This window comes from Symphalangus syndactylus, chromosome 20 (genome assembly GCF_028878055.3).
Source record: "Symphalangus syndactylus isolate Jambi chromosome 20, NHGRI_mSymSyn1-v2.1_pri, whole genome shotgun sequence".
Classification (NCBI taxonomy): domain Eukaryota; kingdom Metazoa; phylum Chordata; class Mammalia; order Primates; family Hylobatidae; genus Symphalangus; species Symphalangus syndactylus.
In genome coordinates, this window is record NC_072442.2 from 33,887,240 (window position 1) to 33,959,328 (window position 72,089).

The following is a 72,089-nucleotide window of genomic DNA, read 5'->3' on the forward strand; positions in this document are numbered from 1 at the left end:
TGGAATGGAATGGAATGGAGTGGAACGGAACAGAGAGGAATGGACGGAATGGAAAGGACAGGAACGGAATGGAATGAAATGGAATGGAGAAAAATGGAATGGAATTTAACGAAATGGAACAAAATGTAATGTAATGTAAAGTAATAGGAATGGAATGGAATGGAATGGAATGGAATGGAAAGGAACAGTGAAATAAAATGTGAGCTGACATTGTGCCACTGCAATCCTGCCAGGGTGAAAGACTGACAAATTCTTGAAAGAACGAAATACAATAGAAGAGTGTGGAATTGAAAGGAATGGAAAGGAATGGAATGGAATTGAATGGAATGGAATGGAGTGCAACGGAACAGAATGGAACAGAACAGAATGAAATGGAATGGAAAGGAATGGAATGGAATGGAATGGAATGGAATGGAATGGAAAGGAATGGATTGGAATGGAATGGAATGGAATGGAATGGAATGGAATGGAATGGAATGGAACGGTGAAATGAACTGTCAGCTAATATTGTTCCCCTGCAATCCACCCAGAGTGACAGATTGAGAACTTGTTCAATGAAAGGAATACAATAGAATAGTGTGGAATAGAATGGAATGGAATGGAATGGTGAAAGTAAATATGAACTTATATTGTGCCACTGCAATCCAGCTAGGGTGGCAGATGGAGAATTTTGAAAGAAAGGAATAGAATAGAAAAGTGTGGAATGGAATCGCTTGGAATGGAATGGAATGGAATGGAGGGCAAGGCAATAGAAAATTAAGGAATGGAATGGAATGGAATGGAATGGAATGGAATGGAATGGAACGGAATGGAATGGAGTGCAATGGAACTGAATGTAATGGAATGCAATGAAATGGAATGGAATTGAATGCAATGGAATGGAATGCAGAAATAAAATGTGAGCTGACACTGTGCCACTGCAATCCTGCTAGGGTCAGAGATTGAGAACTTATTGAAATAAAGGAATAGAATAGAATAGTATGGAACGGTGAGATAAAATGTGAGTTGACATGGTGCCACTGCAATCCAGCCAGGGTGACAGATTGAGAAATTCTTGAAATAAAGGAGTAGAATAGAATAGTGTGGAATGCAATTGAATGGAATGGAATGGAATGGAGTTTAACGGAACAGAATGGAAACAAATGGAGTGGAATGAAACGGAACGGAATTGAATGGAGTGAAGCGGAAAGGAGTGGAACAGAATGGAATGTAAAGGAATGGAATGGAATGGAACGGAGTGCAACAGAACAGAGTGGAATGGAATGAAATGCAATGGAATGGAAGGGAACTAAATGGAACGGAATGGAATGAAATGCAATTGAATGGAATGGAATGGAATGGAATGGAATGGAATGGAGTGGAACGGAACAGAGAGGAATGGACGGAATGGAAAGGACAGGAACGGAATGGAATGAAATGGAATGGAGAAAAATGGAATGGAATTTAACGAAATGGAACAAAATGTAATGTAATGTAAAGTAATAGAAATGGAATGGAATGGAATGGAATGGAATGGAACGGAATAGTGAAATAAAATGTGAGCTGACATTGTGCCACTGCAATCCTGCCAGGGTGAAAGACTGACAAATTGTTGAAAGAACGAAATACAATAGAAGAGTATGGAATTGAAAGGAATGGAAAGGAAAGGAATGGAATTGAATGGAATGGAATGGAGTGCAATGGAACAGAATGGAACAGAACAGAATGAAATGGAATGGAATGGAATGGAATGGAATGGAATGGAATGGAATGGAATGGAAAGGAATGGACTGGAATGGAATGGAACGGAATGGAATGGAATGGAATGGAATGGAATGGAAAGGTGAAATGAACTGTGAGCTACTATTGTTCCCCTGCAATCCACCCAGAGTGACAGATTGAGAACTTGTTCAATGAAAGGAATACAATAGAATAGTGTGGAACGGAATGGAATGGAATGCAATGGAATGGAATGGAAAGGAATGGAATTGTGAAAGTAAATATGAACTTATATTGTGCCACTGCAATCCAGCTAGGGTGACAGATGGAGAACATTTGAAAGAAAGGAATAGAATAGAAGAGTGTGGAATGGAATCGTTTGGAATGAAATGGAATGGAATGGAGGGCAAGGGAATGGAAAAGTAAGGAATGTAATGGAATGGAATGGAATGGAATGGAATGGCATGGAATGGAATGGAATGGAACAGAGAGGAATGGACGGAATGGAAAGGACAGGAACGGAATGGAATGGAAGGGAATGGAGGGCAAGGGAATGGAAAAATAAGGAATGTAATGGAATGAAATGCAATGGAATGGAATGGAATGGAATGGAGTGGAATGGAATGGAATGTAATGGAATGGAACAGAGAGGAATGGATGGAATGGAAAGGACAGGAACGGAATGGAATGGAATGGAATGGAGAAAAATGGAATGGAATTTAACCAAATGGAACAAAATGTAATGTAATGTAAAGTAATAGGAATGGAATGGAATGGAATGGAATGGAATGGAATGGAATGGAATGGAATGGAACAGTGAAATAAAATGTGAGCTGACATTGTGCCACTGCAATCCTGCCAGGGTGAAAGACTGACAAATTGTTGAAAGAACGAAATACAATAGAAGAGTGTGGAATTGAAGGGAATGGAAAGGAAAGGAATGGAATTGAATGGAATGGAATGGAGTGCAATGGAACAGAATGGAATAGAACAGAATGAAATGGAATGGAATGGAATGGAATGGAATGGAATGGAATGGAATGGAAAGGAATGGATTGGAATGGAATGGAATGGAATGGAATGGAATGGAATGGAATGGAACGGTGAAATGAACTGTGAGCTAATATTGTTCCCCTGCAATCCACCCAGAGTGACAGATTGAGAACTTGTTCAATGAAAGGAATACAATAGAATAGTGTGGAATGGAATGGAATGGAATGGAATGGAATGGAATGGAATGGAATGGAATGGAAAGGAATGGAATGGTGAAAGTAAATATGAACTTATATTGTGCCACTGCAATCCAGCTAGGGTGACAGATGGAGAAATTTTGAAGGAAAGGATTAGAATAGAAAAGTGTGGAATGGAATCGTTTGGAATGGAATGGAATGGAATGGAGGGCAAGGGAATGGAAAAGTAAGGAATGTAAAGGAATGTAATGGAATGGAATGTAATGGAATGGAATGGAATGGAATGAAATGGAATGGAATGGAATGGAGTGCAATGGAACGGAATGTAATGGAATGCAATGAAATGGAATGGAATTGAATGAAATGGAATGGAATGCAGAAATAAAACGTGAGCTGACACTGTGCCACTGCAATCCTGCCAGGGTCAGAGATTGAGAACTTATTGAAATAAAGGAATAGAATAGAATAGTATGGAACGGTGAAATAAAATGTGAGCTGACATTGTGCCACTGCAATCCAGCCAGGGTGACAGATTGAGAAATTCTTGAAATAAAGAGTAGAATAGAATAGTGTGGAATGAAATTGAATGGAATGGAATGGAATGGAATGGAGCGGAACGGAACAGAATGGAACCAAATGGAATGGAATGAAACGGAACGGAATTGAATGGAGTGAAGCGGAAAGGAGTGGAATAGAATGGAATGTAATGGAATGGAATTGAATGGAACGGAGTGCAACAGAACAGAGTGGAATGGAATGAAATGCAATGGAATGGAAGGGAACTAAATGGAACGGAATGGAATGAAATTCAATGGAATGGAATGGAATGGGATGGAATGGAACGGAACAGAGAGGAATGGACGGAATGGAAAGGACAGGAACGGAATGGAATGGAATGGAATGGAGAAAAATGGAATGGAATTTAACGAAATGGAACAAAATGTAATGTAATGTAAAGTAATAGGAATGGAATGGAATGGAATGGAATGGAATGGAATGGATTGGAATGGAATGGAATGGAACAGTGAAATAAAATGTGAGCTGACATTGTGCCACTGCAATCCTGCCAGGGTGAAAGACTGACAAATTGTTGAAAGAACGAAATACAATAGAAGAGTGTGGAATTGAAAGGAATGGAAAGGAAAGGAATGGAATTGAATGTAATGGAATGGAGTGCAATGGAACAGAATGGAACAGAACAGAATGAAATAATGGAATGGAATGGAATGGAATGCAATCGAATGGAATGGAATGGAAAGGAATTGATTGGAATGGAATGGAATGGAATGGAATGGAACGGTGAAATGAACTGTGAACTAATATTGTTCCCCTGCAACCCACCCAGAGTGACAGATTGAGAACTTGTTCAATGAAAGGAATACAATAGAATAGTGTGGAATGGAATGGAATGGAATGGAATGGAATGGAATGGAATGGAATGCAATGGAATGGAATGGAAAGGAATGGAATGGTGAAAGTAAATATGAACTTATATTGTGCCACTGCAATCCAGCTAGGGTGACAGATGGAGAACTTTTGAAAGAAAGGAATAGAATAGAAGAGTGTGGAATGGAATCGTTTGGAATGGAATGGAATGGAATGGAGGGCAAGGGAATGGAAAAGTAAGGAATGTAATGTAATGTATTGTAATGTAATGTAATGGAATGGAATGGAATGGAATGGAGTGCAATGGAACGGAATGTAATGGAATGCAATGAAATGGAATGGAATTGAATGCAATGGAATGGAATGCAGAAATAAAATGTGAGCTGACACTGTGCCACTGCAATCCTGCCAGGGTCAGAGATTGAGAACTTATTGAAATAAAGGAATAGAATTGAATAGTATGGAATGGAATTAAATAGAATGGTATGGAATGGAGTGCAATGAAAAGGAAAGGAATGGAATGGAATATAACAGAGCAGAATTGAATGGAGTGCAATGGAACCGATTGGAATGGAATGTGATGGAATGAAATGGAATGGAATGGAATGAAACGGAATGGAATTGTATGTAATGGAATGGCATGCAATGGAACGTAGTGGGGTGCCATGAAAAGGAAAGGAACGGAATGGAATGGAATGGAATGGAATGGAGCACAATGGAACGGAATTGAAAGGAATGGAATGAAACGGAATGGTATCGAATGGAATGGAATGGAAAGGAATGGAATGGAACGATGAAATAAAATGTGAGCTGACATTCTGCCACTGCATTCAAGCCAGGGTGACAGATTAAGAACTTATTGAAAGTCAGGAACAGAACAGAACATTTTGAATGGAATGGAAAGGAATGGATGGAATGGAAAGGAATGCAATGGAATGGAGTGCACTGGAACGTAACGTAATGGAATGGAATGGAATGGAGTGCAGTGGAACATAACGGAACAGAATGGAATGGAATGGAAAGGAACAGAATGGAATGGAATGGAATGGAATAGAATGGAATGGAATGGATTGGAATGCAGTGTAATGGAACAGAATAGAATAGAATGGAATGAAATGGAATGGAATGGAATGCAATGGAATGGAATGGAATGGAATGGAATGGAATGGAATGGAATGGAATGGAATGGGATGGAATGAAATGGAATGTAACGGTGAAATAAAATGTGAGCTGACATGGTGCTATTGCAATCCTGCCAGGGGGACAGATTGAGAACTTGTTGAAAGAAAGGAATAGAAAAGAAAAGTGTGAAATGCAATGGAATGGAATGGAATGGAATGGAATGGAGTGCAATGGAATGAAATGGAATGCAAAGGAATGGAATTGAATTCAATGGAATGGAATGGAATTTAATGCAATGGAATAGAATGGAATGGAGTGCAATGGAATGGAATGGATTGGAATAGAATGGAATGGAATGGAATAGAATGGAATGGAATGGAATGGAATGGAATGGAATGGAATGGAATGGAATGGAATGGAATGAAGTGCAATGGAATGGAATGGAAAGAAATGTGATGATATTGAATGGAATGGAATGTAACAGAATGGAATACAATGGAATGGAATGGAACGGTGAAATAAAAAGGGAGCTGATATTGTGCCACAACTATCCAGCCATGGAGACAGATAGAAAACTTGTTGAAACAAAGGAATAGGAGAGAATAGTTTGGAATGGAATGGAATGGAATGGAATGAAATGCAATGCAATATAAAGGAATGGAATGGAACAGAAAGGAACAGAATGCAAAGGAATAGAATGGAATGGAATGGAATGGAATGGAATGGAACGTAATGTAGTGCAATGGAAAGGAGTGCAACAGAATGGAACGGAATGGAATAGAAGAGATTGGTACGGAATGGAATGCAATGGAACGGAATGGAATGCAATGGAACGGAATGGAACGGAACGGAACGGAACGGAATGGAATGGAATGGAATGCAACGGTGAAATAAAGTGTGAACTAATATTGGGTAAGTGCAATGCAGCCAGGGAGACAGATTGACAACCTGTTGAAAGAAAGGAATAGAATACAATATTGTGGAATGGAATGGGATGGAATGCAATGGAATGGAAAGGAGTGTAATGCAACTGAATGGAAAGGAAAGGAATGAAATTGAGTGGAATGGAATAGAATGGAATGGAATGGAATGGAATGGAATGGAATGGAATGGAATGGAATGGAATGCAACGGAATGGAATGGAGAGGAATGAAACGAAATGGAACGGAATGGAACAGAATGCAATGGAATGGAATGGAATGGAATGAACTGGAACAAAAAGGAATGGAATGGAATGCAATTGAACGGCATGGAATGTAATGGAATGTAACAGAACGGAATTGACCGTAATGGAATGGAATGGAATGGTGAAATTAATTATGAACTGACATTGTGCCACTGCAGTCCAGCCAGGGTGACAGATGCAGAACTTCCTGAAAGAAAGGAACAGAACAGAAGAGTGTGGAATGGAAGGGATTGGAATGGAAAGGAATGGAGTGCATTGGAACAGAATGGAAATTAATGGAGTGGAATGGAATGGAATGGAGTGCAATGGAACGGAATGTAATAGAATGCAATGAAATGGAATGGAATTGAATGGAATGGAATGGAACGGTGAAATAAAATGTGAGCTGACATTGTGCCACTGCAATCCAGCCAGGGTGACAGATTGAGAACTTCTTGAAATAAAGGAATAGAATAGAGTAGTGTGGAAGGAATTGAATGGAATGGAATGGAATGGAGCGGAACTGAACAGAATGGAACCGAATGGAATGGAATGAAATGGAATGGAATGGAATGGAGTGAAACGGAATGAAGTGGAATAGAATGGAATGTAAAGGAATGGAATGGAATGGAACGGAGTGCAACGGAACAGAGTGGAATGAAATGTAATGGAATGAAATGCAATGGAATGGAAGGGAACTAAATGGAACGGAATGGAATGAAATGTAAAGGAATGGAATGGAATGGAATGGAATGGAGTGGAATGGAATGGAATGGAGTGGAATGGAATGGAATGGAATGGAACGGAATGCAACAGAGAGGAACGGACGGAATGGAATGGACAGGAATGGAATGGAATGGAGAAAAATGGAATGGAATTTAACGAAATGGAACAAAATGTAATGTAATGTAAAGTACTAGAATTGAATGGAATAGGATGGAATGGAATGAAATGGAATGGAATGGAATGGAATGGAATGGAATGGAATGGAATGGAATGGAATGGAACAGTGAAATAAAATGTCAGCTGACATTGTGCAACTGCAATCCTGCCAGGGTAAAAGATTGATAAATTGTTGAAAGAACGAAATACAATAGAAGAGTGTGGAATTTAAAGGAATAGAAAGGAATGGAATGGAATTGAATGGAATGGAATGGAATGGAGTGCAATGGAACAGAATGGAACGGAACAGAATGAACTGGAATGGAATGGAATGGAATGGAAAGGAAAGGAATGGAATGGAATGGAATGGAATGGAATGGAATGGAATGGAATGCAATGGAATGGAATGGAATGGAATTGAATGGTGAAATAAACTGTGAGCAAATATTGATCCCCTGCAATCCACCCAGAGTGACAGATTGAGAACTTGTTCAATGAAAGGAATCCAACAGAATAGTGTGGAATGGAATGGAATGGAATGGAATGGAATGGAATGGAATGGAATAGAATGGAAAGGTGAAAGTAATTATGAATTTATATCGTGCCACTGCAATCCAGCTAGGGTGACAGATGGAGAAATTTTGAAAGAAAAGAATAGAATTGAAGAGTGTGGAATCGAATTGTTTGTAATGGAATGGAATGGAATGGAGTGCAAGGGAATGTAAAGGTAAGGAATGCAATGTAGTGGAATGGAATGGAATGGAATGGAATGGAGGGCAATTGAATGGAATGTAATCGAATGCAATGAAATGGAATGGAACTGAATGGAATGGAATGGAACGGTGAAATAAAATGTGAGCTGACATTGTGCCACTGCAATCCAGCCAGGGTGACTGATTGAGAAATTCTTGAAATAAAGGAATAGAATAGAATAGTGTGGAATGCAATTGAATGGAATGGAGTGGAATGGAGTGGAACAGAACAGAATGGAACCAAATGGAATGGAATGAAACGGAACGGAATGGAATGGAGTGAAGCGGAAAGGAGTGGAATAGAATGGAATGTAAAGAATGGAATGGAATGGAACGGAGTGCAACAGAACAGAGTGGAATGGAATGAAATGCAGTGGAATGGAAGGGAACTAAATGGAATGGAATGGAATGAAATGCAATGCAATGGAATGGAATGGAATGGAATGGAATGGAATGGAATGGAACGGATCAGAGAGGAACGGACGGAATGGAAAGGACAGGAACGGAATGGAATGGAATGAAATGGAGAAAAATGGAATGGAATTTAACGAAATGGAACAAAATGTAATGTAATGTAAAGTAATAGGAATGGAATTTAATGGAATGGAATGGAATGGAATGGAATGGAATGGAATGGAATGGAATGGAATGGAATGGAATTGAACAGTGAAATAAAATGTGAGCTGACATTGTGCCACTGCAATTCTGCCAGGGTGAAAGACTGACAAATTCTTGAAAGAACGAAATACAATAGAAGAGTGTGGAATTGAAAGGAATGGAAAGGAATGGAATGGAATTGAATGGAATGGAATGGAGTTCAATGGAACAGAATGGAACAGAACAGAATGAAATGGAATGGAATGGAATGGAATGGAATGGAATGGAATGGAATGGAATGGAATGGAAAGGAATGGATTGGAATGGAATGGAATGGAATGGAATGGAATGGAATGGAATGGAATGGAATGGAACGGTGAAATGAACTGTGAGCTAATATTGTTCCCCTGCAATCCACCCAGAGTGACAGATTGAGAACTTGTTCAATGAAAGGAACACAATAGAATAGTGTGGAATGGAATGGAATGGAATGGAATGGAATGGTGAAAGTAAATATGAACTTATATTGTGCCACTTCAATCTAGCTAGGGTGACAGATGGAGAACTTTTGAAAGAAAGGAATAGAATAGAAAAGTGTGGAATGGAATCGTTTGGAATGGAATGGAATGGAATGGAGGGCAAGGGAATGGAAAATTAAGGAACGGAATGGAATGGAATGGAATGGAATGGAATGGAATGGAATGGAGTGCAATGGAACTGAATGTAATGGAATGCAATGAAATGGAATGGAATTGAATGCAATGGAATGGAATGCAGAAATAAAATGTGAGCTGACACTGTGCCAGTGCAATCCTGACAGGGTCAGAGATTGAGAACTTATTGAAATAAAGGAATAGAATAGAATAGTATGAAACGGTGAAATAAAATGTGAGCTGACATTGTGCCACTGCAATCCAGCCAGGGTGACAGATTGAGAAATTCTTGAAATAAAGGAGTAGAATAGAATAGTGTGGAATGCAATTGAATGGAATGGAATGGAATGGAGCGGAACGGAACAGAATGGAAGCAAATGGAATGGAATGAAACGGAACGGAATGGAATGGAGTGAAGCGGAAAGGAGTGGAATAGAATGGAATGTAAAGGAATGGAATGGAATGGAACGGAGTGCAACAGAACAGAGTGGAATGGAATGAAATGCAATGGAATGGAAGGGAACTAAATGGATCGGAATGGAATGAAATGCAATTGAATGGAATGGAATGGAATGGAATGGAATGGAATGGAATGGAATGGAATGGAACGGAACAGAGAGGAATGGACGGAATGGAAAGGACAGGAACGGAATGGAATGGAATGGAATGGAGAAAAATGGAATGGAATTTAACGAAATGGAACAAAATGTAATGTAATGTAAAGTAATAGGAATGGAATGGAATGGAATGGAATGGAATGGAATGGAATGGAACAGTGAAATAAAATGTGAGCTGACATTGTGCCACTGGAATCCTGCCAGGTGAAAGACTGACAAATTGTTGAAAGAACGAAATTCAATAGAAGAGTGTGGAATTGAAAGGAATGGAAAGGAAAGGAATGGAATTGAATGGAATGGAATGTAGTGCAATGGAGCAGAATGGAACAGAACAGAATGGAATGGAACGGAATGGAATGGAATGGAATGGAATGGAATGGAATGGAATGGAATGGAAAGGAATGGATTGGAATGGAATGGAATGGAATGGAATGGAATGGAATGGAATGGAATGGAATCTAATGGAATGGAACGGTGAAATGAACTGTGAGCTAATATTGTTCCCCTGCAATCCACCCAGAGTGACAGATTGAGAACATGTTCAAAGAAAGGAATACAATAGAATAGTGTGGAATGGAATGGAATGGAATGCAATGGAATGGAATGGAAAGGAATGGAATGGTGAAAGTAAATATGAACTTATATTTTGCCACTGCAATCCAGCTAGGGTGACAGATGGAGAAATTTTGAAGGAAAGGATTAGAAAAGAAAAGTGTGGAATGGAATCGTTTGGAATGGAATGGAATGGAATGGAGGGCAAGGGAATGGAAAAGTAAGGAATGTAATGGAATGTAATGGAATGGAATGTAATTGAATGGAATGGAATGGAATGAAATGGAATGGAATGGAATGGAGTGCAATGGAACGGAATGTAATGGAATGCAATGAAATGGAATGGAATTGAATGCAATGGAATGGAATGCAGAAATAAAACGTGAGCTGACACTGTGCCACTGCAATCCTGCCAGGGTCAGAGATTGAGAACTTATTGAAATAAAGGAATAGAATAGAATAGTATGGAACGGTGAAATAAAATGTGAGCTGACATTGTGCCACTGCAATCCAGCCAGGGTGACAGATTGAGAAATTCTTGAAATAAAGGAGTAGAATAGAATAGTGTGGAATGAAATTGAATGGAATGGAATGGAATGGAATGGAGCGGAACGGAACAGAATGGAACCAAATGGAATGGAATGAAACGGAACGGAATTGAATGGAGTGAAGCGGAAAGGAGTGGAATAGAATGGAATGTAATGGAATGGAATGGAATGGAACGGAGTGCAACAGAACAGAGTGGAATGGAATGAAATGCAATGGAATGGAAGGGAACTAAATGGAACGGAATGGAATGAAATGCAATGGAATGGAATGGAATGGGATGGAATGGAACGGAACAGAGAGGAATGGACGGAATGGAAAGGACAGGAACGGAATGGAATGGAATGGAATGGAGAAAAATGGAATGGAATATAACGAATTGGAACAAAATGTAATGTAATGTAAAGTAATAGGAATGGAATGGAATGGAATGGAATGGAATGGAATGGAATGGAATGGAATGGAATGGAATGGAATGGATTGGAATGGAATGGAATGGAACAGTGAAATAAAATGTGAGCTGACATTGTGCCACTGCAATCCTGCCAGGGTGAAAGACTGACAAATTGTTGAAAGAACGAAATACAATAGAAGAGTGTGGAATTGAAAGGAATGGAAAGGAAAGGAATGGAATTGAATGTAATGGAATGGAGTGCAATGGAACAGAAGGGAACAGAACAGAATGAAATAATGGAATGGAATGGAATGGAATGCAATCGAATGGAATGGAATGGAAAGGAATTGATTGGAATGGAATGGAATGGAATGGAATGGAACGGTGAAATGAACTGTGAACTAATATTGTTCCCCTGCAACCCACCCAGAGTGACAGATTGAGAACTTGTTCAATGAAAGGAATACAATAGAATAGTGTGGAATGGAATGGAATGGAATGGAATGGAATGGAATGGAATGCAATGGAATGGAATGGAAAGGAATGGAATGGTGAAAGTAAATATGAACTTATATTGTGCCACTGCAATCCAGCTAGGGTGACAGATGGAGAACTTTTGAAAGAAAGGAATAGAATAGAAGAGTGTGGAATGGAATCGTTTGGAATGGAATGGAATGGAATGGAGGGCAAGGGAATGGAAAAGTAAGGAATGTAATGTAATGTATTGTAATGTAATGTAATGGAATGGAATGGAATGGAATGGAGTGCAATGGAACGGAATGTAATGGAATGCAATGAAATGGAATGGAATTGAATGCAATGGAATGGAATGCAGAAATAAAATGTGAGCTGATACTGTGCCACTGCAATCCTGCCAGGGTCAGAGATTGAGAACTTATTGAAATAAAGGAATAGAATTGTATAGTATGGAATGGAATTAAATAGAATGGTATGGAATGGAGTGCAATGAAAAGGAAAGGAATGGAATGGAATATAACAGAGCAGAATTGAATGGAGTGCAATGGAACCGATTGGAATGGAATGTGATGGAATGAAATGGAATGGAATGGAATGGAATGAAACGGAATGGAATTGTATGTAATGGAATGGCATGCAATGGAACGTAGTGGGGTGCCATGAAAAGGAAAGGAACGGAATGGAATGGAATGGAATGGAATGGAGCACAATGGAACGGAATTGAAAGGAATGGAATGAAACGGAATGGTATCGAATGGAATGGAATGGAAAGGAATGGAATGGAACGATGAAATAAAATGTGAGCTGACATTCTGCCACTGCATTCAAGCCAGGGTGACAGATTAAGAACTTATTGAAAGTCAGGAACAGAACAGAACATTTTGAATGGAATGGAAAGGAATGGATGGAATGGAAAGGAATGGAATGGAATGGAGTGCACTGGAACGTAACGTAATGGAATGGAATGGAATGGAGTGCAGTGGAACATAACGGAACAGAATGGAATGGAATGGAAAGGAACAGAATGGAATGGAATGGAATGGAATAGAATGGAATGGAATGGATTGGAATGCAGTGTAATGGAACAGAATAGAATAGAATGGAATGAAATGGAATGGAATGCAATGGAATGGAATGGAATGGAATGGAATGGAATGGAATGGAATGGAATGGGATGGAATGAAATGGAATGTAACGGTGAAATAAAATGTGAGCTGACATTGTGCTATTGCAATCCTGCCAGGGGGACAGATTGAGAACTTGTTGAAAGAAAGGAATAGAAAAGAAAAGTGTGAAATGCAATGGAATGGAATGGAATGGAATGGAATGGAATGGAGTGAAATGGAACGAAATGGAATGCAAAGGAATGGAATGGAATGCAATGGAATGGAAAGGAATTTAATGCAATGGAATAGAATGGAATGGAGTGCAATGGAATGGAATGGATTGGAATAGAATGGAATGGAATGGAATAGAATGGAATGGAATGGAATGAAGTGCAATGGAATGGAATGGAAAGAAATGTGATGATATTGAATGGAATGGAATGTAACAGAATGGAATACAATGGAATGGAATGGAACGGTGAAATAAAAAGGGAGCTGATATTGTGCCACAACTATCCAGCCATGGAGACAGATAGAAAACTTGTTGAAACAAAGGAATAGGAGAGAATAGTTTGGAATGGAATGGAATGGAATGGAATGAAATGCAATGCAATATAAAGGAATGGAATGGAACAGAAAGGAACAGAATGCAAAGGAATGGAATGGAATGGAATGGAATGGAATGGAATGGAATGGAATGGAACGTAATGTAGTGCAATGGAAAGGAGTGCAACAGAATGGAACGGAATGGAATAGAAGAGATTGGTACGGAATGGAATGCAATGGAACGGAATGGAATGCAATGAAACGGAATGGAACGGAACGGAACGGAACGGAATGGAATGGAATGGAATGCAACGGTGAAATAAAGTGTGAACTAATATTGGGTAAGTGCAATGCAGCCAGGGAGACAGATTGACAACCTGTTGAAAGAAAGGAATAGAATACAATATTGTGGAATGGAATGGAATGGAATGCAATGGAATGGAAAGGAGTGTAATGCAACTGAATGGAAAGGAAAGGAATGAAATTGAGTGGAATGGAATAGAATGGAATGGAATGGAATGGAATGGAATGGAATGGAATGGAATGCAACGGAATGGAATGGAGAGGAATGAAACGAAATGGAACGGAATGGAACAGAATGCAATGGAATGGAATGGAATGGAATGAACTGGAACAAAAAGGAATGGAATGGAATGCAATTGAATGGCATGGAATGTAATGGAATGTAACAGAACGGAATTGACCGTAATGGAATGGAATGGAATGGTGAAATTAATTATGAACTGACATTGTGCCACTGCAGTCCAGCCAGGGTGACAGATGCAGAACTTCCTGAAAGAAAGGAACAGAACAGAAGAGTGTGGAATGGAAGGGATTGGAATGGAAAGGAATGGAGTGCATTGGAACAGAATGGAAATTAATGGAGTGGAATGGAATGGAATGGAGTGCAATGGAACGGAATGTAATAGAATGCAATGAAATGGAATGGAATTGAATGGAATGGAATGGAACGGTGAAATAAAATGTGAGCTGACATTGTGCCACTGCAATCCAGCCAGGGTGACAGATTGAGAACTTCTTGAAATAAAGGAATAGAATAGAGTAGTGTGGAATGGAATTGAATGGAATGGAATGGAATGGAGTGGAACTGAACAGAATGGAACCGAATGGAATGGAATGAAATGGAACGGAATGGAATGGAGTGAAACGGAATGAAGTGGAATAGAATGGAATGTAAAGGAATGGAATGGAAAGGAACGGAGTGCAACGGAACAGAGTGGAATGAAATGTAATGGAATGAAATGCAATGGAATGGAAGGGAACTAAATGGAACGGAATGGAATGAAATGCAAAGGAATGGAATGGAATGGAATGGAATGGAATGGAATGGAATGGAATGGAATGGAATGGAATGGAGTGGAATGGAATGGAATGGAATGGAACGGAATGCAACAGAGAGGAACGGACGGAATGGAATGGACAGGAACGGAATGGAATGGAGAAAAATGGAATGGAATTTAAGGAAATGGAACAAAATGTAATGTAATGTAAAGTACTAGAATTGAATGGAATAGGATGGAATGGAATGAAATGGAATGGAATGGAATGGAATGGAATGGAATGGAATGGAACAGTGAAATAAAATGTGAGCTGACATTGTGCAACTGCAATCCTGCCAGGGTAAAAGATTGATAAATTGTTGAAAGAACGAAATACAATAGAAGAGTGTGGAATTTAAAGGAATAGAAAGGAATGGAATGGAATGGAATGGAATGGAATGGAATGGAATGGAGTGCAATGGAACAGAATGGAACGGAACAGAATGAACTGGAATGGAATGGAATGGAATGGAAAGGAAAGGAATGGAATTGAATGGTATGGAATGGAGTGCAATGGAACAGAATGGAATAGAACAGAATGAAATGGAATGGAATGGAATGGAATGGAATGGAATGGAATGGAATGGAATGGAATGGATTGGAATGGAATGGAATGGAATGGAATGGAATGGAATGGAACGGTGAAATGAACTGTGAGCTAATATTGTTCTCCTGCAATCCACCCAGAGTGACAGATTGAGAACTTGTTCAATGAAAGGAATACAATAGAATAGTGTGGAATGGAATGGAATGGAATGGAATGGAATGGAATGGAATGGAATGGAATGGAATGGAAAGGAATGGAATGGTGAAAGTAAATATGAACTTATATTGTGCCACTGCAATCCAGCTAGGGTGACAGATGGAGAAATTTTGAAGGAAAGGATTAGAATAGAAAAGTGTGGAATGGAATCGTTTGGAATGGAATGGAATGGAATGGAGGGCAAGGGAATGGAAAAGAAAGGAATGTAATGGAATGTAATGGAATGGAATGTAATGGAATGGAATGGAATGGAATGAAATGGAATGGAATGGAATGGAGTGCAATGGAACGGAATGTAATGGAATGCAATGAAATGGAATGGAATTGAATGCAATGGAATGGAATGCAGAAATAAAACGTGAGCTGACACTGTGCCACTGCAATCCTGCCAGGGTCAGAGATTGAGAACTTATTGAAATAAAGGAATAGAATAGAATAGTATGGAACGGTGAAATAAAATGTGAGCTGACATTGTGCCACTGCAATCCAGCCAGGGTGACAGATTGAGAAATTCTTGAAATAAAGGAGTAGAATAGAATAGTGTGGAATGAAATTGAATGGAATGGAATGGAATGGAATGGAATGGAGCGGAACGGAACAGAATGGAACCAAATGGAATGGAATGAAACGGAACGGAATTGAATGGAGTGAAGCGGAAAGGAGTGGAATAGAATGGAATGTAATGGAATGGAATGGAATGGAACGGAGTGCAACAGAACAGAGTGGAATGGAATGAAATGCAATGGAATGGAAGGGAACTAAATGGAATGGAATGGAATGAAATGCAATGGAATGGAATGGAATGGGATGGAATGGAACGGAACAGAGAGGAATGGACGGAATGGAAAGGACAGGAACGGAATGGAATGGAATGGAATGGAGAAAAATGGAATGGAATTTAACGAAATGGAACAAAATGTAATGTAATGTAAAGTAATAGGAATGGAATGGAATGGAATGGAATGGAATGGAATGGAATGGAATGGAATGGATTGGAATGGAATGGAATGGAACAGTGAAATAAAATGTGAGCTGACATTGTGCCACTGCAATCCTGCCAGGGTGAAAGACTGACAAATTGTTGAAAGAACGAAATACAATAGAAGAGTGTGGAATTGAAAGGAATGGAAAGGAAAGGAATGGAATTGAATGTAATGGAATGGAGTGCAATGGAACAGAATGGAACAGAACAGAATGAAATAATGGAATGGAATGGAATGCAATCGAATGGAATGGAATGGAAAGGAATTGATTGGAATGGAATGGAATGGAATGGAATGGAATGGAATGGAATGGAATGGAACGGTGAAATGAACTGTGAACTAATATTGTTCCCCTGCAACCCACCCAGAGTGACAGATTGAGAACTTGTTCAATGAAAGGAATACAATAGAATAGTGTGGAATGGAATGGAATGGAATGGAATGGAATGGAATGGAATGGAATGGAATGGAATGCAATGGAATGGAATGGAAAGGAATGGAATGGTGAAAGTAAATATGAACTTATATTGTGCCACTGCAATCCAGCTAGGGTGACAGATGGAGAACTTTTGAAAGAAAGGAATAGAATAGAAGAGTGTGGAATGGAATCGTTTGGAATGGAATGGAATGGAATGGAGGGCAAGGGAATGGAAAAGTAAGGAATGTAATGTAATGTATTGTAATGTAATGTAATGGAATGGAATGGAATGGAATGGAGTGCAATGGAACGGAATGTAATGGAATGCAATGAAATGGAATGGAATTGAATGCAATGGAATGGAATGGAGAAATAAAATGTGAGCTGACACTGTGCCACTGCAATCCTGCCAGGGTCAGAGATTGAGAACTTATTGAAATAAAGGAATAGAATTGAATAGTATGGAATGGAATTAAATAGAATGGTATGGAATGGAGTGCAATGAAAAGGAAAGGAATGGAATGGAATGTAACAGAGCAGAATTGAATGGAGTGCAATGGAACCGATTGGAATGGAATGTGATGGAATGAAATGGAATGGAATGGAATGAAACGGAATGGAATTGTATGTAATGGAATGGCATGCAATGGAACGTAGTGGGGTGCCATGAAAAGGAAAGGAACGGAATGGAATGGAATGGAATGGAATGGAGCACAATGGAACGGAATTGAAAGGAATGGAATGAAACGGAATGGTATCGAATGGAATGGAATGGAAAGGAATGGAATGGAACGATGAAATAAAATGTGAGCTGACATTCTGCCACTGCATTCAAGCCAGGGTGACAGATTAAGAACTTATTGAAAGTCAGGAACAGAACAGAACATTTTGAATGGAATGGAAAGAATGGATGGAATGGAAAGGAATGCAATGGAATGGAGTGCACTGGAACGTAACGTAATGGAATGGAATGGAATGGAGTGCAGTGGAACATAACGGAACAGAATGGAATGGAATGGAAAGGAACAGAATGGAATGGAATGGAATGGAATAGAATGGAATGGAATGGATTGGAATGCAGTGTAATGGAACAGAATAGAATAGAATGGAATGAAATGGAATGGAATGGAATGCAATGGAATGGAATGGAATGGAATGGAATGGAATGGAATGGAATGGAATGGGATGGAATGAAATGGAATGTAACGGTGAAATAAAATGTGAGCTGACATGGTGCTATTGCAATCCTGCCAGGGGGACAGATTGAGAACTTGTTGAAAGAAAGGAATAGAAAAGAAAAGTGTGAAATGCAATGGAATGGAATGGAATGGAATGGAATGGAGTGCAATGGAACGAAATGGAATGCAAAGGAATGGAATTGAATTCAATGGAATGGAATGGAATTTAATGCAATGGAATAGAATGGAATGGAGTGCAATGGAATGGAATGGATTGGAATAGAATGGAATGGAATGGAATAGAATGGAATGGAATGGAATGGAATGGAATGGAATGGAATGGAATGGAATGAAGTGCAATGGAATGGAATGGAAAGAAATGTGATGATATTGAATGGAATGGAATGTAACAGAATGGAATACAATGGAATGGAATGGAACGGTGAAATAAAAAGGGAGCTGATATTGTGCCACAACTATCCAGCCATGGAGACAGATAGAAAACTTGTTGAAACAAAGGAATAGGAGAGAATAGTTTGGAATGGAATGGAATGGAATGGAATGAAATGCAATGCAATATAAAGGAATGGAATGGAACAGAAAGGAACAGAATGCAAAGGAATAGAATGGAATGGAATGGAATGGAATGGAATGGAACGTAATGTAGTGCAATGGAAAGGAGTGCAACAGAATGGAACGGAATGGAATAGAAGAGATTGGTACGGAATGGAATGCAATGGAACGGAATGGAATGCAATGGAACGGAATGGAACGGAACGGAACGGAACGGAATGGAATGGAATGGAATGCAACGGTGAAATAAAGTGTGAACTAATATTGGGTAAGTGCAATGCAGCCAGGGAGACAGATTGACAACCTGTTGAAAGAAAGGAATAGAATACAATATTGTGGAATGGAATGGGATGGAATGCAATGGAATGGAAAGGAGTGTAATGCAACTGAATGGAAAGGAAAGGAATGAAATTGAGTGGAATGGAATAGAATGGAATGGAATGGAATGGAATGGAATGGAATGGAATGGAATGCAACGGAATGGAATGGAGAGGAATGAAACGAAATGGAACGGAATGGAACAGAATGCAATGGAATGGAATGGAATGGAATGAACTGGAACAAAAAGGAATGGAATGGAATGCAATTGAACGGCATGGAATGTAATGGAATGTAACAGAACGGAATTGACCGTAATGGAATGGAATGGAATGGTGAAATTAATTATGAACTGACATTGTGCCACTGCAGTCCAGCCAGGGTGACAGATGCAGAACTTCCTGAAAGAAAGGAACAGAACAGAAGAGTGTGGAATGGAAGGGATTGGAATGGAAAGGAATGGAGTGCATTGGAACAGAATGGAAATTAATGGAGTGGAATGGAATGGAATGGAGTGCAATGGAACGGAATGTAATAGAATGCAATGAAATGGAATGGAATTGAATGGAATGGAATGGAACGGTGAAATAAAATGTGAGCTGACATTGTGCCACTGCAATCCAGCCAGGGTGACAGATTGAGAACTTCTTGAAATAAAGGAATAGAATAGAGTAGTGTGGAAGGAATTGAATGGAATGGAATGGAATGGAGCGGAACTGAACAGAATGGAACCGAATGGAATGGAATGAAATGGAATGGAATGGAATGGAGTGAAACGGAATGAAGTGGAATAGAATGGAATGTAAAGGAATGGAATGGAATGGAACGGAGTGCAACGGAACAGAGTGGAATGAAATGTAATGGAATGAAATGCAATGGAATGGAAGGGAACTAAATGGAACGGAATGGAATGAAATGTAAAGGAATGGAATGGAATGGAATGGAATGGAATGGAATGGAATGGAATGGAGTGGAATGGAATGGAATGGAATGGAACGGAATGCAACAGAGAGGAACGGACGGAATGGAATGGACAGGAATGGAATGGAATGGAGAAAAATGGAATGGAATTTAACGAAATGGAACAAAATGTAATGTAATGTAAAGTACTAGAATTGAATGGAATAGGATGGAATGGAATGAAATAATGGAATGGAATGGAATGGAATGGAATGGAATGGAATGGAATGGAATGGAATGAACAGTGAAATAAAATGTCAGCTGACATTGTGCAACTGCAATCCTGCCAGGGTAAAAGATTGATAAATTGTTGAAAGAACGAAATACAATAGAAGAGTGTGGAATTTAAAGGAATAGAAAGGAATGGAATGGAATTGAATGGAATGGAATGGAATGGAGTGCAATGGAACAGAATGGAACGGAACAGAATGAACTGGAATGGAATGGAATGGAATGGAAAGGAAAGGAATGGAATGGAATGGAATGGAATGGAATGGAATGGAATGGAATGGAATGGAATGCAATGGAATGGAATGGAATGGAATTGAATGGTGAAATAAACTGTGAGCAAATATTGATCCCCTGCAATCCACCCAGAGTGACAGATTGAGAACTTGTTCAATGAAAGGAATCCAACAGAATAGTGTGGAATGGAATGGAATGGAATGGAATAGAATGGAAAGGTGAAAGTAATTATGAATTTATATCGTGCCACTGCAATCCAGCTAGGGTGACAGATGGAGAAATTTTGAAAGAAAAGAATAGAATTGAAGAGTGTGGAATCGAATTGTTTGTAATGGAATGGAATGGAATGGAGTGCAAGGGAATGTAAAGGTAAGGAATGCAATGTAGTGGAATGGAATGGAATGGAATGGAATGGAGGGCAATTGAATGGAATGTAATCGAATGCAATGAAATGGAATGGAACTGAATGGAATGGAATGGAACGGTGAAATAAAATGTGAGCTGACATTGTGCCACTGCAATCCAGCCAGGGTGACTGATTGAGAAATTCTTGAAATAAAGGAATAGAATAGAATAGTGTGGAATGCAATTGAATGGAATGGAGTGGAATGGAGTGGAACAGAACAGAATGGAACCAAATGGAATGGAATGAAACGGAACGGAATGGAATGGAGTGAAGCGGAAAGGAGTGGAATAGAATGGAATGTAAAGAATGGAATGGAATGGAACGGAGTGCAACAGAACAGAGTGGAATGGAATGAAATGCAGTGGAATGGAAGGGAACTAAATGGAATGGAATGGAATGAAATGCAATGCAATGGAATGGAATGGAATGGAATGGAATGGAATGGAATGGAACGGAACAGAGAGGAACGGACGGAATGGAAAGGACAGGAACGGAATGGAATGGAATGGAATGGAGAAAAATGGAATGGAATTTAACGAAATGGAACAAAATGTAATGTAATGTAAAGTAATAGGAATGGAATTTAATGGAATGGAATGGAATGGAATGGAATGGAATGGAATGGAATGGAATGGAATGGAATTGAACAGTGAAATAAAATGTGAGCTGACATTGTGCCACTGCAATTCTGCCAGGGTGAAAGACTGACAAATTCTTGAAAGAACGAAATACAATAGAAGAGTGTGGAATTGAAAGGAATGGAAAGGAATGGAATGGAATTGAATGGAATGGAATGGAGTGCAATGGAACAGAATGGAACAGAACAGAATGAAATGGAATGGAATGGAATGGAATGGAATGGAATGGAATGGAATGGAATGGAATGGAATGGAAAGGAATGGATTGGAATGGAATGGAATGGAATGGAATGGAATGGAATGGAATGGAACGGTGAAATGAACTGTGAGCTAATATTGTTCCCCTGCAATCCACCCAGAGTGACAGATTGAGAACTTGTTCAATGAAAGGAACACAATAGAATAGTGTGGAATGGAATGGAATGGAATGGAATGGAATGGTGAAAGTAAATATGAACTTATATTGTGCCACTTCAATCTAGCTAGGGTGACAGATGGAGAACTTTTGAAAGAAAGGAATAGAATAGAAAAGTGTGGAATGGAATCGTTTGGAATGGAATGGAATGGAATGGAGGGCAAGGGAATGGAAAATTAAGGAATGGAATGGAATGGAATGGAATGGAATGGAATGGAATGGAATGGAATGGAGTGCAATGGAACTGAATGTAATGGAATGCAATGAAATGGAATGGAATTGAATGCAATGGAATGGAATGCAGAAATAAAATGTGAGCTGACACTGTGCCAGTGCAATCCTGACAGGGTCAGAGATTGAGATCTTATTGAAATAAAGGAATAGAATAGAATAGTATGAAACGGTGAAATAAAATGTGAGCTGACATTGTGCCACTGCAATCCAGCCAGGGTGACAGATTGAGAAATTCTTGAAATAAAGGAGTAGAATAGAATAGAGTGGAATGCAATTGAATGGAATGGAATGGAATGGAGCGGAACGGAACAGAATGGAAGCAAATGGAATGGAATGAAACGGAACGGAATGGAATGGAGTGAAGCGGAAAGGAGTGGAATAGAATGGAATGTAAAGGAATGGAATGGAATGGAACGGAGTGCAACAGAACAGAGTGGAATGGAATGAAATGCAATGGAATGGAAGGGAACTAAATGGATCGGAATGGAATGAAATGCAATTGAATGGAATGGAATGGAATGGAATGGAATGGAATGGAATGGAATGGAACGGAACAGAGAGGAATGGACGGAATGGAAAGGACAGGAACGGAATGGAATGGAATGGAATGGAGAAAAATGGAATGGAATTTAACGAAATGGAACAAAATGTAATGTAATGTAAAGTAATAGGAATGGAATGGAATGGAATGGAATGGAATGGAATGGAATGGAATGGAATGGAATGGAATGGAACAGTGAAATAAAATGTGAGCTGACATTGTGCCACTGCAATCCTGCCAGGTGAAAGACTGACAAATTGTTGAAAGAACGAAATTCAATAGAAGAGTGTGGAATTGAAAGGAATGGAAAGGAAAGGAATGGAATTGAATGGAATGGAATGTAGTGCAATGGAGCAGAATGGAACAGAACAGAATGGAATGGAACGGAATGGAATGGAATGGAATGGAATGGAATGGAATGGAATGGAAAGGAATGGATTGGAATGGAATGGAATGGAATGGAATGGAATGGAATGGAATGGAATGGAATGGAATCTAATGGAATGGAACGGTGAAATGAACTGTTAGCTAATATTGTTCCCCTGCAATCCACCCAGAGTGACAGATTGAGAACATGTTCAAAGAAAGGAATACAATAGAATAGTGTGGAATGGAATGGAATGGAATGCAATGGAATGGAATGGAAAGGAATGGAATGGTGAAAGTAAATATGAACTTATATTTTGCCACTGCAATCCAGCTAGGGTGACAGATGGAGAAATTTTGAAGGAAAGGATTAGAATAGAAAAGTGTGGAATGGAATCGTTTGGAATGGAATGGAATGGAATGGAGGGCAAGGGAATGGAAAAGTAAGGAATGTAATGGAATGTAATGGAATGGAATGTAATTGAATGGAATGGAATGGAATGAAATGGAATGGAATGGAATGGAGTGCAATGGAACGGAATGTAATGGAATGCAATGAAATGGAATGGAATTGAATGCAATGGAATGGAATGCAGAAATAAAACGTGAGCTGACACTGTGCCACTGCAATCCTGCCAGGGTCAGAGATTGAGAACTTATTGAAATAAAGGAATAGAATAGAATAGTATGGAACGGTGAAATAAAATGTGAGCTGACATTGTGCCACTGCAATCCAGCCAGGGTGACAGATTGAGAAATTCTTGAAATAAAGGAGTAGAATAGAATAGTGTGGAATGAAATTGAATGGAATGGAATGGAATGGAATGGAGCGGAACGGAACAGAATGGAACCAAATGGAATGGAATGAAACGGAACGGAATTGAATGGAGTGAAGCGGAAAGGAGTGGAATAGAATGGAATGTAATGGAATGGAATGGAATGGAACGGAGTGCAACAGAACAGAGTGGAATGGAATGAAATGCAATGGAATGGAAGGGAACTAAATGGAACGGAATGGAATGAAATGCAATGGAATGGAATGGAATGGGATGGAATGGAACGGAACAGAGAGGAATGGACGGAATGGAAAGGACAGGAACGGAATGGAATGGAATGGAATGGAATGGAGAAAAATGGAATGGAATATAACGAAATGGAACAAAATGTAATGTAATGTAAAGTAATAGGAATGGAATGGAATGGAATGGAATGGAATGGAATGGAATGGATTGGAATGGAATGGAATGGAACAGTGAAATAAAATGTGAGCTGACATTGTGCCACTGCAATCCTGCCAGGGTGAAAGACTGACAAATTGTTGAAAGAACGAAATACAATAGAAGAGTGTGGAATTGAAAGGAATGGAAAGGAAAGGAATGGAATTGAATGTAATGGAATGGAGTGCAATGGAACAGAATGGAACAGAACAGAATGAAATAATGGAATGGAATGGAATGGAATGCAATCGAATGGAATGGAATGGAAAGGAATTGATTGGAATGGAATGGAATGGAATGGAATGGAACGGTGAAATGAACTGTGAACTAATATTGTTCCCCTGCAACCCACCCAGAGTGACAGATTGAGAACTTGTTCAATGAAAGGAATACAATAGAATAGTGTGGAATGGAATGGAATGGAATGGAATGGAATGGAATGGAATGGAATGGAATGCAATGGAATGGAATGGAAAGGAATGGAATGGTGAAAGTAAATATGAACTTATATTGTGCCACTGCAATCCAGCTAGGGTGACAGATGGAGAACTTTTGAAAGAAAGGAATAGAATAGAAGAGTGTGGAATGGAATCGTTTGGAATGGAATGGAATGGAATGGAGGGCAAGGGAATGGAAAAGTAAGGAATGTAATGTAATGTATTGTAATGTAATGTAATGTAATGGAATGGAATGGAATGGAGTGCAATGGAACGGAATGTAATGGAATGCAATGAAATGGAATGGAATTGAATGCAATGGAATGGAATGCAGAAATAAAATGTGAGCTGATACTGTGCCACTGCAATCCTGCCAGGGTCAGAGATTGAGAACTTATTGAAATAAAGGAATAGAATTGTATAGTATGGAATGGAATTAAATAGAATGGTATGGAATGGAGTGCAATGAAAAGGAAAGGAATGGAATGGAATATAACAGAGCAGAATTGAATGGAGTGCAATGGAACCGATTGGAATGGAATGTGATGGAATGAAATGGAATGGAATGGAATGGAATGAAACGGAATGGAATTGTATGTAATGGAATGGCATGCAATGGAACGTAGTGGGGTGCCATGAAAAGGAAAGGAACGGAATGGAATGGAATGGAATGGAATGGAGCACAATGGAACGGAATTGAAAGGAATGGAATGAAACGGAATGGTATCGAATGGAATGGAATGGAAAGGAATGGAATGGAACGATGAAATAAAATGTGAGCTGACATTCTGCCACTGCATTCAAGCCAGGGTGACAGATTAAGAACTTATTGAAAGTCAGGAACAGAACAGAACATTTTGAATGGAATGGAAAGGAATGGATGGAATGGAAAGGAATGGAATGGAATGGAGTGCACTGGAACGTAACGTAATGGAATGGAATGGAATGGAGTGCAGTGGAACATAACGGAACAGAATGGAATGGAATGGAAAGGAACAGAATGGAATGGAATGGAATGGAATAGAATGGAATGGAATGGATTGGAATGCAGTGTAATGGAACAGAATAGAATAGAATGGAATGAAATGGAATGGAATGGAATGCAATGGAATGGAATGGAATGGAATGGAATGGAATGGAATGGAATGGAATGGAATGGGATGGAATGAAATGGAATGTAACGGTGAAATAAAATGTGAGCTGACATTGTGCTATTGCAATCCTGCCAGGGGGACAGATTGAGAACTTGTTGAAAGAAAGGAATAGAAAAGAAAAGTGTGAAATGCAATGGAATGGAATGGAATGGAATGGAATGGAATGGAATGGAATGGAGTGCAATGGAACGAAATGGAATGCAAAGGAATGGAATGGAATGCAATGGAATGGAAAGGAATTTAATGCAATGGAATAGAATGGAATGGAGTGCAATGGAATGGAATGGATTGGAATAGAATGGAATGGAATGGAATAGAATGGAATGGAATGGAATGAAGTGCAATGGAATGGAATGGAAAGAAATGTGATGATATTGAATGGAATGGAATGTAACAGAATGGAATACAATGGAATGGAATGGAACGGTGAAATAAAAAGGGAGCTGATATTGTGCCACCACTATCCAGCCATGGAGACAGATAGAAAACTTGTTGAAACAAAGGAATAGGAGAGAATAGTTTGGAATGGAATGGAATGGAATGGAATGAAATGCAATGCAATATAAAGGAATGGAATGGAACAGAAAGGAACAGAATGCAAAGGAATGGAATGGAATGGAATGGAATGGAATGGAATGGAATGGAATGGAATGGAATGTAGTGCAATGGAAAGGAGTGCAACAGAATGGAACGGAATGGAATAGAAGAGATTGGTACGGAATGGAATGCAATGGAACGGAATGGAATGCAATGAAACGGAATGGAACGGAACGGAACGGAACGGAATGGAATGGAATGGAATGCAACGGTGAAATAAAGTGTGAACTAATATTGGGTAAGTGCAATGCAGCCAGGGAGACAGATTGACAACCTGTTGAAAGAAAGGAATAGAATACAATATTGTGGAATGGAATGGAATGGAATGCAATGGAATGGAAAGGAGTGTAATGCAACTGAATGGAAAGGAAAGGAATGAAATTGAGTGGAATGGAATAGAATGGAATGGAATGGAATGGAATGGAATGGAATGGAATGGAATGGAATGGAATGCAACGGAATGGAATGGAGAGGAATGAAACGAAATGGAACGGAATGGAACAGAATGCAATGGAATGGAATGGAATGGAATGAACTGGAACAAAAAGGAATGGAATGGAATGCAATTGAATGGCATGGAATGTAATGGAATGTAACAGAACGGAATTGACCGTAATGGAATGGAATGGAATGGTGAAATTAATTATGAACTGACATTGTGCCACTGCAGTCCAGCCAGGGTGACAGATGCAGAACTTCCTGAAAGAAAGGAACAGAACAGAAGAGTGTGGAATGGAAGGGATTGGAATGGAAAGGAATGGAGTGCATTGGAACAGAATGGAAATTAATGGAGTGGAATGGAATGGAATGGAGTGCAATGGAACGGAATGTAATAGAATGCAATGAAATGGAATGGAATTGAATGGAATGGAATGGAACGGTGAAATAAAATGTGAGCTGACATTGTGCCACTGCAATCCAGCCAGGGTGACAGATTGAGAACTTCTTGAAATAAAGGAATAGAATAGAGTAGTGTGGAATGGAATTGAAAGGAATGGAATGGAATGGAGTGGAACTGAACAGAATGGAACCGAATGGAATGGAATGAAATGGAACGGAATGGAATGGAGTGAAACGGAATGAAGTGGAATAGAATGGAATGTAAAGGAATGGAATGGAAAGGAACGGAGTGCAACGGAACAGAGTGGAATGAAATGTAATGGAATGAAATGCAATGGAATGGAAGGGAACTAAATGGAACGGAATGGAATGAAATGCAAAGTAATGGAATGGAATGGAATGGAATGGAATGGAGTGGAATGGAATGGAATGGAAAGGAACGGAATGCAACAGAGAGGAACGGACGGAATGGAATGGACAGGAACGGAATGGAATGGAGAAAAATGGAATGGAATTTAAGGAAATGGAACAAAATGTAATGTAATGTAAAGTACTAGAATTGAATGGAATAGGATGGAATGGAATGAAATGGAATGGAATGGAATGGAATGGAATGGAATGGAACAGTGAAATAAAATGTGAGCTGACATTGTGCAACTGCAATCCTGCCAGGGTAAAAGATTGATAAATTGTTGAAAGAACGAAATACAATAGAAGAGTGTGGAATTTAAAGGAATAGAAAGGAATGGAATGGAATTGAATGGAATGGAATGGAATGGAGTGCAATGGAACAGAATGGAATGGAACAGAATGAACTGGAATGGAATGGAATGGAATGGAAAGGAAAGGAATGGAATTGAATGGTATGGAATGGAGTGCAATGGAACAGAATGGAATAGAACAGAATGAAATGGAATGGAATGGAATGGAATGGAATGGAATGGAATGGAATGGATTGGAATGGAATGCAATGGAATGGAATGGAATGGAATGGAATGGAATGGAACGGTGAAATGAACTGTGAGCTAATATTGTTCTCCTGCAATCCACCCAGAGTGACAGATTGAGAACTTGTTCAATGAAAGGAATACAATAGAATAGTGTGGAATGGAATGGAATGGAATGGAATGGAATGGAATGGAATGGAATGGAATGGAAAGGAATGGAATGGTGAAAGTAAATATGAACTTATATTGTGCCACTGCAATCCAGCTAGGGTGACAGATGGAGAAATTTTGAAGGAAAGGATTAGAATAGAAAAGTGTGGAATGGAATCGTTTGGAATGGAATGGAATGGAATGGAGGGCAAGGGAATGGAAAAGTAAGGAATGTAATGGAATGTAATGGAATGGAATGTAATGGAATGGAATGGAATGGAATGAAATGGAATGGAATGGAATGGAGTGCAATGGAACGGAATGTAATGGAATGCAATGAAATGGAATGGAATTGAATGCAATGGAATGGAATGCAGAAATAAAACGTGAGCTGACACTGTGCCACTGCAATCCTGCCAGAGTCAGAGATTGAGAACTTATTGAAATAAAGGAATAGAATAGAATAGTATGGAACGGTGAAATAAAATGTGAGCTGACATTGTGCCACTGCAATCCAGCCAGGGTGACAGATTGAGAAATTCTTGAAATAAAGGAGTAGAATAGAATAGTGTGGAATGAAATTGAATGGAATGGAATGGAATGGAATGGAGCGGAACGGAACAGAATGGAACCAAATGGAATGGAATGAAACGGAACGGAATTGAATGGAGTGAAGCGGAAAGGAGTGGAATAGAATGGAATGTAATGGAATGGAATGGAATGGAACGGAGTGCAACAGAACAGAGTGGAATGGAATGAAATGCAATGGAATGGAAGGGAACTAAATGGAATGGAATGGAATGAAATGCAATGGAATGGAATGGAATGGGATGGAATGGAACGGAACAGAGAGGAATGGACGGAATGGAAAGGACAGGAACGGAATGGAATGGAATGGAATGGAGAAAAATGGAATGGAATTTAACGAAATGGAACAAAATGTAATGTAATGTAAAGTAATAGGAATGGAATGGAATGGAATGGAATGGAATGGAATGGAATGGAATGGAATGGAATGGAATGGATTGGAATGGAATGGAATGGAACAGTGAAATAAAATGTGAGCTGACATTGTGCCACTGCAATCCTGCCAGGGTGAAAGACTGACAAATTGTTGAAAGAACGAAATACAATAGAAGAGTGTGGAATTGAAAGGAATGGAAAGGAAAGGAATGGAATTGAATGTAATGGAATGGAGTGCAATGGAACAGAATGGAACAGAACAGAATGAAATAATGGAATGGAATGGAATGCAATCGAATGGAATGGAATGGAAAGGAATTGATTGGAATGGAATGGAATGGAATGGAATGGAATGGAATGGAATGGAATGGAATGGAACGGTGAAATGAACTGTGAACTAATATTGTTCCCCTGCAACCCACCCAGAGTGACAGATTGAGAACTTGTTCAATGAAAGGAATACAATAGAATAGTGTGGAATGGAATGGAATGGAATGGAATGGAATGGAATGCAATGGAATGGAATGGAAAGGAATGGAATGGTGAAAGTAAATATGAACTTATATTGTGCCACTGCAATCCAGCTAGGGTGACAGATGGAGAACTTTTGAAAGAAAGGAATAGAATAGAAGAGTGTGGAATGGAATCGTTTGGAATGGAATGGAATGGAATGGAGGGCAAGGGAATGGAAAAGTAAGGAATGTAATGTAATGTATTGCAATGTAATGGAATGGAATGGAATGGAATGGAATGGAGTGCAATGGAACGGAATGTAATGGAATGCAATGAAATGGAATGGAATTGAATGCAATGGAATGGAATGCAGAAATAAAATGTGAGCTGACACTGTGCCACTGCAATCCTGCCAGGGTCAGAGATTGAGAACTTATTGAAATAAAGGAATAGAATTGAATAGTATGGAATGGAATTAAATAGAATGGTATGGAATGGAGTGCAATGAAAAGGAAAGGAATGGAATGGAATGTAACAGAGCAGAATTGAATGGAGTGCAATGGAACCGATTGGAATGGAATGTGATGGAATGAAATGGAATGGAATGGAATGAAACGGAATGGAATTGTATGTAATGGAATGGCATGCAATGGAACGTAGTGGGGTGCCATGAAAAGGAAAGGAACGGAATGGAATGGAATGGAATGGAGCACAATGGAACGGAATTGAAAGGAATGGAATGAAACGGAATGGTATCGAATGGAATGGAATGGAAAGGAATGGAATGGAACGATGAAATAAAATGTGAGCTGACATTCTGCCACTGCATTCAAGCCAGGGTGACAGATTAAGAACTTATTGAAACTCAGGAACAGAACAGAACATTTTGAATGGAATGGAAAGGAATGGATGGAATGGAAAGGAATGGAATGGAATGGAGTGCACTGGAACGTAACGTAATGGAATGGAATGGAATGGAGTGCAGTGGAACATAACGGAACAGAATGGAATGGAATGGAAAGGAACAGAATGGAATGGAATGGAATGGAATAGAATGGAATGGAATGGATTGGAATGCAGTGTAATGGAACAGAATAGAATAGAATGGAATGAAATGGAATGGAATGGAATGCAATGGAATGGAATGGAATGGAATGGAATGGAATGGAATGGAATGGAATGGAATGGAATGGGATGGAATGAAATGGAATGTAACGGTGAAATAAAATGTGAGCTGACATGGTGCTATTGCAATCCTGCCAGGGGGACAGATTGAGAACTTGTTGAAAGAAAGGAATAGAAAAGAAAAGTGTGAAATGCAATGGAATGGAATGGAATGGTATGGAATGGAGTGCAATGGAACGAAATGGAATGCAAAGGAATGGAATGGAATGCAATGGAATGGAAAGGAATTTAATGCAATGGAATAGAATGGAATGGAGTGCAATGGAATGGAATGGATTGGAAAAGAATGGAATGGAATGGAATAGAATGGAATGGAATGGAATGGAATGGAATGGAATGGAATGGAATTGAATGAAGTGCAATGGAATGGAATGGAAAGAAATGTGATGATATTGAATGGAATGGAATGTAACAGAATGGAATACAATGGAATGGAATGGAACGGTGAAATAAAAAGGGAGCTGATATTGTGCCACAACTATCCAGCCATGGAGACAGATAGAAAACTTGTTGAAACAAAGGAATAGGAGAGAATAGTTTGGAATGGAATGGAATGGAATGGAATGAAATGCAATGCAATATAAAGGAATGGAATGGAACAGAAAGGAACAGAATGCAAAGGAATGGAATGGAATGGAATGGAATGGAATGGAATGGAACGTAATGTAGTGCAATGGAAAGGAGTGCAACAGAATGGAACGGAATGGAATAGAAGAGATTGGTACGGAATGGAATGCAATGGAACGGAATGGAATGCAATGGAACGGAATGGAACGGAACGGAACGGAACGGAATGGAATGGAATGGAATGCAACGGTGAAATAAAGTGTGAACTAATATTGGGTAAGTGCAATGCAGCCAGGGAGACAGATTGACAACCTGTTGAAAGAAAGGAATAGAATACAATATTGTGGAATTGAATGGAATGGAATGCAATGGAATGGAAAGGAGTGTAATGCAACTGAATGGAAAGGAAAGGAATGAAATTGAGTGGAATGGAATAGAATGGAATGGAATGGAATGGAATGGAATGGAATGGAATGGAATGGAATGGAATGGAATGCAACGGAATGGAATGGAGAGGAATGAAACGAAATGGAACGGAATGGAACAGAATGCAATGGAATGGAATGGAATGGAATGAACTGGAACAAAAAGGAATGGAATGGAATGCAATTGAATGGCATGGAATGTAATGGAATGTAACAGAACGGAATTGACCGTAATGGAATGGAATGGAATGGTGAAATTAATTATGAACTGACATTGTGCCACTGCAGTCCAGCCAGGGTGACAGATGCAGAACTTCCTGAAAGAAAGGAACAGAACAGAAGAGTGTGGAATGGAAGGGATTGGAATGGAAAGGAATGGAGTGCATTGGAACAGAATGGAAATTAATGGAGTGGAATGGAATGGAATGGAGTGCAATGGAACGGAATGTAATAGAATGCAATGAAATGGAATGGAATTGAATGGAATGGAATGGAACGGTGAAATAAAATGTGAGCTGACATTGTGCCACTGCAATCCAGCCAGGGTGACAGATTGAGAACTTCTTGAAATAAAGGAATAGAATAGAGTAGTGTGGAAGGAATTGAATGGAATGGAATGGAATGGAGCGGAACTGAACAGAATGGAACCGAATGGAATGGAATGAAATGGAACGGAATGGAATGGAGTGAAACGGAATGAAGTGGAATAGAATGGAATGTAAAGGAATGGAATGGAATGGAACGGAGTGCAACGGAACAGAGTGGAATGAAATGTAATGGAATGAAATGCAATGGAATGGAAGGGAACTAAATGGAACGGAATGGAATGAAATGTAAAGGAATGGAATGGAATGGAATGGAATGGAATGGAATGGAATGGAGTGGAATGGAATGGAATGGAATGGAACGGAATGCAACAGAGAGGAACGGACGGAATGGAATGGACAGGAATGGAATGGAATGGAGAAAAATGGAATGGAATTTAACGAAATGGAACAAAATGTAATGTAATGTAAAGTACTAGAATTGAATGGAATAGGATGGAATGGAATGAAATGGAATGGAATGGAATGGAATGGAATGGAATGGAATGGAATGGAATGGAATGGAACAGTGAAATAAAATGTCAGCTGACATTGTGCAACTGCAATCCTGCCAGGGTAAAAGATTGATAAATTGTTGAAAGAACGAAATACAATAGAAGAGTGTGGAATTTAAAGGAATAGAAAGGAATGGAATGGAATGGAATGGAATGGAATGGAATGGAGTGCAATGGAACAGAATGGAACGGAACAGAATGAACTGGAATGGAACGGAATGGAATGGAAAGGAAAGGAATGGAATGGAATGGAATGGAATGGAATGGAATGGAATGGAATGGAATGGAATGCAATGGAATGGAATGGAATGGAATGGAATGGAATGGAATGCAATGGAATGGAATGGAATGGAATTGAATGGTGAAATAAACTGTGAGCAAATATTGATCCCCTGCAATCCACCCAGAGTGACAGATTGAGAACTTGTTCAATGAAAGGAATCCAACAGAATAGTGTGGAATGGAATGGAATGGAATGGAATGGAATGGAATGGAATGGAATGGAATGGAATGGAATAGAATGGAATGGTGAAAGTAATTATGAACTTATATCGTGCCACTGCAATCCAGCTAGGGTGACAGATGGAGAAATTTTGAAAGAAAAGAATAGAATTGAAGAGTGTGGAATCGAATTGTTTGTAATGGAATGGAATGGAATGGAGTGCAAGGGAATGTAAAGGTAAGGAATGCAATGTAGTGGAATGGAATGGAATGGAATGGAATGGAGGGCAATTGAATGGAATGTAATCGAATGCAATGAAATGGAATGGAACTGAATGGAATGGAATGGAACGGTGAAATAAAATGTGAGCTGACATTGTGCCACTGCAATCCAGCCAGGGTGACTGATTGAGAAATTCTTGAAATAAAGGAATAGAATAGAATAGTGTGGAATGCAATTGAATGGAATGGAGTGGAATGGAGTGGAACAGAACAGAATGGAACCAAATGGAATGGAATGAAACGGAACGGAATGGAATGGAGTGAAGCGGAAAGGAGTGGAATAGAATGGAATGTAAAGAATGGAATGGAATGGAACGGAGTGCAACAGAACAGAGTGGAATGGAATGAAATGCAGTGGAATGGAAGGGAACTAAATGGAATGGAATGGAATGAAATGCAATGCAATGGAATGGAATGGAATGGAATGGAATGGAATGGAATGGAATGGAATGGAATGGAACAGAGAGGAACGGACGGAATGGAAAGGACAGGAACGGAATGGAATGGAATGGAATGGAGAAAAATGGAATGGAATTTAACGAAATGGAACAAAATGTAATGTAATGTAAAGTAATAGGAATGGAATTTAATGGAATGGAATGGAATGGAATGGAATGGAATGGAATGGAATGGAATGGAATGGAATTGAACAGTGAAATAAAATGTGAGCTGACATTGTGCCACTGCAATCCTGCCAGGGTGAAAGACTGACAAATTCTTGAAAGAACGAAATACAATAGAAGAGTGTGGAATTGAAAGGAATGGAAAGGAATGGAATGGAATTGAATGGAATGGAATGGAGTGCAATGGAACAGAATGGAACAGAACAGAATGAAATGGAATGGAATGGAATGGAATGGAATGGAATGGAATGGAAAGGAATGGATTGGAATGGAATGGAATGGAATGGAATGGAATGGAATGGAATGGAACGGTGAAATGAACTGTGAGCTAATATTGTTCCCCTGCAATCCACCCAGAGTGACAGATTGAGAACTTGTTCAATGAAAGGATCACAATAGAATAGTGTGGAATGCAATGGAATGGAATGGAATGGAATGGTGAAAGTAAATATGAACTTATATTGTGCCACTGCAATCCAGCTAGGGTGACAGATGGAGAACTTTTGAAAGAAAGGAATAGAATAGAAAAGTGTGGAATGGAATCGTTTGGAATGGAATGGAATGGAATGGAGGGCAAGGGAATGGAAAATTAAGGAATGGAATGGAATGGAATGGAATGGAATGGAATGGAATGGAATGGAATGGAGTGCAATGGAACTGAATGTAATGGAATGCAATGAAATGGAATGGAATTGAATGCAATGGAATGGAATGCAGAAATAAAATGTGAGCTGACACTGTGCCAGTGCAATCCTGATAGGGTCAGAGATTGAGAACTTATTGAAATAAAGGAATAGAATAGAATAGTATGAAACGGTGAAATAAAATGTGAGCTGACATTGTGCCACTGCAATCCAGCCAGGGTGACAGATTGAGAAATTCTTGAAATAAAGGAGTAGAATAGAATAGTGTGGAATGCAATTGAATGGAATGGAATGGAATGGAGCAGAACGGAACAGAATGGAAGCAAATGGAATGGAATGAAACGGAACGGAATGGAATGGAGTGAAGCGGAAAGGAGTGGAATAGAATGGAATGTAAAGGAATGGAATGGAATGGAACGGAGTGCAACAGAACAGAGTGGAATGGAATGAAATGCAATGGAATGGAAGGGAACTAAATGGATCGGAATGGAATGAAATGCAATTGAATGGAATGGAATGGAATGGAATGGAATGGAATGGAATGGAATGGAATGGAACGGAACAGAGAGGAATGGACGGAATGGAAAGGACAGGAACGGAATGGAATGGAATGGAATGGAGAAAAATGGAATGGAATTTAACGAAATGGAACAAAATCTAATGTAATGTAAAGTAATAGGAATGGAATGGAATGGAATGGAATGGAATGGAATGGAATGGAATGGAACAGTGAAATAAAATGTGAGCTGACATTGTGCCACTGCAATCCTGCCAGGTGAAAGACTGACAAATTGTTGAAAGAACGAAATTCAATAGAAGAGTGTGGAATTGAAAGGAATGGAAAGGAAAGGAATGGAATTGAATGGAATGGAATGGGGTGCAATGGAACAGAATGGAACAGAACAGAATGGAATGGAATGGAATGGAATGGAATGGAATGGAATGGAATGGAATGGAAAGGAATGGATTGGAATGGAATGGAATGGAATGGAATGGAATGGAATGGAATGGAATGGAACGGTGAAATGAACTGTGAGCTAATATTGTTCCCCTGCAATCCACCCAGAGTGACAGATTGAGAACATGTTCAAAGAAAGGAATACAATAGAATAGTGTGGAATGGAATGGAATGGAATGCAATGGAATGGAATGGAAAGGAATGGAATTGTGAAAGTAAATATGAACTTATATTTTGCCACTGCAATCCAGCTAGGGTGACAGATGGAGAAATTTTGAAGGAAAGGATTAGAATAGAAAAGTGTGGAATGGAATCGTTTGGAATGGAATGGAATGGAATGGAGGGCAAGGGAATGGAAAAGTAAGGAATGTAATGGAATGTAATGGAATGGAATGTAATTGAATGGAATGGAATGGAATGAAATGGAATGGAATGGAATGGAGTGCAATGGAATGGAATGTAATGGAATGCAATGAAATGGAATGGAATTGAATGCAATGGAATGGAATGCAGAAATAAAACGTGAGCTGACACTGTGCCACTGCAATCCTGCCAGGGTCAGAGATTGAGAACTTATTGAAATAAAGGAATAGAATAGAATAGTATGTAACGGTGAAATAAAATGTGAGCTGACATTGTGCCACTGCAATCCAGCCAGGGTGACAGATTGAGAAATTCTTGAAATAAAGGAGTAGAATAGAATAGTGTGGAATGAAATTGAATGGAATGGAATGGAATGGAATGGAGCGGAACGGAACAGAATGGAACCAAATGGAATGGAATGAAACGGAACGGAATTGAATGGAGTGAAGCGGAAAGGAGTGGAATAGAATGGAATGTAATGGAATGGAATGGAATGGAACGGAGTGCAACAGAACAGAGTGGAATGGAATGAAATGCAATGGAATGGAAGGGAACTAAATGAACGGAATGGAATGAAATGCAATGGAATGGAATGGAATGGGATGGAATGGAACGGAACAGAGAGGAATGGACGGAATGGAAAGGACAGGAACGGAATGGAATGGAATGGAATGGAGAAAAATGGAATGGAATATAACGAAATGGAACAAAATGTAATGTAATGTAAAGTAATAGGAATGGAATGGAATGGAATGGAATGGAATGGAATGGAATGGAATGGAATGGATTGGAATGGAATGGAATGGAACAGTGAAATAAAATGTGAGCTGACATTGTGCCACTGCAATCCTGCCAGGGTGAAAGACTGACAAATTGTTGAAAGAACGAAATACAATAGAAGAGTGTGGAATTGAAAGGAATGGAAAGGAAAGGAATGGAATTGAATGTAATGGAATGGAGTGCAATGGAACAGAATGGAACAGAACAGAATGAAATAATGGAATGGAATGGAATGGAATGCAATCGAATGGAATGGACTGGAAAGGAATTGATTGGAATGGAATGGAATGGAATGGAACGGTGAAATGAACTGTGAACTAATATTGTTCCCCTGCAACCCACCCAGAGTGACAGATTGAGAACTTGTTCAATGAAAGGAATACAATAGAATAGTGTGGAATGGAATGGAATGGAATGGAATGGAATGGAATGGAATGGAATGCAATGGAATGGAATGGAAAGGAATGGAATGGTGAAAGTAAATATGAACTTATATTGTGCCACTGCAATCCAGCTAGGGTGACAGATGGAGAACTTTTGAAAGAAAGGAATAGAATAGAAGAGTGTGGAATGGAATCGTTTGGAATGGAATGGAATGGAATGGAGTTCAAGGGAATGGAAAAGTAAGGAATGTAATGTAATGTATTGTAATGTAATGTAATGGAATGGAATGGAATGGAATGGAGTGCAATGGAACGGAATGTAATGGAATGCAATGAAATGGAATGGAATTGAATGCAATGGAATGGAATGCAGAAATAAAATGTGAGCTGATACTGTGCCACTGCAATCCTGCCAGGGTCAGAGATTGAGAACTTATTGAAATAAAGGAATAGAATTGAATAGTATGGAATGGAATTAAATAGAATGGTATGGAATGGAGTGCAATGAAAAGGAAAGGAATGGAATGGAATATAACAGAGCAGAATTGAATGGAGTGCAATGGAACCGATTGGAATGGAATGTGATGGAATGAAATGGAATGGAATGGAATGAAACGGAATGGAATTGTATGTAATGGAATGGCATGCAATGGAACGTAGTGGGGTGCCATGAAAAGGAAAGGAACGGAATGGAATGGAATGGAATGGAATGGAGCACAATGGAACGGAATTGAAAGGAATGGAATGAAACGGAATGGTATCGAATGGAATGGAATGGAAAGGAATGGAATGGAACGATGAAATAAAATGTGAGCTGACATTCTGCCACTGCATTCAAGCCAGGGTGACAGATTAAGAACTTATTGAAAGTCAGGAACAGAACAGAACATTTTGAATGGAATGGAAAGGAATGGATGGAATGGAAAGGAATGGAATGGAATGGAGTGCACTGGAACGTAACGTAATGGAATGGAATGGAATGGAGTGCAGTGGAACATAACGGAACAGAATGGAATGGAATGGAAAGAAACAGAATGGAATGGAATGGAATGGAATAGAATGGAATGGAATGGATTGGAATGCAGTTTAATGGAACAAAATAGAATAGAATGGAATGAAATGGAATGGAATGGAATGCAATGGAATGGAATGGAATGGAATGGAATGGAATGGAATGGAATGGGATGGAATGAAATGGAATGTAACGGTGAAATAAAATGTGAGCTGACATTGTGCTATTGCAATCCTGCCAGGGGGACAGATTGAGAACTTGTTGAAAGAAAGGAATAGAAAAGAAAAGTGTGAAATGCAATGGAATGGAATGGAATGGAATGGAATGGAATGGAGTGCAATGGAACGAAATGGAATGCAAAGGAATGGAATGGAATGCAATGGAATGGAAAGGAATTTAATGCAATGGAATAGAATGGAATGGAGTGCAATGGAATGGAATGGATTGGAATAGAATGGAATGGAATGGAATAGAATGGAATGGAATGGAATGAAGTGCAATGGAATGGAATGGAAAGAAATGTGATGATATTGAATGGAATGGAATGTAACAGAATGGAATACAATGGAATGGAATGGAACGGTGAAATAAAAAGGGAGCTGATATTGTGCCACATCTATCCAGCCATGGAGACAGATAGAAAACTTGTTGAAACAAAGGAATAGGAGAGAATAGTTTGGAATGGAATGGAATGGAATGGAATGAAATGCAATGCAATATAAAGGAATGGAATGGAACAGAAAGGAACAGAATGCAAAGGAATAGAATGGAATGGAATGGAATGGAATGGAATGGAACGTAATGTAGTGCAATGGAAAGGAGTGCAACAGAATGGAACGGAATGGAATAGAAGAGATTGGTACGGAATGGAATGCAATGGAACGGAATGGAATGCAATGGAACGGAATGGAACGGAACGGAACGGAACGGAATGGAATGGAATGGAATGCAACGGTGAAATAAAGTGTGAACTAATATTGGGTAAGTGCAATGCAGCCAGGGAGACAGATTGACAACCTGTTGAAAGAAAGGAATAGAATACAATATTGTGGAATGGAATGGGATGGAATGCAATGGAATGGAAAGGAGTGTAATGCAACTGAATGGAAAGGAAAGGAATGAAATTGAGTGGAATGGAATAGAATGGAATGGAATGGAATGGAATGGAATGGAATGGAATGCAACGGAATGGAATGGAGAGGAATGAAACGAAATGGAACGGAATGGAACAGAATGCAATGGAATGGAATGGAATGGAATGAACTGGAACAAAAAGGAATGGAATGGAATGCAATTGAATGGCATGGAATGTAATGGAATGTAACAGAACGGAATTGACCGTAATGGAATGGAATGGAATGGTGAAATTAATTATGAACTGACATTGTGCCACTGCAGTCCAGCCAGGGTGACAGATGCAGAACTTCCTGAAAGAAAGGAACAGAACAGAAGAGTGTGGAATGGAAGGGATTGGAATGGAAAGGAATGGAGTGCATTGGAACAGAATGGAAATTAATGGAGTGGAATGGAATGGAATGGAGTGCAATGGAACGGAATGTAATAGAATGCAATGAAATGGAATGGAATTGAATGGAATGGAATGGAACGGTGAAATAAAATGTGAGCTGACATTGTGCCACTGCAATCCAGCCAGGGTGACAGATTGAGAACTTCTTGAAATAAAGGAATAGAATAGAGTAGTGTGGAAGGAATTGAATGGAATGGAATGGAATGGAGCGGAACTGAACAGAATGGAACCGAATGGAATGGAATGAAATGGAACGGAATGGAATGGAGTGAAACGGAATGAAGTGGAATAGAATGGAATGTAAAGGAATGGAATGGAATGGAACGGAGTGCAACGGAACAGAGTGGAATGAAATGTAATGGAATGAAATGCAATGGAATGGAAGGGAACTAAATGGAACGGAATGGAATGAAATGTAAAGGAATGGAATGGAATGGAATGGAATGGAATGGAATGGAGTGGAATGGAATGGAATGGAATGGAACGGAATGCAACAGAGAGGAACGGACGGAATGGAATGGACAGGAATGGAATGGAATGGAGAAAAATGGAATGGAATTTAACGAAATGGAACAAAATGTAATGTAATGTAAAGTACTAGAATTGAATGGAATAGGATGGAATGGAATGGAATGGAATGGAATGGAATGGAATGGAATGGAATGGAATGGAATGGAATGGAATGGAACAGTGAAATAAAATGTCAGCTGACATTGTGCAACTGCAATCCTGCCAGGGTAAAAGATTGATAAATTGTTGAAAGAACGAAATACAATAGAAGAGTGTGGAATTTAAAGGAATAGAAAGGAATGGAATGGAATTGAATGGAATGGAATGGAATGGAGTGCAATGGAACAGAATGGAACGGAACAGAATGAACTGGAATGGAATGGAATGGAATGGAAAGGAAAGGAATGGAATGGAATGGAATGGAATGGAATGGAATGGAATGGAATGGAATGGAATGCAATGGAATGGAATGGAATGGAATTGAATGGTGAAATAAACTGTGAGCAAATATTGATCCCCTGCAATCCACCCAGAGTGACAGATTGAGAACTTGTTCAATGAAAGGAATCCAACAGAATAGTGTGGAATGGAATGGAATGGAATGGAATGGAATGGAATGGAATAGAATGGAATGGTGAAAGTAATTATGAACTTATATCGTGCCACTGCAATCCAGCTAGGGTGACAGATGGAGAAATTTTGAAAGAAAAGAATAGAATTGAAGAGTGTGGAATCGAATTGTTTGTAATGGAATGGAATGGAATGGAGTGCAAGGGAATGTAGAGGTAAGGAATGCAATGTAGTGGAATGGAATGGAATGGAATGGAATGGAGGGCAATTGAATGGAATGTAATCGAATGCAATGAAATGGAATGGAACTGAATGGAATGGAATGGAACGGTGAAATAAAATGTGAGCTGACATTGTGCCACTGCAATCCAGCCAGGGTGACTGATTGAGAAATTCTTGAAATAAAGGAATAGAATAGAATAGTGTGGAATGCAATTGAATGGAATGGAGTGGAATGGAGTGGAACAGAACAGAATGGAACCAAATGGAATGGAATGAAACGGAACGGAATGGAATGGAGTGAAGCGGAATGGAGTGGAATAGAATGGAATGTAAAGAATGGAATGGAATGGAACGGAGTGCAACAGAACAGAGTGGAATGGAATGAAATGCAGTGGAATGGAAGGGAACTAAACGGAATGGAATGGAATGAAATGCAATGCAATGGAATGGAATGGAATGGAATGGAATGGAATGGAATGGAATGGAATGGAACGGAACAGAGAGGAACGGACGGAATGGAATGGACAGGAACGGAATGGAATGGAATGGAATGGAGAAAAATGGAATGGAATTTAACGAAATGGAACAAAATGTAATGTAATGTAAAGTAATAGGAATGGAATTTAATGGAATGGAATGGAATGGAATGGAATGGAATGGAATGGAATGGAATTGAACAGTGAAATAAAATGTGAGCTGACATTGTGCCACTGCAATCCTGCCAGGGTGAAAGACTGACAAATTCTTGAAAGAACGAAATACAATAGAAGAGTGTGGAATTGAAAGGAATGGAAAGGAATGGAATGGAATTGAATGGAATGGAATGGAGTGCAATGGAACAGAATGGAACAGAACAGAATGAAATGGAATGGAATGGAATGGAATGGAATGGAATGGAATGGAATGGAATGGAATGGAAAGGAATGGATTGGAATGGAATGGAATCGAATGGAATGGAATGGAACGGTGAAATGAACTGTGAGCTAATATTGTTCCCCTGCAATCCACCCAGAGTGACAGATTGAGAACTTGTTCAATGAAAGGAACACAATAGAATAGTGTGGAATGCAATGGAATGGAATGGAATGGTGAAAGTAAATATGAACTTATATTGTGCCACTGCAATCCAGCTAGGGTGACAGATGGAGAACTTTTGAAAGAAAGGAATAGAATAGAAAAGTGTGGAATGGAATCGTTTGGAATGGAATGGAATGGAATGGAGGGCAAGGGAATGGAAAATTAAGGAATGGAATGGAATGGAATGGAATGGAATGGAATGGAATGGAATGGAATGGAGTGCAATGGAACTGAATGTAATGGAATGCAATGAAATGGAATGGAATTGAATGCAATGGAATGGAATGCAGAAATAAAATGTGAGCTGACACTGTGCCAGTGCAATCCTGATAGGGTCAGAGATTGAGAACTTATTGAAATAAAGGAATAGAATAGAATAGTATGAAACGGTGAAATAAAATGTGAGCTGACATTGTGCCACTGCAATCCAGCCAGGGTGACAGATTGAGAAATTCTTGAAATAAAGGAGTAGAATAGAATAGTGTGGAACGCAATTGAATGGAATGGAATGGAATGGAGCAGAACGGAACAGAATGGAAGCAAATGGAATGGAATGAAACGGAACGGAATGGAATGGAGTGAAGCGGAAAGGAGTGGAATAGAATGGAATGTAAAGGAATGGAATGGAATGGAACGGAGTGCAACAGAACAGAGTGGAATGGAATGAAATGCAATGGAATGGAAGGGAACTAAATGGATCGGAATGGAATGAAATGCAATTGAATGGAATGGAATGGAATGGAATGGAATGGAATGGAATGGAATGGAATGGAATGGAACGGAACAGAGAGGAATGGACGGAATGGAAAGGACAGGAACGGAATGGAATGGAATGGAATGGAGAAAAATGGAATGGAATTTAACGAAATGGAACAAAATCTAATGTAATGTAAAGTAATAGGAATGGAATGGAATGGAATGGAATGGAATGGAATGGAATGGAATGGAACAGTGAAATAAAATGTGAGCTGACATTGTGCCACTGCAATCCTGCCAGGTGAAAGACTGACAAATTGTTGAAAGAACGAAATTCAATAGAAGAGTGTGGAATTGAAAGGAATGGAAAGGAAAGGAATGGAATTGAATGGAATGGAATGGGGTGCAATGGAACAGAATGGAACAGAACAGAATGGAATGGAATGGAATGGAATGGAATGGAATGGAATGGAATGGAATGGAATGGAAAAGAATGGATTGGAATGGAATGGAATGGAATGGAATGGAATGGAATGGAATGGAATGGAATGGAACGGTGAAATGAACTGTGAGCTAATATTGTTCCCCTGCAATCCACCCAGAGTGACAGATTGAGAACATGTTCAAAGAAAGGAATACAATAGAATAGTGTGGAATGGAATGGAATGGAATGCAATGGAATGGAATGGAAAGGAATGGAATGGTGAAAGTAAATATGAACTTATATTTTGCCACTGCAATCCAGCTAGGGTGACAGATGGAGAAATTTTGAAGGAAAGGATTAGAATAGAAAAGTGTGGAATGGAATCGTTTGGAATGGAATGGAATGGAATGGAGGGCAAGGGAATGGAAAAGTAAGGAATGTAATGGAATGTAATGGAATGGAATGTAATTGAATGGAATGGAATGGAATGAAATGGAATGGAATGGAATGGAGTGCAATGGAATGGAATGTAATGGAATGCAATGAAATGGAATGGAATTGAATGCAATGGAATGGAATGCAGAAATAAAACGTGAGCTGACACTTTGCCACTGCAATCCTGCCAGGGTCAGAGATTGAGAACTTATTGAAATAAAGGAATAGAATAGAATAGTATGGAACGGTGAAATAAAATGTGAGCTGACATTGTGCCACTGCAATCCAGCCAGGGTGACAGATTGAGAAATTCTTGAAATAAAGGAGTAGAATAGAATAGTGTGGAATGAAATTGAATGGAATGGAATGGAATGGAATGGAGCGGAACGGAACAGAATGGAACCAAATGGAATGGAATGAAACGGAACGGAATTGAATGGAGTGAAGCGGAAAGGAGTGGAATAGAATGGAATGTAATGGAATGGAATGGAATGGAACGGAGTGCAACAGAACAGAGTGGAATGGAATGAAATGCAATGGAATGGAAGGGAACTAAATGGAACGGAATGGAATGAAATGCAATGGAATGGAATGGAATGGGATGGAATGGAACGGAACAGAGAGGAATGGACGGAATGGAAAGGACAGGAACGGAATGGAATGGAATGGAATGGAGAAAAATGGAATGGAATATAACGAAATGGAACAAAATGTAATGTAATGTAAAGTAATAGGAATGGAATGGAATGGAATGGAATGGAATGGAATGGAATGGAATGGAATGGATTGGAATGGAATGGAATGGAACAGTGAAATAAAATGTGAGCTGACATTGTGCCACTGCAATCCTGCCAGGGTGAAAGACTGACAAATTGTTGAAAGAACGAAATACAATAGAAGAGTGTGGAATTGAAAGGAATGGAAAGGAAAGGAATGGAATTGAATGTAATGGAATGGAGTGCAATGGAACAGAATGGAACAGAACAGAATGAAATAATGGAATGGAATGGAATGGAATGCAATCGAATGGAATGGACTGGAAAGGAATTGATTGGAATGGAATGGAATGGAATGGAACGGTGAAATGAACTGTGAACTAATATTGTTCCCCTGCAACCCACCCAGAGTGACAGATTGAGAACTTGTTCAATGAAAGGAATACAATAGAATAGTGTGGAATGGAATGGAATGGAATGGAATGGAATGGAATGGAATGGAATGCAATGGAATGGAATGGAAAGGAATGGAATGGTGAAAGTAAATATGAACTTATATTGTGCCACTGCAATCCAGCTAGGGTGACAGATGGAGAACTTTTGAAAGAAAGGAATAGAATAGAAGAGTGTGGAATGGAATCGTTTGGAATGGAATGGAATGGAATGGAGGGCAAGGGAATGGAAAAGTAAGGAATGTAATGTAATGTATTGTAATGTAATGTAATGGAATGGAATGGAATGGAATGGAGTGCAATGGAACGGAATGTAATGGAATGCAATGAAATGGAATGGAATTGAATGCAATGGAATGGAATGCAGAAATAAAATGTGAGCTGATACTGTGCCACTGCAATCCTGCCAGGGTCAGAGATTGAGAACTTATTGAAATAAAGGAATAGAATTGAATAGTATGGAATGGAATTAAATAGAATGGTATGGAATGGAGTGCAATGAAAAGGAAAGGAATGGAATGGAATATAACAGAGCAGAATTGAATGGAGTGCAATGGAACCGATTGGAATGGAATGTGATGGAATGAAATGGAATGGAATGGAATGAAACGGAATGGAATTGTATGTAATGGAATGGCATGCAATGGAACGTAGTGGGGTGCCATGAAAAGGAAAGGAACGGAATGGAATGGAATGGAATGGAATGGAGCACAATGGAACGGAATTGAAAGGAATGGAATGAAACGGAATGGTATCGAATGGAATGGAATGGAAAGGAATGGAATGGAACGATGAAATAAAATGTGAGCTGACATTCTGCCACTGCATTCAAGCCAGGGTGACAGATTAAGAACTTATTGAAAGTCAGGAACAGAACAGAACATTTTGAATGGAATGGAAAGGAATGGATGGAATGGAAAGGAATGGAATGGAATGGAGTGCACTGGAACGTAACGTAATGGAATGGAATGGAATGGAGTGCAGTGGAACATAACGGAACAGAATGGAATGGAATGGAAAGAAACAGAATGGAATGGAATGGAATGGAATAGAATGGAATGGAATGGATTGGAATGCAGTTTAATGGAACAAAATAGAATAGAATGGAATGAAATGGAATGGAATGGAATGCAATGGAATGGAATGGAATGGAATGGAATGGAATGGAATGGAATGGAATGGAATGGAATGGAATGGGATGGAATGAAATGGAATGTAACGGTGAAATAAAATGTGAGCTGACATTGTGCTATTGCAATCCTGCCAGGGGGACAGATTGAGAATTTGTTGAAAGAAAGGAATAGAAAAGAAAAGTGTGAAATGCAATGGAATGGAATGGAATGGAATGGAATGGAATGGAGTGCAATGGAACGAAATGGAATGCAAAGGAATGGAATGGAATGCAATGGAATGGAAAGGAATTTAATGCAATGGAATAGAATGGAATGGAGTGCAATGGAATGGAATGGATTGGAATAGAATGGAATGGAATGGAATAGAATGGAATGGAATGGAATGAAGTGCAATGGAATGGAATGGAAAGAAATGTGATGATATTGAATGGAATGGAATGTAACAGAATGGAATACAATGGAATGGAATGGAACGGTGAAATAAAAAGGGAGCTGATATTGTGCCACAACTATCCAGCCATGGAGACAGATAGAAAACTTGTTGAAACAAAGGAATAGGAGAGAATAGTTTGGAATGGAATGGAATGGAATGGAATGAAATGCAATGCAATATAAAGGAATGGAATGGAACAGAAAGGAACAGAATGCAAAGGAATAGAATGGAATGGAATGGAATGGAATGGAATGGAATGGAACGTAATGTAGTGCAATGGAAAGGAGTGCAACAGAATGGAACGGAATGGAATAGAAGAGATTGGTACGGAATGGAATGCAATGGAACGGAATGGAATGCAATGGAACGGAATGGAACGGAACGGAACGGAACGGAATGGAATGGAATGGAATGCAACGGTGAAATAAAGTGTGAACTAATATTGGGTAAGTGCAATGCAGCCAGGGAGACAGATTGACAACCTGTTGAAAGAAAGGAATAGAATACAATATTGTGGAATGGAATGGGATGGAATGCAATGGAATGGAAAGGAGTGTAATGCAACTGAATGGAAAGGAAAGGAATGAAATTGAGTGGAATGGAATAGAATGGAATGGAATGGAATGGAATGGAATGGAATGGAATGGAATGGAATGCAACGGAATGGAATGGAGAGGAATGAAACGAAATGGAACGGAATGGAACAGAATGCAATGGAATGGAATGGAATGGAATGAACTGGAACAAAAAGGAATGGAATGGAATGCAATTGAACGGCATGGAATGTAATGGAATGTAACAGAACGGAATTGACCGTAATGGAATGGAATGGAATGGTGAAATTAATTATGAACTGACATTGTGCCACTGCAGTCCAGCCAGGGTGACAGATGCAGAACTTCCTGAAAGAAAGGAACAGAACAGAAGAGTGTGGAATGGAAGGGATTGGAATGGAAAGGAATGGAGTGCATTGGAACAGAATGGAAATTAATGGAGTGGAATGGAATGGAATGGAGTGCAATGGAACGGAATGTAATAGAATGCAATAAAATGGAATGGAATTGAATGGAATGGAATGGAACGGTGAAATAAAATGTGAGCTGACATTGTGCCACTGCAATCCAGCCAGGGTGACAGATTGAGAACTTCTTGAAATAAAGGAATAGAATAGAGTAGTGTGGAAGGAATTGAATGGAATGGAATGGAATGGAGCGGAACTGAACAGAATGGAACCGAATGGAATGGAATGAAATGGAACGGAATGGAATGGAGTGAAACGGAATGAAGTGGAATAGAATGGAATGTAAAGGAATGGAATGGAATGGAACGGAGTGCAACGGAACAGAGTGGAATGAAATGTAATGGAATGAAATGCAATGGAATGGAAGGGAACTAAATGGAACGGAATGGAATGAAATGTAAAGGAATGGAATGGAATGGAATGGAATGGAATGGAATGGAGTGGAATGGAATGGAATGGAATGGAACGGAATGCAACAGAGAGGAACGGACGGAATGGAATGGACAGGAATGGAATGGAATGGAGAAAAATGGAATGGAATTTAACGAAATGGAACAAAATGTAATGTAATGTAAAGTACTAGAATTGAATGGAATAGGATGGAATGGAATGAAATGGAATGGAATGGAATGGAATGGAATGGAATGGAATGGAATGGAATGGAATGGAATGGAACAGTGAAATAAAATGTCAGCTGACATTGTGCAACTGCAATCCTGCCAGGGTAAAAGATTGATAAATTGTTGAAAGAACGAAATACAATAGAAGAGTGTGGAATTTAAAGGAATAGAAAGGAATGGAATGGAATTGAATGGAATGGAATGGAATGGAGTGCAATGGAACAGAATGGAACGGAACAGAATGAACTGGAATGGAATGGAATGGAATGGAAAGGAAAGGAATGGAATGGAATGGAATGGAATGGAATGGAATGGAATGGAATGGAATGCAATGGAATGGAATGGAATGGAATTGAATGGTGAAATAAACTGTGAGCAAATATTGATCCCCTGCAATCCACCCAGAGTGACAGATTGAGAACTTGTTCAATGAAAGGAATCCAACAGAATAGTGTGGAATGGAATGGAATGGAATGGAATGGAATGGAATGGAATAGAATGGAATGGTGAAAGTAATTATGAACTTATATCGTGCCACTGCAATCCAGCTAGGGTGACAGATGGAGAAATTTTGAAAGAAAAGAATAGAATTGAAGAGTGTGGAATCGAATTGTTTGTAATGGAATGGAATGGAATGGAGTGCAAGGGAATGTAGAGGTAAGGAATGCAATGTAGTGGAATGGAATGGAATGGAATGGAATGGAGGGCAATTGAATGGAATGTAATCGAATGCAATGAAATGGAATGGAACTGAATGGAATGGAATGGAACGGTGAAATAAAATGTGAGCTGACATTGTGCCACTGCAATCCAGCCAGGGTGACTGATTGAGAAATTCTTGAAATAAAGGAATAGAATAGAATAGTGTGGAATGCAATTGAATGGAATGGAGTGGAATGGAGTGGAACAGAACAGAATGGAACCAAATGGAATGGAATGAAACGGAACGGAATGGAATGGAGTGAAGCGGAAAGGAGTGGAATAGAATGGAATGTAAAGAATGGAATGGAATGGAACGGAGTGCAACAGAACAGAGTGGAATGGAATGAAATGCAGTGGAATGGAAGGGAACTAAACGGAATGGAATGGAATGAAATGCAATGCAATGGAATGGAATGGAATGGAATGGAATGGAATGGAATGGAATGGAATGGAATGGAACGGAACAGAGAGGAACGGACGGAATGGAATGGACAGGAACGGAATGGAATGGAATGGAATGGAGAAAAATGGAATGGAATTTAACGAAATGGAACAAAATGTAATGTAATGTAAAGTAATAGGAATGGAATTTAATGGAATGGAATGGAATGGAATGGAATGGAATGGAATGGAATGGAATTGAACAGTGAAATAAAATGTGAGCTGACATTGTGCCACTGCAATCCTGCCAGGGTGAAAGACTGACAAATTCTTGAAAGAACGAAATACAATAGAAGAGTGTGGAATTGAAAGGAATGGAAAGGAATGGAATGGAATTGAATGGAATGGAATGGAGTGCAATGGAACAGAATGGAACAGAACAGAATGAAATGGAATGGAATGGAATGGAATGGAATGGAATGGAATGGAATGGAATGGAATGGAAAGGAATGGATTGGAATGGAATGGAATGGAATGGAATGGAATGGAATGGAACGGTGAAATGAACTGTGAGCTAATATTGTTCCCCTGCAATCCACCCAGAGTGACAGATTGAGAACTTGTTCAATGAAAGGAACACAATAGAATAGTGTGGAATGCAATGGAATGGAATGGAATGGAATGGTGAAAGTAAATATGAACTTATATTGTGCCACTGCAATCCAGCTAGGGTGACAGATGGAGAACTTTTGAAAGAAAGGAATAGAATAGAAAAGTGTGGAATGGAATCGTTTGGAATGGAATGGAATGGAATGGAGGGCAAGGGAATGGAAAATTAAGGAATGGAATGGAATGGAATGGAATGGAATGGAATGGAATGGAATGGAATGGAATGGAGTGCAATGGAACTGAATGTAATGGAATGCAATGAAATGGAATGGAATTGAATGCAATGGAATGGAATGCAGAAATAAAATGTGAGCTGACACTGTGCCAGTGCAATCCTGATAGGGTCAGAGATTGAGAACTTATTGAAATAAAGGAATAGAATAGAATAGTATGAAACGGTGAAATAAAATGTGAGCTGACATTGTGCCACTGCAATCCAGCCAGGGTGACAGATTGAGAAATTCTTGAAATAAAGGAGTAGAATAGAATAGTGTGGAATGCAATTGAATGGAATGGAATGGAATGGAGCAGAACGGAACAGAATGGAAGCAAATGGAATGGAATGAAACGGAACGGAATGGAATGGAGTGAAGCGGAAAGGAGTGGAATAGAATGGAATGTAAAGGAATGGAATGGAATGGAACGGAGTGCAACAGAACAGAGTGGAATGGAATGAAATGCAATGGAATGGAAGGGAACTAAATGGATCGGAATGGAATGAAATGCAATTGAATGGAATGGAATGGAATGGAATGGAATGGAATGGAATGGAATGGAATGGAACGGAACAGAGAGGAATGGACGGAATGGAAAGGACAGGAACGGAATGGAATGGAATGGAATGGAGAAAAATGGAATGGAATTTAACGAAATGGAACAAAATCTAATGTAATGTAAAGTAATAGGAATGGAATGGAATGGAATGGAATGGAATGGAATGGAACAGTGAAATAAAATGTGAGCTGACATTGTGCCACTGCAATCCTGCCAGGTGAAAGACTGACAAATTGTTGAAAGAACGAAATTCAATAGAAGAGTGTGGAATTGAAAGGAATGGAAAGGAAAGGAATGGAATTGAATGGAATGGAATGGGGTGCAATGGAACAGAATGGAACAGAACAGAATGGAATGGAATGGAATGGAATGGAATGGAATGGAATGGAATGGAAAGGAATGGATTGGAATGGAATGGAATGGAATGGAATGGAATGGAATGGAACGGTGAAATGAACTGTGAGCTAATATTGTTCCCCTGCAATCCACCCAGAGTGACAGATTGAGAACATGTTCAAAGAAAGGAATACAATAGAATAGTGTGGAATGGAATGGAATGGAATGCAATGGAATGGAATGGAAAGGAATGGAATGGTGAAAGTAAATATGAACTTATATTTTGCCACTGCAATCCAGCTAGGGTGACAGATGGAGAAATTTTGAAGGAAAGGATTAGAATAGAAAAGTGTGGAATGGAATCGTTTGGAATGGAATGGAATGGAATGGAGGGCAAGGGAATGGAAAAGTAAGGAATGTAATGGAATGTAATGGAATGGAATGTAATTGAATGGAATGGAATGGAATGAAATGGAATGGAATGGAATGGAGTGCAATGGAATGGAATGTAATGGAATGCAATGAAATGGAATGGAATTGAATGCAATGGAATGGAATGCAGAAATAAAACGTGAGCTGACACTTTGCCACTGCAATCCTGCCAGGGTCAGAGATTGAGAACTTATTGAAATAAAGGAATAGAATAGAATAGTATGGAACGGTGAAATAAAATGTGAGCTGACATTGTGCCACTGCAATCCAGCCAGGGTGACAGATTGAGAAATTCTTGAAATAAAGGAGTAGAATAGAATAGTGTGGAATGAAATTGAATGGAATGGAATGGAATGGAATGGAGCGGAACGGAACAGAATGGAACCAAATGGAATGGAATGAAACGGAACGGAATTGAATGGAGTGAAGCGGAAAGGAGTGGAATAGAATGGAATGTAATGGAATGGAATGGAATGGAACGGAGTGCAACAGAACAGAGTGGAATGGAATGAAATGCAATGGAATGGAAGGGAAGTAAATGGAACGGAATGGAATGAAATGCAATGGAATGGAATGGAATGGGATGGAATGGAACGGAACAGAGAGGAATGGACGGAATGGAAAGGACAGGAACGGAATGGAATGGAATGGAATGGAGAAAAATGGAATGGAATATAACGAAATGGAACAAAATGTAATGTAATGTAAAGTAATAGGAATGGAATGGAATGGAATGGAATGGAATGGAATGGAATGGAATGGAATGGATTGGAATGGAATGGAATGGAACAGTGAAATAAAATGTGAGCTGACATTGTGCCACTGCAATCCTGCCAGGGTGAAAGACTGACAAATTGTTGAAAGAACGAAATACAATAGAAGAGTGTGGAATTGAAAGGAATGGAAAGGAAAGGAATGGAATTGAATGTAATGGAATGGAGTGCAATGGAACAGAATGGAACAGAACAGAATGAAATAATGGAATGGAATGGAATGGAATGCAATCGAATGGAATGGACTGGAAAGGAATTGATTGGAATGGAATGGAATGGAATGGAACGGTGAAATGAACTGTGAACTAATATTGTTCCCCTGCAACCCACCCAGAGTGACAGATTGAGAACTTGTTCAATGAAAGGAATACAATAGAATAGTGTGGAATGGAATGGAATGGAATGGAATGGAATGGAATGGAATGGAATGGAATGGAATGCAATGGAATGGAATGGAAAGGAATGGAATGGTGAAAGTAAATATGAACTTATATTGTGCCACTGCAATCCAGCTAGGGTGACAGATGGAGAACTTTTGAAAGAAAGGAATAGAATAGAAGAGTGTGGAATGGAATCGTTTGGAATGGAATGGAATGGAATGGAGGGCAAGGGAATGGAAAAGTAAGGAATGTAATGTAATGTATTGTAATGTAATGTAATGTAATGGAATGGAATGGAATGGAGTGCAATGGAACGGAATGTAATGGAATGCAATGAAATGGAATGGAATTGCATGCAATGGAATGGAATGCAGAAATAAAATGTGAGCTGATACTGTGCCACTGCAATCCTGCCAGGGTCAGAGATTGAGAACTTATTGAAATAAAGGAATAGAATTGAATAGTATGGAATGGAATTAAATAGAATGGTATGGAATGGAGTGCAATGAAAAGGAAAGGAATGGAATGGAATATAACAGAGCAGAATTGAATGGAGTGCAATGGAACCGATTGGAATGGAATGTGATGTAATGAAATGGAATGGAATGGAATGAAACGGAATGGAATTGTATGTAATGGAATGGCATGCAATGGAACGTAGTGGGGTGCCATGAAAAGGAAAGGAACGGAATGGAATGGAATGGAATGGAATGGAGCACAATGGAACGGAATTGAAAGGAATGGAATGAAACGGAATGGTATCGAATGGAATGGAATGGAAAGGAATGGAATGGAACGATGAAATAAAATGTGAGCTGACATTCTGCCACTGCATTCAAGCCAGGGTGACAGATTAAGAACTTATTGAAAGTCAGGAACAGAACAGAACATTTTGAATGGAATGGAAAGGAATGGATGGAATGGAAAGGAATGGAATGGAATGGAGTGCACTGGAACGTAACGTAATGGAATGGAATGGAATGGAGTGCAGTGGAACATAACGGAACAGAATGGAATGGAATGGAAAGAAACAGAATGGAATGGAATGGAATGGAATAGAATGGAATGGAATGGATTGGAATGCAGTTTAATGGAACAAAATAGAATAGAATGGAATGAAATGGAATGGAATGGAATGCAATGGAATGGAATGGAATGGAATGGAATGGAATGGAATGGAATGGAATGGGATGGAATGAAATGGAATGTAACGGTGAAATAAAATGTGAGCTGACATTGTGCTATTGCAATCCTGCCAGGGGGACAGATTGAGAACTTGTTGAAAGAAAGGAATAGAAAAGAAAAGTGTGAAATGCAATGGAATGGAATGGAATGGAATGGAATGGAATGGAGTGCAATGGAACGAAATGGAATGCAAAGGAATGGAATGGAATGCAATGGAATGGAAAGGAATTTAATGCAATGGAATAGAATGGAATGGAGTGCAATGGAATGGAATGGATTGGAATAGAATGGAATGGAATGGAATAGAATGGAATGGAATGGAATGAAGTGCAATGGAATGGAATGGAAAGAAATGTGATGATATTGAATGGAATGGAATGTAACAGAATGGAATACAATGGAATGGAATGGAACGGTGAAATAAAAAGGGAGCTGATATTGTGCCACAACTATCCAGCCATGGAGACAGATAGAAAACTTGTTGAAACAAAGGAATAGGAGAGAATAGTTTGGAATGGAATGGAATGGAATGGAATGAAATGCAATGCAATATAAAGGAATGGAATGGAACAGAAAGGAACAGAATTCAAAGGAATAGAATGGAATGGAATGGAATGGAATGGAATGGAATGGAACGTAATGTAGTGCAATGGAAAGGAGTGCAACAGAATGGAACGGAATGGAATAGAAGAGATTGGTACGGAATGGAATGCAATGGAACGGAATGGAATGCAATGGAACGGAATGGAACGGAACGGAACGGAACGGAATGGAATGGAATGGAATGCAACGGTGAAATAAAGTGTGAACTAATATTGGGTAAGTGCAATGCAGCCAGGGAGACAGATTGACAACCTGTTGAAAGAAAGGAATAGAATACAATATTGTGGAATGGAATGGGATGGAATGCAATGGAATGGAAAGGAGTGTAATGCAACTGAATGGAAAGGAAAGGAATGAAATTGAGTGGAATGGAATAGAATGGAATGGAATGGAATGGAATGGAATGGAATGGAATGGAATGGAATGCAACGGAATGGAATGGAGAGGAATGAAACGAAATGGAACGGAATGGAACAGAATGCAATGGAATGGAATGGAATGGAATGAACTGGAACAAAAAGGAATGGAATGGAATGCAATTGAACGGCATGGAATGTAATGGAATGTAACAGAACAGAATTGACCGTAATGGAATGGAATGGAATGGTGAAATTAATTATGAACTGACATTGTGCCACTGCAGTCCAGCCAGGGTGACAGATGCAGAACTTCCTGAAAGAAAGGAACAGAACAGAAGAGTGTGGAATGGAAGGGATTGGAATGGAAAGGAATGGAGTGCATTGGAACAGAATGGAAATTAATGGAGTGGAATGGAATGGAATGGAGTGCAATGGAACGGAATGTAATAGAATGCAATGAAATGGAATGGAATTGAATGGAATGGAATGGAACGGTGAAATAAAATGTGAGCTGACATTGTGCCACTGCAATCCAGCCAGGGTGACAGATTGAGAACTTCTTGAAATAAAGGAATAGAATAGAGTAGTGTGGAAGGAATTGAATGGAATGGAATGGAATGGAGCGGAACTGAACAGAATGGAACCGAATGGAATGGAATGAAATGGAACGGAATGGAATGGAGTGAAACGGAATGAAGTGGAATAGAATGGAATGTAAAGGAATGGAATGGAATGGAACGGAGTGCAACGGAACAGAGTGGAATGAAATGTAATGGAATGAAATGCAATGGAATGGAAGGGAACTAAATGGAACGGAATGGAATGAAATGTAAAGGAATGGAATGGAATGGAATGGAATGGAATGGAATGGAATGGAATGGAATGGCATGGAGTCGAATGGAATGGAATGGAATGGAACGGAATGCAACAGAGAGGAACGGACGGAATGGAATGGACAGGAATGGAATGGAATGGAGAAAAATGGAATGGAATTTAACGAAATGGAACAAAATGTAATGTAATGTAAAGTACTAGAATTGAATGGAATAGGATGGAATGGAATTAAATGGAATGGAATGGAATGGAATGGAATGGAATGGAATGGAATGGAATGGAACAGTGAAATAAAATGTCAGCTGACATTGTGCAACTGCAATCCTGCCAGGGTAAAAGATTGATAAATTGTTGAAAGAACGAAATACAATAGAAGAGTGTGGAATTTAAAGGAATAGAAAGGAATGGAATGGAATTGAATGGAATGGAATGGAATGGAGTGCAATGGAACAGAATGGAACGGAACAGAATGAACTGGAATGGAATGGAATGGAATGGAATGGAATGGAAAGGAAAGGAATGGAATGGAATGGAATGGAATGGAATGGAATGGAATGGAATGGAATGGAATGCAATGGAATGGAATGGAATGGAATTGAATGGTGAAATAAACTGTGAGCAAATATTGATCCCCTGCAATCCACCCAGAGTGACAGATTGAGAACTTGTTCAATGAAAGGAATCCAACAGAATAGTGTGGAATGGAATGGAATGGAATGGAATGGAATGGAATGGAATGGAATGGAATGGAATAGAATGGAAAGGTGAAAGTAATTATGAATTTATATCGTGCCACTGCAATCCAGCTAGGGTGACAGATGGAGAAATTTTGAAAGAAAAGAATAGAATTGAAGAGTGTGGAATCGAATTGTTTGTAATGGAATGGAATGGAATGGAGTGCAAGGGAATGTAAAGGTAAGGAATGCAATGTAGTGGAATGGAATGGAATGGAATGGAATGGAGGGCAATTGAATGGAATGTAATCGAATGCAATGAAATGGAATGGAACTGAATGGAATGGAATGGAACGGTGAAATAAAATGTGAGCTGACATTGTGCCACTGCAATCCAGCCAGGGTGACTGATTGAGAAATTCTTGAAATAAAGGAATAGAATAGAATAGTGTGGAATGCAATTGAATGGAATGGAGTGGAATGGAGTGGAACAGAACAGAATGGAACCAAATGGAATGGAATGAAACGGAACGGAATGGAATGGAGTGAAGCGGAAAGGAGTGGAATAGAATGGAATGTAAAGAATGGAATGGAATGGAACGGAGTGCAACAGAACAGAGTGGAATGGAATGAAATGCAGTGGAATGGAAGGGAACTAAATGGAATGGAATGGAATGAAATGCAATGCAATGGAATGGAATGGAATGGAATGGAATGGAATGGAATGGAATGGAATGGAATGGAACGGAACAGAGAGGAACGGACGGAATGGAAAGGACAGGAACAGAATGGAATGGAATGGAATGGAGAAAAATGGAATGGAATTTAACGAAATGGAACAAAATGTAATGTAATGTAAAGTAATAGGAATGGAATTTAATGGAATGGAATGGAATGGAATGGAATGGAACGGTGAAATAAAATGTGAGCTGACATTGTGCCACTGCAATCCAGCCAGGGTGACAGATTGAGAACTTCTTGAAATAAAGGAATAGAATAGAGTAGTGTGGAAGGAATTGAATGGAATGGAATGGAATGGAGCGGAACTGAACAGAATGGAACCGAATGGAATGGAATGAAATGGAACGGAATGGAATGGAGTGAAACGGAATGAAGTGGAATAGAATGGAATGTAAAGGAATGGAATGGAATGGAACGGAGTGCAACGGAACAGAGTGGAATGAAATGTAATGGAATGAAATGCAATGGAATGGAAGGGAACTAAATGGAACGGAATGGAATGAAATGTAAAGGAATGGAATGGAATGGAATGGAATGGAATGGAATGGAATGGAATGGAATGGAGTGGAATGGAATGGAATGGAATGGAACGGAATGCAACAGAGAGGAACGGACGGAATGGAATGGACAGGAATGGAATGGAATGGAGAAAAATGGAATGGAATTTAACGAAATGGAACAAAATGTAATGTAATGTAAAGTACTAGAATTGAATGGAATAGGATGGAATGGAATGGAATGGAATGGAATGGAATGGAATGGAATGGAATGGAATGGAACAGTGAAATAAAATGTCAGCTGACATTGTGCAACTGCAATCCTGCCAGGGTAAAAGATTGATAAATTGTTGAAAGAACGAAATACAATAGAAGAGTGTGGAATTTAAAGGAATAGAAAGGAATGGAATGGAATTGAATGGAATGGAATGGAATGGAGTGCAATGGAACAGAATGGAACGGAACAGAATGAACTGGAATGGAATGGAATGGAATGGAAAGGAAAGGAATGGAATGGAATGGAATGGAATGGAATGGAATGGAATGCAATGGAATGGAATGGAATGGAATTGAATGGTGAAATAAACTGTGAGCAAATATTGATCCCCTGCAATCCACCCAGAGTGACAGATTGAGAACTTGTTCAATGAAAGGAATCCAACAGAATAGTGTGGAATGGAATGGAATGGAATGGAATGGAATAGAATGGAAAGGTGAAAGTAATTATGAATTTATATCGTGCCACTGCAATCCAGCTAGGGTGACAGATGGAGAAATTTTGAAAGAAAAGAATAGAATTGAAGAGTGTGGAATCGAATTGTTTGTAATGGAATGGAATGGAATGGAGTGCAAGGGAATGTAAAGGTAAGGAATGCAATGTAGTGGAATGGAATGGAATGGAATGGAATGGAGGGCAATTGAATGGAATGTAATCGAATGCAATGAAATGGAATGGAACTGAATGGAATGGAATGGAACGGTGAAATAAAATGTGAGCTGACATTGTGCCACTGCAATCCAGCCAGGGTGACTGATTGAGAAATTCTTGAAATAAAGGAATAGAATAGAATAGTGTGGAATGCAATTGAATGGAATGGAGTGGAATGGAGTGGAACAGAACAGAATGGAACCAAATGGAATGGAATGAAACGGAACGGAATGGAATGGAGTGAAGCGGAAAGGAGTGGAATAGAATGGAATGTAAAGAATGGAATGGAATGGAACGGAGTGCAACAGAACAGAGTGGAATGGAATGAAATGCAGTGGAATGGAAGGGAACTAAATGGAATGGAATGGAATGAAATGCAATGCAATGGAATGGAATGGAATGGAATGGAATGGAATGGAATGGAACGGAACAGAGAGGAACGGACGGAATGGAAAGGACAGGAACGGAATGGAATGGAATGGAATGGAGAAAAATGGAATGGAATTTAACGAAATGGAACAAAATGTAATGTAATGTAAAGTAATAGGAATGGAATTTAATGGAATGGAATGGAATGGAATGGAATGGAATGGAATGGAATGGAATGGAATGGAATGGAATGGAATTGAACAGTGAAATAAAATGTGAGCTGACATTGTGCCACTGCAATCCTGCCAGGGTGAAAGACTGACAAATTCTTGAAAGAACGAAATACAATAGAAGAGTGTGGAATTGAAAGGAATGGAAAGGAATGGAATGGAATTGAATGGAATGGAATGGAGTGCAATGGAACAGAATGGAACAGAACAGAATGAAATGGAATGGAATGGAATGGAATGGAATGGAATGGAATGGAATGGAAAGGAATGGATTGGAATGGAATGGAATGGAATGGAATGGAATGGAATGGAATGGAACGGTGAAATGAACTGTGAGCTAATATTGTTCCCCTGCAATCCACCCAGAGTGACAGATTGAGAACTTGTTCAATGAAAGGAACACAATAGAATAGTGTGGAATGGAATGGAATGGAATGGTGAAAGTAAATATGAACTTATATTGTGCCACTTCAATCTAGCTAGGGTGACAGATGGAGAACATTTGAAAGAAAGGAATAGAATAGAAAAGTGTGGAATGGAATCGTTTGGAATGGAATGGAATGGAATGGAGGGCAAGGGAATGGAAAATTAAGGAATGGAATGGAATGGAATGGAATGGAATGGAATGGAATGGAATGGAGTGCAATGGAACTGAATGTAATGGAATGCAATGAAATGGAATGGAATTGAATGCAATGGAATGGAATGCAGAAATAAAATGTGAGCTGACACTGTGCCAGTGCAATCCTGACAGGGTCAGAGATTGAGAACTTATTGAAATAAAGGAATAGAATAGAATAGTATGAAACGGTGAAATAAAATGTGAGCTGACATTGTGCCACTGCAATCCAGCCAGGGTGACAGATTGAGAAATTCTTGAAATAAAGGAGTAGAATAGAATAGTGTGGAATGCAATTGAATGGAATGGAATGGAATGGAGCGGAACGGAACAGAATGGAAGCAAATGGAATGGAATGAAACGGAACGGAATGGAATGGAGTGAAGCGGAAAGGAGTGGAATAGAATGGAATGTAAAGGAATGGAATGGAATGGAACGGAGTGCAACAGAACAGAGTGGAATGGAATGAAATGCAATGGAATGGAAGGGAACTAAATGGATCGGAATGGAATGAAATGCAATTGAATGGAATGGAATGGAATGGAATGGAATGGAATGGAATGGAATGGAATGGAACGGAACAGAGAGGAATGGACGGAATGGAAAGGACAGGAACGGAATGGAATGGAATGGAATGGAGAAAAATGGAATGGAATTTAACGAAATGGAACAAAATGTAATGTAATGTAAAGTAATAGGAATGGAATGGAATGGAATGGAATGGAATGGAATGGAATGGAATGGAACAGTGAAATAAAATGTGAGCTGACATTGTGCCACTGCAATCCTGCCAGGTGAAAGACTGACAAATTGTTGAAAGAACGAAATTCAATAGAAGAGTGTGGAATTGAAAGGAATGGAAAGGAAAGGAATGGAATTGAATGGAATGGAATGTAGTGCAATGGAACAGAATGGAACAGAACAGAATGGAATGGAATGGAATGGAATGGAATGGAATGGAATGGAATGGAATGGAATGGAATGGAAAGGAATGGATTGGAATGGAATGGAATGGAATGGAATGGAATGGAATGGAATGGAACGGTGAAATGAACTGTGAGCTAATATTGTTCCCCTGCAATCCACCCAGAGTGACAGATTGAGAACATGTTCAAAGAAAGGAATACAATAGAATAGTGTGGAATGGAATGGAATGGAATGCAATGGAATGGAATGGAAAGGAATGGAATGGTGAAAGTAAATATGAACTTATATTTTGCCACTGCAATCCAGCTAGGGTGACAGATGGAGAAATTTTGAAGGAAAGGATTAGAATAGAAAAGTGTGGAATGGAATCGTTTGGAATGGAATGGAATGGAATGGAGGGCAAGGGAATGGAAAAGTAAGGAATGTAATGGAATGTAATGGAATGGAATGTAATTGAATGGAATGGAATGGAATGAAATGGAATGGAATGGAATGGAGTGCAATGGAACGGAATGTAATGGAATGCAATGAAATGGAATGGAATTGAATGCAATGGAATGGAATGCAGAAATAAAACGTGAGCTGACACTGTGCCACTGCAATCCTGCCAGGGTCAGAGATTGAGAACTTATTGAAATAAAGGAATAGAATAGAATAGTATGGAACGGTGAAATAAAATGTGAGCTGACATTGTGCCACTGCAATACAGCCAGGGTGACAGATTGAGAAATTCTTGAAATAAAGGAGTAGAATAGAATAGTGTGGAATGAAATTGAATGGAATGGAATGGAATGGAATGGAGCGGAACGGAACAGAATGGAACCAAATGGAATGGAATGAAACGGAACGGAATTGAATGGAGTGAAGCGGAAAGGAGTGGAATAGAATGGAATGTAATGGAATGGAATGGAATGGAACGGAGTGCAACAGAACAGAGTGGAATGGAATGAAATGCAATGGAATGGAAGGGAACTAAATGGAACGGAATGGAATGAAATGCAATGGAATGGAATGGAATGGGATGGAATGGAACGGAACAGAGAGGAATGGACGGAATGGAAAGGACAGGAACGGAATGGAACGGAATGGAATGGAGAAAAATGGAATGGAATATAACGAAATGGAACAAAATGTAATGTAATGTAAAGTAATAGGAATGGAATGGAATGGAATGGAATGGAATGGAATGGAATGGAATGGATTGGAATGGAATGGAATGGAACAGTGAAATAAAATGTGAGCTGACATTGTGCCACTGCAATCCTGCCAGGGTGAAAGACTGACAAATTGTTGAAAGAACGAAATACAATAGAAGAGTGTGGAATTGAAAGGAATGGAAAGGAAAGGAATGGAATTGAATGTAATGGAATGGAGTGCAATGGAACAGAATGGAACAGAACAGAATGAAATAATGGAATGGAATGGAATGGAATGCAATCGAATGGAATGGAATGGAAAGGAATTGATTGGAATGGAATGGAATGGAATGGAATGGAACGGTGAAATGAACTGTGAACTAATATTGTTCCCCTGCAACCCACCCAGAGTGACAGATTGAGAACTTGTTCAATGAAAGGAATACAATAGAATAGTGTGGAATGGAATGGAATGGAATGGAATGGAATGGAATGGAATGGAATGGAATGGAATGCAATGGAATGGAATGGAAAGGAATGGAATGGTGAAAGTAAATATGAACTTATATTGTGCCACTGCAATCCAGCTAGGGTGACAGATGGAGAACTTTTGAAAGAAAGGAATAGAATAGAAGAGTGTGGAATGGAATCGTTTGGAATGGAATGGAATGGAATGGAGGGCAAGGGAATGGAAAAGTAAGGAATGTAATGTAATGTATTGTAATGTAATGTAATGTAATGGAATGGAATGGAATGGAGTGCAATGGAACGGAATGTAATGGAATGCAATGAAATGGAATGGAATTGAATGCAATGGAATGGAATGCAGAAATAAAATGTGAGCTGATACTGTGCCACTGCAATCCTGCCAGGGTCAGAGATTGAGAACTTATTGAAATAAAGGAATAGAATTGTATAGTATGGAATGGAATTAAATAGAATGGTATGGAATGGAGTGCAATGAAAAGGAAAGGAATGGAATGGAATATAACAGAGCAGAATTGAATGGAGTGCAATGGAACCGATTGGAATGGAATGTGATGGAATGAAATGGAATGGAATGGAATGGAATGAAACGGAATGGAATTGTATGTAATGGAATGGCATGCAATGGAACGTAGTGGGGTGCCATGAAAAGGAAAGGAACGGAATGGAATGGAATGGAATGGAATGGAGCACAATGGAACGGAATTGAAAGGAATGGAATGAAACGGAATGGTATCGAATGGAATGGAATGGAAAGGAATGGAATGGAACGATGAAATAAAATGTGAGCTGACATTCTGCCACTGCATTCAAGCCAGGGTGACAGATTAAGAACTTATTGAAAGTCAGGAACAGAACAGAACATTTTGAATGGAATGGAAAGGAATGGATGGAATGGAAAGGAATGGAATGGAATGGAGTGCACTGGAACGTAACGTAATGGAATGGAATGGAATGGAGTGCAGTGGAACATAACGGAACAGAATGGAATGGAATGGAAAGGAACAGAATGGAATGGAATGGAATGGAATAGAATGGAATGGAATGGATTGGAATGCAGTGTAATGGAACAGAATAGAATAGAATGGAATGAAATGGAATGGAATGGAATGCAATGGAATGGAATGGAATGGAATGGAATGGAATGGAATGGGATGGAATGAAATGGAATGTAACGGTGAAATAAAATGTGAGCTGACATTGTGCTATTGCAATCCTGCCAGGGGGACAGATTGAGAACTTGTTGAAAGAAAGGAATAGAAAAGAAAAGTGTGAAATGCAATGGAATGGAATGGAATGGAATGGAATGGAGTGCAATGGAACGAAATGGAATGCAAAGGAATGGAATGGAATGCAATGGAATGGAAAGGAATTTAATGCAATGGAATAGAATGGAATGGAGTGCAATGGAATGGAATGGATTGGAATAGAATGGAATGGAATGGAATAGAATGGAATGGAATGGAATGAAGTGCAATGGAATGGAATGGAAAGAAATGTGATGATACTGAATGGAATGGAATGTAACAGAATGGAATACAATGGAATGGAATGGAACGGTGAAATAAAAAGGGAGCTGATATTGTGCCACAACTATCCAGCCATGGAGACAGATAGAAAACTTGTTGAAACAAAGGAATAGGAGAGAATAGTTTGGAATGGAATGGAATGGAATGGAATGAAATGCAATGCAATATAAAGGAATGGAATGGAACAGAAAGGAACAGAATGCAAAGGAATGGAATGGAATGGAATGGAATGGAATGGAATGGAATGGAATGGAACGTAATGTAGTGCAATGGAAAGGAGTGCAACAGAATGGAACGGAATGGAATAGAAGAGATTGGTACGGAATGGAATGCAATGGAACGGAATGGAATGCAATGAAACGGAATGGAACGGAACGGAACGGAACGGAATGGAATGGAATGGAATGCAACGGTGAAATAAAGTGTGAACTAATATTGGGTAAGTGCAATGCAGCCAGGGAGACAGATTGACAACCTGTTGAAAGAAAGGAATAGAATACAATATTGTGGAATGGAATGGAATGGAATGCAATGGAATGGAAAGGAGTGTAATGCAACTGAATGGAAAGGAAAGGAATGAAATTGAGTGGAATGGAATAGAATGGAATGGAATGGAATGGAATGGAATGGAATGGAATGGAATGCAACGGAATGGAATGGAGAGGAATGAAACGAAATGGAACGGAATGGAACAGAATGCAATGGAATGGAATGGAATGGAATGAACTGGAACAAAAAGGAATGGAATGGAATGCAATTGAATGGCATGGAATGTAATGGAATGTAACAGAACGGAATTGACCGTAATGGAATGGAATGGAATGGTGAAATTAATTATGAACTGACATTGTGCCACTGCAGTCCAGCCAGGGTGACAGATGCAGAACTTCCTGAAAGAAAGGAACAGAACAGAAGAGTGTGGAATGGAAGGGATTGGAATGGAAAGGAATGGAGTGCATTGGAACAGAATGGAAATTAATGGAGTGGAATGGAATGGAATGGAGTGCAATGGAACGGAATGTAATAGAATGCAATGAAATGGAATGGAATGGAATGGAACGGTGAAATAAAATGTGAGCTGACATTGTGCCACTGCAATCCAGCCAGGGTGACAGATTGAGAACTTCTTGAAATAAAGGAATAGAATAGAGTAGTGTGGAATGGAATTGAATGGAATGGAATGGAATGGAGTGGAACTGAACAGAATGGAACCGAATGGAAGGGAATGAAATGGAACGGAATGGAATGGAGTGAAACGGAATGAAGTGGAATAGAATGGAATGTAAAGGAATGGAATGGAAAGGAACGGAGTGCAACGGAACAGAGTGGAATGAAATGTAATGGAATGAAATGCAATGGAATGGAAGGGAACTAAATGGAACGGAATGGAATGAAATGCAAAGGAATGGAATGGAATGGAATGGAATGGAATGGAATGGAATGGAATGGAATGGAATGGAGTGGAATGGAATGGAATGGAATGGAACGGAATGCAACAGAGAGGAACGGACGGAATGGAATGGACAGGAACGGAATGGAATGGAGAAAAATGGAATGGAATTTAAGGAAATGGAACAAAATGTAATGTAATGTAAAGTACTAGAATTGAATGGAATAGGATGGAATGGAATGAAATGGAATGGAATGGAATGGAATGGAATGGAATGGAATGGAACAGTGAAATAAAATGTGAGCTGACATTGTGCAACTGCAATCCTGCCAGGGTAAAAGATTGATAAATTGTTGAAAGAACGAAATACAATAGAAGAGTGTGGAATTTAAAGGAATAGAAAGGAATGGAATGGAATTGAATGGAATGGAATGGAATGGAGTGCAATGGAACAGAATGGAACGGAACAGAATGAACTGGAATGGAATGGAATGGAATGGAAAGGAAAGGAATGGAATTGAATGGAATGGAATGGAGTGCAATGGAACAGAATGGAATAGAACAGAATGAAATGGAATGGAATGGAATGGAATGGAATGGAATGGAATGGAATGGAAAGGAATGGATTGGAAAGGAATGGAATGGAATGGAATGGAATGGAATGGAATGGAACGGTGAAATGAACTGTGAGCTAATATTGTTCCCCTGCAATCCACCCAGAGTGACAGATTGAGAACTTGTTCAATGAAAGGAATACAATAGAATAGTGTGGAATGGAATGGAATGGAATGGAATGGAATGGAATGGAATGGAATGGAATGGAATGGAATGGAAAGGAATGGAATGGTGAAAGTAAATATGAACTTATATTGTGCCACTGCAATCCAGCTAGGGTGACAGATGGAGAAATTTTGAAGGAAAGGATTAGAATAGAAAAGTGTGGAATGGTATCGTTTGGAATGGAATGGAATGGAATGGAGGGCAAGGGAATGGAAAAGTAAGGAATGTAATGGAATGTAATGGAATGGAATGTAATGGAATGGAATGGAATGGAATGAAATGGAATGGAATGGAATGGAGTGCAATGGAACGGAATGTAATGGAATGCAATGAAATGGAATGGAATTGAATGCAATGGAATGGAATGCAGAAATAAAACGTGAGCTGACACTGTGCCACTGCAATCCTGCCAGGGTCAGAGATTGAGAACTTATTGAAATAAAGGAATAGAATAGAATAGTATGGAACGGTGAAATAAAATGTGAGCTGACATTGTGCCACTGCAATCCAGCCAGGGTGACAGATTGAGAAATTCTTGAAATAAAGGAGTAGAATAGAATAGTGTGGAATGAAATTGAATGGAATGGAATGGAATGGAATGGAGCGGAACGGAACAGAATGGAACCAAATGGAATGGAATGTAACGGAACGGAATTGAATGGAGTGAAGCGGAAAGGAGTGGAATAGAATGGAATGTAATGGAATGGAATGGAATGGAACGGAGTGCAACAGAACAGAGTGGAATGGAATGAAATGCAATGGAATGGAAGGGAACTAAATGGAATGGAATGGAATGAAATGCAATGGAATGGAATGGAATGGGATGGAATGGAACGGAACAGAGAGGAATGGACGGAATGGAAAGGACAGGAACGGAATGGAATGGAATGGAATGGAGAAAAATGGAATGGAATTTAACGAAATGGAACAAAATGTAATGTAATGTAAAGTAATAGGAATGGAATGGAATGGAATGGAATGGAATGGAATGGAATGGATTGGAATGGAATGGAATGGAACAGTGAAATAAAATGTGAGCTGACATTGTGCCACTGCAATCCTGCCAGGGTGAAAGACTGACAAATTCTTGAAAGAACGAAATACAATAGAAGAGTGTGGAATTGAAAGGAATGGAAAGGAATGGAATGGAATTGAATGGAATGGAATGGAGTGCAATGGAACAGAATGGAACAGAACAGAATGAAATGGAATGGAATGGAATGGAATGGAATGGAATGGAATGGAATGGAAAGGAATGGATTGGAATGGAATGGAATGGAATGGAATGGAATGGAATGGAATGGAACGGTGAAATGAACTGTGAGCTAATATTGTTCCCCTGCAATCCACCCAGAGTGACAGATTGAGAACTTGTTCAATGAAAGGAACACAATAGAATAGTGTGGAATGGAATGGAATGGAATGGTGAAAGTAAATATGAACTTATATTGTGCCACTTCAATCTAGCTAGGGTGACAGATGGAGAACTTTTGAAAGAAAGGAATAGAATAGAAAAGTGTGGAATGGAATCGTTTGGAATGGAATGGAATGGAATGGAGGGCAAGGGAATGGAAAATTAAGGAATGGAATGGAATGGAATGGAATGGAATGGAATGGAATGGAATGGAGTGCAATGGAACTGAATGTAATGGAATGCAATGAAATGGAATGGAATTGAATGCAATGGAATGGAATGCAGAAATAAAATGTGAGCTGACACTGTGCCAGTGCAATCCTGACAGGGTCAGAGATTGAGAACTTATTGAAATAAAGGAATAGAATAGAATAGTATGAAACGGTGAAATAAAATGTGAGCTGACATTGTGCCACTGCAATCCAGCCAGGGTGACAGATTGAGAAATTCTTGAAATAAAGGAGTAGAATAGAATAGTGTGGAATGCAATTGAATGGAATGGAATGGAATGGAGCGGAACGGAACAGAATGGAAGCAAATGGAATGGAATGAAACGGAACGGAATGGAATGGAGTGAAGCGGAAAGGAGTGGAATAGAATGGAATGTAAAGGAATGGAATGGAATGGAACGGAGTGCAACAGAACAGAGTGGAATGGAATGAAATGCAATGGAATGGAAGGGAACTAAATGGATCGGAATGGAATGAAATGCAATTGAATGGAATGGAATGGAATGGAATGGAATGGAATGGAATGGAACGGAACAGAGAGGAATGGACGGAATGGAAAGGACAGGAACGGAATGGAATGGAATGGAATGGAGAAAAATGGAATGGAATTTAACGAAATGGAACAAAATGTAATGTAATGTAAAGTAATAGGAATGGAATGGAATGGAATGGAATGGAATGGAATGGAATGGAATGGAATGGAACAGTGAAATAAAATGTGAGCTGACATTGTGCCACTGCAATCCTGCCAGGTGAAAGACTGACAAATTGTTGAAAGAACGAAATTCAATAGAAGAGTGTGGAATTGAAAGGAATGGAAAGGAAAGGAATGGAATTGAATGGAATGGAATGTAGTGCAATGGAACAGAATGGAACAGAACAGAATGGAATGGAATGGAATGGAATGGAATGGAATGGAATGGAAAGGAATGGATTGGAATGGAATGGAATGGAATGGAATGGAATGGAATGGAATGGAACGGTGAAATGAACTGTGAGCTAATATTGTTCCCCTGCAATCCACCCAGAGTGACAGATTGAGAACATGTTCAAAGAAAGGAATACAATAGAATAGTGTGGAATGGAATGGAATGGAATGCAATGGAATGGAATGGAAAGGAATGGAATGGTGAAAGTAAATATGAACTTATATTTTGCCACTGCAATCCAGCTAGGGTGACAGATGGAGAAATTTTGAAGGAAAGGATTAGAATAGAAAAGTGTGGAATGGAATCGTTTGGAATGGAATGGAATGGAATGGAGGGCAAGGGAATGGAAAAGTAAGGAATGTAATGGAATGTAATGGAATGGAATGTAATTGAATGGAATGGAATGGAATGAAATGGAATGGAATGGAATGGAGTGCAATGGAACGGAATGTAATGGAATGCAATGAAATGGAATGGAATTGAATGCAATGGAATGGAATGCAGAAATAAAACGTGAGCTGACACTGTGCCACTGCAATCCTGCCAGGGTCAGAGATTGAGAACTTATTGAAATAAAGGAATAGAATAGAATAGTATGGAACGGTGAAATAAAATGTGAGCTGACATTGTGCCACTGCAATACAGCCAGGGTGACAGATTGAGAAATTCTTGAAATAAAGGAGTAGAATAGAATAGTGTGGAATGAAATTGAATGGAATGGAATGGAATGGAATGGAGCGGAACGGAACAGAATGGAACCAAATGGAATGGAATGAAACGGAACGGAATTGAATGGAGTGAAGCGGAAAGGAGTGGAATAGAATGGAATGTAATGGAATGGAATGGAATGGAACGGAGTGCAACAGAACAGAGTGGAATGGAATGAAATGCAATGGAATGGAAGGGAACTAAATGGAACGGAATGGAATGAAATGCAATGGAATGGAATGGAATGGGATGGAATGGAACGGAACAGAGAGGAATGGACGGAATGGAAAGGACAGGAACGGAATGGAACGGAATGGAATGGAGAAAAATGGAATGGAATATAACGAAATGGAACAAAATGTAATGTAATGTAAAGTAATAGGAATGGAATGGAATGGAATGGAATGGAATGGAATGGAATGGAATGGAATGGATTGGAATGGAATGGAATGGAACAGTGAAATAAAATGTGAGCTGACATTGTGCCACTGCAATCCTGCCAGGGTGAAAGACTGACAAATTGTTGAAAGAACGAAATACAATAGAAGAGTGTGGAATTGAAAGGAATGGAAAGGAAAGGAATGGAATTGAATGTAATGGAATGGAGTGCAATGGAACAGAATGGAACAGAACAGAATGAAATAATGGAATGGAATGGAATGGAATGCAATCGAATGGAATGGAATGGAAAGGAATTGATTGGAATGGAATGGAATGGAATGGAATGGAACGGTGAAATGAACTGTGAACTAATATTGTTCCCCTGCAACCCACCCAGAGTGACAGATTGAGAACTTGTTCAATGAAAGGAATACAATAGAATAGTGTGGAATGGAATGGAATGGAATGGAATGGAATGGAATGGAATGGAATGGAATGGAATGCAATGGAATGGAATGGAAAGGAATGGAATGGTGAAAGTAAATATGAACTTATATTGTGCCACTGCAATCCAGCTAGGGTGACAGATGGAGAACTTTTGAAAGAAAGGAATAGAATAGAAGAGTGTGGAATGGAATCGTTTGGAATGGAATGGAATGGAATGGAGGGCAAGGGAATGGAAAAGTAAGGAATGTAATGTAATGTATTGTAATGTAATGTAATGTAATGGAATGGAATGGAATGGAGTGCAATGGAACGGAATGTAATGGAATGCAATGAAATGGAATGGAATTGAATGCAATGGAATGGAATGCAGAAATAAAATGTGAGCTGATACTGTGCCACTGCAATCCTGCCAGGGTCAGAGATTGAGAACTTATTGAAATAAAGGAATAGAATTGTATAGTATGGAATGGAATTAAATAGAATGGTATGGAATGGAGTGCAATGAAAAGGAAAGGAATGGAATGGAATATAACAGAGCAGAATTGAATGGAGTGCAATGGAACCGATTGGAATGGAATGTGATGGAATGAAATGGAATGGAATGGAATGGAATGAAACGGAATGGAATTGTATGTAATGGAATGGCATGCAATGGAACGTAGTGGGGTGCCATGAAAAGGAAAGGAACGGAATGGAATGGAATGGAATGGAATGGAGCACAATGGAACGGAATTGAAAGGAATGGAATGAAACGGAATGGTATCGAATGGAATGGAATGGAAAGGAATGGAATGGAACGATGAAATAAAATGTGAGCTGACATTCTGCCACTGCATTCAAGCCAGGGTGACAGATTAAGAACTTATTGAAAGTCAGGAACAGAACAGAACATTTTGAATGGAATGGAAAGGAATGGATGGAATGGAAAGGAATGGAATGGAATGGAGTGCACTGGAACGTAACGTAATGGAATGGAATGGAATGGAGTGCAGTGGAACATAACGGAACAGAATGGAATGGAATGGAAAGGAACAGAATGGAATGGAATGGAATGGAATAGAATGGAATGGAATGGATTGGAATGCAGTGTAATGGAACAGAATAGAATAGAATGGAATGAAATGGAATGGAATGGAATGCAATGGAATGGAATGGAATGGAATGGAATGGAATGGAATGGAATGGAATGGGATGGAATGAAATGGAATGTAACGGTGAAATAAAATGTGAGCTGACATTGTGCTATTGCAATCCTGCCAGGGGGACAGATTGAGAACTTGTTGAAAGAAAGGAATAGAAAAGAAAAGTGTGAAATGCAATGGAATGGAATGGAATGGAATGGAATGGAATGGAGTGCAATGGAACGAAATGGAATGCAAAGGAATGGAATGGAATGCAATGGAATGGAAAGGAATTTAATGCAATGGAATAGAATGGAATGGAGTGCAATGGAATGGAATGGATTGGAATAGAATGGAATGGAATGGAATAGAATGGAATGGAATGGAATGAAGTGCAATGGAATGGAATGGAAAGAAATGTGATGATACTGAATGGAATGGAATGTAACAGAATGGAATACAATGGAATGGAATGGAACGGTGAAAT